Genomic DNA, 62,967 nt, shown 5'->3' with positions numbered 1-62,967 from the left:
CCAACACATTGATACGACCAACACATTGATACGACCAACACATTGATACGACCAACAATTTAATATATATTTTCTTCACAGGAAACTGCTGGAGGGAGAAGAATTCAGGCTGACCTTCTCTGCCCTGAACTAAATCCTCTTCACACTGAACCCCAATAACCCCGAACCCCAATATCTCAATTGCCTATACCCTAACCTAAACCATACTCTTTAGTCTTATAGCCCTACCATTGGTCCTCCTTCCACCCTTACCTAAACCCCTTACTACCCCACCCTTACCTAAACCCCATACTACCCCACCCTTACCTAAACCCCATACTACCCCACCCTTACCTAAACCCCATACTACCCCACCCTTACCTAAACCCCATACTACCCCACCCTTACCTAAACCCCATACTACCCCACCCTTACCTAAACCCCATACTACCCCACCCTTACCACCCCACCCTTACCTAAACCTCATACTACCCCACCCTTACCTAAACCCCTTACTACCCCACCCTTAACTAAACCCCTTACTACCCCACCCACCCTTACCTAAACCCCATACTACCCCACCCTTACCTAAACCCCATACTACCCCAGCCTTACCTAAACCCCATACTACCCCACCCTTACCTAAACCCCATACTACCCCACCCCACCCTTACCTTCCTCCCCATAACTCATCCCCACTGTACCACCCTAATCTAGTACCACCCTAATCTAGCACCACCCTAATCTAGTACCACCCTAATCTAGTACCACCCTAATCTAGCACCACCCTAATCTTGAACAAACCCCCCTAAGCGTCCTGAACGTCACCCTTCCGAAGACAGATGTGCCCTTGTTCTACACAAGAGGTCCACGATGAAGAGGTCCCCCTTCTTCTCCACACTGATGTTGTGACATCATACATCAACAAAATGGCCGCCAGGCAGAAGACTGCTGAGATACGCTGCACTGCATTAGCTCATACAGCTCAGCCTGTGAGCAATATCCTCCTGCTAGAGTTCCCCATCTCTGTTAGCCTGGTCCCAGATCAGTTTGTGCTGCCATGTCATCGGCTTATGGTCTCTGTCACACCAGCAGAAACAGATCTGGGCTACATCGCCATGATATCCAAGCATCAGGCTCAGTATTTCATTTGACTATCCCCTCCCCCATTGTGCAAACATTTGACCAATTGTTTGTAAAGGAGGACTTTATTAAAATGTAATTTAGCTTTGGATGCTTGGATTGTATCTGTGTGTTGTTCTCATGCTGATAGAAAGCTGTTGTGGGCGTATTGATTAGGAATATATTGATGTGGAGCTCTGTCAACAGGATATTGATCCTGAACTGATCAGCACCCCTGGTTCTGTAACCGGTGGAACAGTAACCTTTAAAGTTTATTGACCTTACCTTCTCTGTTACTCTTTCATGATATTTCCATCCTCTTATCAAATTTCCACAAGCTTCAGTCAGGCGAAGATAAGACATGTTGTTTATGAAACAAATACTAAGCCAAGCGGTCTCTTGCCGTAGGAATGACAAGCTGTGTGTCAGGAAATGTCATGTAAGACTGCATTATTAAGAGCTTAGTTACTGGTTTCTCCCTGTGATCTTAGAGATATAACTCTGTTATCTTCTGTTAGCCCTTTTCTGTTCTGTAAGACCTTCCGAACCTAGCCTGGGTACCAGTCTGTTTGTGCTAACATTCCGCCCCTTGTCATACCAAACATGTTTGTCATATGACACGGAGTACAAGGGGTGGAATGGTAGCACAAAACACGTCTGGATTTCAGACTGGTCTGAACCTACAAGCTACAAGTAAATAGTTAAACAACTGAAGAACAACTTAGCCTGGTAACAGAAGTTTCCAGCCTGGTATCTCAAGCTCTTTGCTGTGCATATGTACGCCGACTGATCCTAGATCTGAAACTATCCCAAGTCTGCACCTTATACTGTATGCGTGGTATACCTGTAAGGGCCAGCAACTTGCTGAATAAAATTACATAACTGAACTGCAAATGATTGCGTAAAATTGTTTTATATTTTTATACAATGTGATTTAATTATTCTAGCGTGGGGTCAAACAAAAGCATGTCTTGTAGGCTTTGGTGACCTCTTTATTACTAAAGTAGAAGAGCTTCTTCCTGCCTTCCTCTGATATAGTGACCCATCCAGCGTGATGTTATGTGTAGACTATAGATAACAGTACAGGCGACGTTCAGGCGATGTTCTTCACCAGAATAATAATTCTCCCAGTGATCTGGGGTATATATATGTTGTTTGTGGGCATAGACCGTATGTTAATTACAGTGTATATATATATATATATATACAGAGCACACACCTTACATATAGGTCAGACACTGAGCAGCACTGCAGCATATCCCACAAACCCCTGTTCCTGGCAGGCAGCCGTGTGAAAATGCAATGTGTTGGCGGCTTGGTGCTGCATTGTTGTATCAGCACGATTCTATCCAGCCAGTAGGATGCAGCATATCCTTAACATACTGCACCCACTGGGGGGGGGGGGGGGGACACAGAGAGAGTAAAACATACTGCACCCACTGGGAGGGAGGGAGGGAGGGGGGGGGGGGGGGGGACACAGAGAGAGTAAAACATACTGCACCCACAGGGGGGGGGGGGGGGGGGGAGAGACACAGAGAGAGAAAATATCTCCAACTCCTAATCAGACACAACCCAGCAGGCACAGGTCGTTGTATGACGGGCAGATTGTGGTTGTTTTTGAAAGGTTTTTTTCAAGAGTAATTTCTTTAGACATCAATACGACGTCTTCTAGACTTCTAAAGACAAAATGTAAAAACGTCCATATTCAACAAGGAATGCGACCTGCCTAAGAGACGTCTTTTTTTCTGGCGTCTCTCGTAACTCATATCCAAACAAAAATATGACCTGTTTATTTACGACCTCCCAATATTACAAATGAAACGCTGTGCTCCTACGTCTGACAGCAGCCATGTTCACTGCAACCCATATGTATAGTATTTCACACCACTACACCCAGCTCCTATGACAACGGTGAGATCTTCTGCAAAGAGGAAATAGGCTTTGTAAAATAGCAAACACATCCTAAGGTCACACATCCTAAGGTCACAGTCACAATCACTGTTGAACATGTATTTTGTACCAGCATATAATTAAGCAATAAGGCCTGAGGGGGTGTGGTAAATGGCCAATATACCACGGCTAAGGGCTGTTCTTAGGCACGACGCAACACCGAGTGCCTGGACACAGCCCTTAGCCGTGGTAAATTGGCCATATATCACAAACCCCCGAGGTTCCTTATTTCTATTATTTTGGTTACCAACAAAATTAGAGCAGTAAAAAATAACTGTTTTGTCATACCCGTCGTCAGCCAATCAGCATTCAGGGCTCGAACCACCCAGTTTATAATTTTGATTAGACAGATATTTATCTTGGAATAACAAAACCCCATCAGTAAGGAAAATAAATCTCTAGGTCAAACAACGTCTTTATTAACTGACATGTATAAAAGCAACAGATACCATTAATAAGAAGGGGCTAGAAGCGTATTATATGGTGAGCTACTGAGTGGCTGGGAGAGGCAAGCCCCATACTATTATGGAGGACTTCATTATTCCTGCTGCCACGGATATGGCTGGGACAATGCTGGGGGAAAAAGGCAAAAATAACTATACAGAAAATGCCTTGATCAAACAACACTGTTTCACGACCCATCTGTGACATGGCAGGATATGTTTTGAAACAATTACTGCTTCACATACAAGCCAGTGAATTCTATGCGTTACAGCTGGATGAGTCAACAGACGTGGGCTCCTGGTATATGTCTGTTACATTTTTTTTTGTTGGGGGGGGGGGGGGGGGGTCAATTAAGGAAGACATCCTCTTCTGCAAACCACTGGAAACCAGGACAACAGGAGAGGATATTTTTAAAGTACTGGACAGCTTTGTGACATCAAATGGACTTTGGTGGTCAAGATGTGTTGGTATCTGTACTGATGGTGCAAAAGCCATGACAGGGAGACATAGTGGAGTGGTAATACGTGTGTAAGCAGTTGCTTCCGACACCACTTGGGTACACTGCAGCATCCACTGAGAGGCTCTTGGGTACACTGCAGCATCCACCGAGAGGCTCTTGGGTACACTGCAGCATCCACCGAGAGGCTCTTGGGTAGACTACAGCATCCACCGAGAGGCTCTTGGGTACACTGCAGCATCCACCGAGAGGTTCTTGCTGCCAAGGGAAAGCCTGACAGCTTGAAAGGCGTTTTGGACACTACAGTGAAAATGGTTAACTTTGTTAAAGCAAGGCCCCTGAACTTTTGTCTATTTTCTGCATTATGTAATGATATGGACAGCGACCATGTAACGCTTTTACAACATACAAAAGTGCGCTGGTTATCAATGTGCAAAGTATTGGGGCGGCAGGTAGCCTAGTGGTTAGAGTGTTAGACTAGTAACCGAAAGGTTGCAAGATCAAGTCCCCGAGTTGACAAGGTCAAAATCTGTTGTTCTGCCCCTGAACAAGGCAGTTAACCCACCTAGGTCGTCATTGTAAATAACAATTTGTTCTTAACCTAGTTAAATAAAGGTCAAATTGAGAGACAAGCTTAAATGTTCTATACTGACCATAATTTTCACTTGTCTGACCGCTTGCATGATGACCAGTTTCTCACACGACTGGCCTATCTATCTGGGTGATGTTTTTATCGCCTGAATGATCTGAATCTAGGATTACAGGGATAATAAATAATAATAAATACATAAAAAAAAACTGTGGGCAAGCCACTGCTACTGACACCGACAAATATATTCAATGTGCGGGATAAAATTGAGGCAATGATTAAGAAGTTGGAGCTCTTCTCTGTCTGTATTAACAAGGACAACACACAGGTCTTTCCATCAAAGTATGAGTTTGTGTGCAAATGAACTCCAGCTTACAGACAATGTCAAATGTGATATAGCGAAGCACCTGAGGGAGTTGGATGCGCAATTACGCAGGTACTTTCCCGAAACGGATGACACAAACAACTGGATTCGTTATCCCTTTCATGCCCTGCCTCCAGTCCACTTACCGATATCTGAACAAGAGAGCCTCATCAAGATTGCAACAAGTGGTTCTGTGAAAATGTAATTTAATCAGAAGCCACTGACAGATTTCCTGATAGGGTTGCACTCAGAGTATCCTGCCTTGGCAAATCGCGCTGTTAAGACACTGATGCCCTTTGCAACCACGTGCCTATGTGAGAGTGGATTCTCGGCCCTCACTAGCATGAAAACTAAATACAGGCACAGACTGTGTGTGGAAAATGATTAAAGACTGAGACTCTCTCCAACACAACCCAACATTGCAGAGTTACGTGCATCCTTTCAAGCACACCCTTCTCATTGACCTGTGGTGAGTTATTCACCATTTTAGATGAACAAACAAGGTTTTACATGTAAGATGACTAAATAAAGGGTTGGACACTTTATTATTGAATACTATTATTGTATTATTCGTGCCCTGGTCCTATAAGAGCTCTTTGTCACTTCAAACTCATTCTTATGTTTAATAAATGTAGAGTGTGTGTGTGTGTGGCATGTTTACAATGTCAAAACAAAACAACATTTGAGAGTGGGCTGACCCTGGTGACCCAGGGGGTACGCAGCTGGAGGTTGAATGTTTGAAGGGGTACGGGACTATAACAAGTTTGAGAATCACTGATCTGGAGGACCCTTCAGTTTTCTTCCCAGAGCGACCTCGGCCGGAGAGAAGCCTGTGCTCTCATGGTAGAACAGAACTCTACCAGCCACAGATCTCAGTTCTGGTGATTAACCTTGACGTAAGCGGCTAACATCGTCTTTAGGGTCTGGTTAACCCTCACCGTCAAGTTAGTTTGGGGATGGTAGCTGGTAGTAAGTTTCTGAACAAGCCCCAATGGTTGCAGAGCTCCTTCAGCAGCTGACTTGTGAACTGCGGCCCAAATGTATATAAGAGGAACTATGGGGTACCCCACCGAAGGAAGATCTCCTGCTTGAGTATGTTGACTATCTTGGGAGTCTTAGCATCCTGCAGTGGGAAGCGTTCAACCCACTTTGAACCGTAGTCAACAATGACGAGCAGGTAGTGGTCACCCTTTTCGCTTCTTGGGAAGGGTCCCATCAGATCCAGCATCTCATCCGGGTCCCTCACGGCAGTGAACTGGGGGAGTCTGGCTGGTTTCCAGCACATGGGCTTGTACTGCTGGCAGTTTTGTGTATGACCTCGTTTCTGACTTTGGGACTGTAGATAACTGGCTCCGTCAAAAGTTTGGACACCTACTCATTCAAGGGGTTTTTCTTTATTTTTACTATTTTCTACATTGTAGAATAATAGTGAAGACATCAAAACTATGATTACTACATGATTCAATATTATGGAATAATGTAGTACCCACAAAAAGGTGTTAAACAAATCAAATATATGTTATATTTCTTCAAAGTAGCCACCCTTTGCCTTGATGACAGCTTTGCACACTATTGGCATTCTCTCAACCAGCTTCACCTGGAATGCTTTTCCAACAGTCTTGAAGGAGTTCTTTAGTAGTGGTTTCTTTGCAGCAATTCGAACATGAAGACCTGATTCACACAGTCTCCTCTGAACAGTTGATGTTGAGATGTCTGTTACTTGAACTCTGTGAAGCATTTCTTTGGGCTGCAATCGGAGGTGTAGTGAACCCTAATGAACTAATCCTCTGCAGCAGAGGTAACTCTTGATCTTCCTTTCCTGTGGCGGTCCTCATGAGAGGTTTCATCATAGCGCTTGATGGTTTTTGCGACTGACCTTGAAGAAACTTTCAAAGTTCTTGACATTTTCTGGATTGACTGATCTTCATTTCTTAAAGTAATGATGGACTGTCATTTCTCTTTGCATATTTGAGCTGTTCTTACCCTAATGTGGACTTAGAACCTATTTGGTAATATACCATCTTCTGTATACCAAAACAACTGATTGGCTCAAACGCATTAAGGAAAGAAATTACACAAATTAACTTAAGGCACACCTGTTCATTGAAATGCATTCCAGGTGACTACCTCATGAAGCTGGTTGAGAGAATGCCAAGAGTGTACAAAGCTGTCATCAAGGTAAAGTGTGGCTACTTTGAAGAAACTAATATCTAAAATATATTTTGATTTGTTTAACACTTTTTTGGTTGCTACCTGATTTCATATGTGTTATTTCATAGTTTTGATGTCTTCAGTATTATTCTACAACCTAGAAAATAGTAAGAAATAAAGAAAAACCTTGGAATGAGTAGATGTTGCCTGGTACTGTATATACTTGATTTCGAATAGGCCCCAAGGTGTCACAAAGGCTGTCCTTCTGCTCGCTAGCAGGATCCATCTTCCAGTAGCCGTTAGATGGTCATGGAACTGAAGACCTTTGCTCCATGCAGCGACTCAAGGATTTCCTGGAGGTTAGGCATGGGATGGGAATCCGGATGTTTTTAATTCAGACCTCGGTAGTCAACACAGAATCAACCAGCTGTATTGATGATAGGCGATAAGCCTTCTTCCTGATTGGCTGTTCATCTGTGTTAAGGATGGTGTGGGTCACCACCTGTCTACACAGACCTTTGGCCATTGGTGCAGGACATTATGCTTCCTTGGTGGATGTGTCCACAGCAGCCTTGATGTCCCTCAGATGGCCACTGAGGAGCGCTGTGCCTGTCCATCAGATGGTCACTGGGGGGCACTGCAAGATACAGCCATACCGCTGACAATGCTTCACAGCTGGGCTCTTCCGATCTGACATTTCCCTGGAGAAAATGTTGTGTTGCATGTTGCGTCATGTTGCACGCCTGTCTGGAAGTTGAGCCAGACCCAGCAAGGTAAGGAAGGCCAGACCCAGCACGGCAGGGAAGGCCAGGTGTAACTTGTGTATCACTAAGTGGAGAGCAGCTTGGCATGTCCACAGGATGTATGGCTTTGTCCATCTGCTAAGACAAATACTTGCTCAGAACATGGAGTTGGAGATTGTGATTCCTGCAACACAGTGAATGGACACCTTGGGTTTTCCTTGGTTACTCATGTGTTCAGGGCACTGTATTCAGATGGACTGTGGATCAAGTTCCATTGCCTCCATCTGGTGGCCGCTTCTCCTGGTCCTTGCTGGACCTCTGGCTTTAACTGCTCTCTGCCTGAGACGACATTCACCCAGTTCAAGTGGGTGGTCTGGCCTGCCTGAGACGGCATTCACCCAGTTCTAGTGGGTGGTCTGGCCTGCCTGAGACGGCATTCACCCAGTTCTAGTGGGTGGTCTGGCCTGCCTGAGACGGCATTCACCCAGTTCTAGTGGGTGGTCTGGCCTGCCTGAGACGGCATTTACCCAGTTCTAGTGGGTGGTCTGGCCTGCCTGACAAGTCAGCTTATATGAGGGTCCCAAGCCGCACCAGCTCATCAACTGTGTGGGCTGCCCTTCTGAGACTGCTGGACTATTTCGGGTTACAATTTCCAAGTATGAGATTGACCATTTCCTTTTTCAGCGGGACCATGCTTCCAGAACGTACACAGAACTCTGCACTGGCAAGCAAAGTCTTGGATGCTCTCTTTTTGGCCTTGAAGTCTCTTCGCCCTGTCCCCTCAGTCTTCAGAGAGAAATGACCAGAGGAATGCAGTCTTGAATTTGCCCCAGGTATTAACCTGCGACCTTTCAACTCGCCACCAGTCTATGGCTGTGACCTATGGCAGCTCACACACACACCAAATAAAATTTGATTTGACACTATAGACACCTATTTCAGTTGGGAGGAGGTCTTGTCTTCTGTCAATCATACCCACTAATATTAATATTTCATAACAGAACCCCCCACCTTACAATAACACATAACCCCCCACCCAATAACACAGAACCCCCCCCACAAAGTAACACAGAACCTGCGGCATTACAGCTGAGGAAATCTGTGAGCTGATATCTACATATACTATATCTACTCCAACCAGGGAACCGTGTTTAAGAAGAGGAGAGGATTAGTCGTGACTGAGTAATTAGACATGAGAGGTCGGAACTGAAATGTATATTTCTTACATGTCAGTGTGATATTACACCACTAATTAAAACACCACACACAAAATACATCTGAAAGTATAATCTGAAAGATCATTTTAATGATTCATGGAATGTGTCTGTAACCAAAAGATTTGAAACACAGAAACAAGTCAAGTAATGACCTTATGCCATTCAGATCAAAGCAGGTAAAGTCAGGTCAACAGATAGCAAATTAAGTGTTCAGAAAACCTATTTTGCAGGCAGCCATGGTAGAACAGGAGACCGAGGTTAAACTGCTAAACATTGCCATCTGGTGGACAATAGCAGTACTAGCAGAATTGAAATGACAGTGTCAACAGAAACATGAAAAACAGACATACCTGGTCTAAATCACTGTGTATTATGACTTTCAGCTAGTTTAGTGGTGTTCCCATCGCCCATCCAGTTCTACCTTCGGCGTCTTCTCTTGGTTATACATTAATACACTTCTTTAAGTCGCAAAATAAAGTCTTTACAATAAAAAGTGGTGCCACTTTGATGTGAAAACGGACACTATAAACACAATTTAACAACGCTCCTCTCATACTCTTCAACACGTTGAACTAATGAAAAACAGAAGACCATTCCTGATAACACTACATCAAGGAAACCTGTTGATTCAACCATATTTGTTTCCATCCAATCTTTTCACGAGTGTAAAGTACACGTCTTTTCTAAAAAACAAAAACAAACAGTCACAACAGGTCTGATGCAAACAAACATTTTTCGGTAAACTTTCCAAATGTCGACGAAACATGAAACCAGCCAGACTTTATGAAGCAAATATTGATATAATAACCATAATTTCTAAGTTAACTTGGAGTCACAGTTGTGTGGTCCTCCCACTACGACTCAATGGGAACCCGTACAGTTTATTAAAGTAATAACATAAGTTATGAACTCCAGGGTGGTGAGAGTCCACGGTGATGAGCTTGATGCTTCTTTCCAATAAATATTGAGGGTCTTAATCTGCTGACATGAAGATCTATGCTTGACTGCTGTTTGACAAATACAATGATTCTCTTTTGTCCATAATAATAACACATCTCATGTAGGCTATAGGTGCGCACCAGCCAGCGGCCCCGTATCTGCACACTGCCAGCTGTTGGCTAGGCTATAGGTCTATAGGTGCGCTCCAGCCAGCGGCCCTGTATCTGCACACTGCCAGCTGTTAGCTAGGCTATAGGTCTATAGGTGCGCGCCAGCCAGCGGCCCTGTATCTGCACACTGCCAGCTGTTGGCTAGGCTATAGGTCTATAGGTGCGTTCCAGCCAGCGGCCCTGTATCTGCACACTGCCAGCTGTTAGCTAGGCTATAGGTCTATAGGTGCGTTCCAGCCAGCGGCCCTGTATCTGCACACTGCCAGCTGTTAGCTAGGCTATAGGTCTATAGGTGCGCTCCAGCCAGCGGCCCTGTATCTGCACACTGCCAGCTGTTAGCTAGGCTATAGGTCTATAGGTGCGCTCCAGCCAGCGGCCCTGTATCTGCACACTGCCAGCTGTTAGCTAGGCTATAGGTCTATAGGTGCGCTCCAGCCAGCGGCCCTGTATCTGCACACTGCCAGCTGTTAGCTAGGCTATAGGTCTATAGGTGTGCTCCAGCCAGAGGCCCTGTATCTGCACACTGCCAGCTGTTAGCTAGGCTATAGGTCTATAGGTGCGCTCCAGCCAGCGGCCCTGTATCTGCACACTGCCAGCTGTTGGCTAGGCTATAGGTCTATAGGTGCGTTCCAGCCAGCGGCCCTGTATCTGCACACTGCCAGCTGTTAGCTAGGCTATAGGTCTATAGGTGCGCTCCAGCCAGCGGCCCTGTATCTGTACACTGCCAGCTGTTAGCTAGGCTATAGGTCTATAGGTGTGCTCCAGCCAGAGGCCCTGTATCTGCACACTGCCAGCTGTTAGCTAGGCTATAGATCTATAGGTGTGCTCCAGCCAGCGGCCCTGTATCTGCACACTGCCAGCTGTTGGCTAGGCTATAGGTCTATAGGTGCGCTCCAGCCAGCGGCCCTGTATCTGCACACTGCCAGCTGTTAGCTAGGCTATAGATCTATAGGTGTGCTCCAGCCAGAGGCCCTGTATCTGCACACTGCCAGCTGTTGGCTAGACCGTATCAATACCAGAGGGGGTACATGCTTTATAACCAAAACCTTTATGAAAAAAAAACTCCCGTCAAATCGCAAAAAAGAGTTTTGTGTTCACTATGTAATCACGCACAGCCCGTTATCTGAAACTAGTCAATTTGATGGAAACACAGCCCGTTATCTACAACTAGTCAATTTGATGGAAACACAGCCCGTTATCTACAACTAGTCAATTTGATGGAAGCACAGCCCGTTATCTGAAACTAGTCAATTTGATGGAAACACAGCCAGTTATCTACAACTAGTCAATTTGATGGAAACACAGCCCGTTATCTACAACTAGTCAATTTGATGGAAGCACAGCCCGTTATCTACAACTAGTCAATTTGATGGAAACACATCTCCGGTAGGAAAATGCGTGTTTTGTTTTTGTCACCAACTGGATGGAAATCTAGCTTGTGGAAAAAAAATAATAAGAAAAACAAACTTCTCCATCTTCCATAATGAATCTACATAACTCCCTGTGTGGCCCTGATGAGGACTTATGTCGTTTGACAATAGCATCCATACAGGCAACAGGCAATCAATATATCAAGCCTTTCTCCAATATAAAGTGAATGAGAACATAGCAGGGAACATGTCAGTCCAGGGAACATGTCAGTCCAGGGAACATGTCAGTCCAGGGAACATGTCAGTCCAGGGAACATGTCAGTACAGGGAACATGTCAGTACAGGGAACATGTCAGTACAGGGAACATGTCAGTCCAGGGAACATGTCAGTACAGGGAACATGTCAGTACAGGGAACATGTCAGTACAGGGAACATGTCAGTACAGGGAACATGTCAGTACAGGGAACATGTCAGTCCAGGGAACATGTCAGTACAGGGAACATGTCAGTACAGGGAACATGTCAGTACAGGGAACATGTCAGTACAGGGAACATGTCAGTACAGGGAACATGTCAGTAGAAGCTGTGATTCTGTCCCAGCGGTCCATTCCAAAAAACAGGATTAGCAAATTAGCCAGCTAACTTTGAAAAACAACAGCGACATATTAATTACATTTTCTAGTTGATTAAAAAAAAATAGATTTGTTTATTGGTTGAGTCAATTATAGTTTAACAAATTTTAAGTCTACTTATATAACTTTTTAATAAAAATAAAAAAAATCATATTTGAAAAGTAAGTCTGGGAGGGGAAACCTCATTGATCCAGCTTCCAGGAACAGGTTATTGGTGTGTGGGTTGTCTGCTGTTCACTTGTTGACCTTGTCCCTGTCGATGCCCTTGTGTTGTGGCACGTGTCTGAAGATGCAGGTATTGTGTCGGACACAGCCTGTGGTTCTCCAGAAGTAACACTCCTGACTCTTCTCTCTGTAACACACGGACAAGAGCTTTCAGAATACACAGACTGAAATGTTACCTAGAGACAGCTGCCGATGTAAAAAAAGGCTTTATAAATAAACATGGGGTTTTCAGAAACTCAGGCGGGGGGGGTGTGGGGGTCCGTTAGAATAGTAAAATACACAAGGTGCAATTTTGAAATGTCGTTGTGCATCAGCAGTTCCTCTTGTTATGTCAGTTATTGACAATCAGTCAATTAGCCATGTCAGCTAACATGGTTTCAGATTGGTAAATTAGCCTAGCCGGCTATCTAAGCATGGTCGAACTACCGACCGGAGGGCCCTCATTGATTTTGATAGTCACATCACTAAAAACTGCAAACATTTCCTCTAAAGTCAAAATGTATAGAACTGCATGACATTTGGTAAAATGCTGAATCTTCTCTCCACCCCATGGTAAAATGCTGAATCTTCTCTCCACCCCATGGTAAAATGCTGAATCTTCTCTCCACCCCATGGTAAAATGCTGAATCTTCTCTCCACCCCATGGTAAAATGCTGAATCTTCTCTCCACCCCATGGTAAAATGCTGAATCTTCTCTCCACCCCATGGTAAAATGCTGAATCTTCTCTCCACCCCATGGTAAAATGTGTAGAAATGAACTCTACAAATAAAATAATAATCTCTCCACTGTCAAGAGGTGGGCTGCTAAAATGTTTTGCTCCAAATGTGGTGGGGTCTGCACAACTGTGGCCCCTCATGATGAGTTCAGACTTTGTATGAGTCTCTCTATGTGAATCAGATTTTGGAGCTTTGACCGAGTCGGATGCCAATCACCCTCCCCCTCCCAGATTGTCCTGGGGAATGTTGTCAGAAGTTTTCTCAGAAAAGCTCTCACTTGACATTTACGCACCATGTCTGACCATTATTGCAGAGAGATTACTCTCCGGGGAAGAAGCTGAGGCGTCAGAACTGGGACTGCCGCTAGGCCTCCACAATATAAATACACTTTCCTTCCTGGTTGAGGATCAAACAGAGAACCCCCCACCAGAGAGGAAGGGGGGGGGGGGTCTTATGACTAACGACCGGTCGTAAACTCTCTCTGGACCTGCGGAACAAAGGAATCTGATGTGTGTGTGTGTAGAGAAGAGAACGTGCCGCCAAAACTCCAACATCCAAAAGTGGATAATGAAACAATATTTCTAACATAAAGAATGTGGGAAATGGTTGGTGGGGATGGAAACAATAATTATGTCATATCATTTAGCATGCTGTGATGTCATAACATCGAAATGTTATAAAACTTATATGATTAAATATGGAACTACGCTAAAAGAATGTGAATTTAGCCTTCTAAAATGAGAATTGTTATTATATACAGTTTTATCCTATCAGTAACCACACCCACGTGAACACAGACATTATGCCAAAAGGATGGAACGCCCCCTTTTTAAAGAGTGCATAAAAGGACTGCTAACGATATTTACACCAGGACCGTGTGGAGCAGTGGCTACATATTGAAATGGTTTAAAACTACCAGAACAGAAAATGGTAAGACTCAAAACTCTTGAGTGAAGAAGATGGACTACATCGGAACATTCTGTCTGCAACTGTCTAAGTACTTTAGTCTAGTAAACTCGGCTGAGAACCACTGAGTGCGTAACACTGACGTATCCAGTCTAAGGAACTCAAGAGACAAAGAAGCCTACAACAACTGAGGACATTGTGATCTCTAGTGGGCAACCAGAGACTTATGTCGACCTACTCTCCAGAGACGGACAAGTGGTTTCAACAGAGAGATGACAACGGCAAAGAAGTGTAAATATATGTGGCATTTCTTTTCGAATGAGCGGTCGTTCATGTGCAAACTATTAATTTTTCATGAGCATAGCTTCCACATGTATGTACCAGCCCACTTTGTCTCTCCCTCTCTCTTTATCTTACCATTGTGTAACAAGCCATCATATCGGGTTAGTCCACTAGGGACTTTTCATTGCATTATGTTAGTAATCAATTCAACGTGTGTGTTTATGTATTTAAGCCAATTTGTGTATCGCTGAATCATCATTTAGACTAGGGTTCGTGCAGATATCTAATCATTTTGCCACGTTCAGAATGAGACTGATATGAGGTAATATTGATTAATAGATGACTGGTATGATAATGATATATTCTGATATATTCTTGGAGTTCATTCGGGAAACGGTAACTCATTAAACAAACTTTATCCGTGGTGCCCCAAGTTACTATGAGTTAATTGTTACATGATTCATTTAATCCCGTAATAACTAAACATAGTTAGTTGATGTGATAAAATAGCCGTCATCACATGAATGATAGACACGTCACGACAACAAGAGGCTGGGTGTGTGTTTTCTACTCACGGTGCGTTGGTGAGGGTGAAAGCTAATTGGGACAAGCCCAGTTTCTTCTGCATCACTCTATCGGGGTGACGGACAGCCAGCATCACTCCGTTCAACATCTCACCCTGACAGACAAGACACAGAGACAGACTTTAAACAGCTGGAGACTCAGTGCAGGCTGATAGAACCAAGTTCTATCTCTGCAAATCTAGTGTTGACAGGCTGATATATGACAGAGAACAATATATATATTAGAGGTCGACCGATTAATCGGAATGGCCGATTTCAAGTTTTCATAACAAATCGGAAATCGGCATTTTTGGGCGCCGATTAATTTTTTTATACCTTTATTTAACTAGGCAAGTCAGTTAAGAACACATTCTTATTTTCAATGACGGCCTAGGAACGGTGGGTTAACTGCCTTGTTCAGGGGCCGAACGACAGATTTTCACCTTGTCGGCTCGGAGGATCCAATCTTGCAACCTTACAGTTAACTAATCCAACGCAATAATGACCTGCCTCTCATTGCACTCCGAGGAGCCTGCCTGTTACGCGAATGCAGTAGAAGCCAAGGTAAGTTGCTAGCTAGCATTAAACTTATCTTATAAAAAACAATCAATCAATCATAAATCACTAGTTATAACTACACAGGGTTGATGATATTACTCGTTTATCTAGCGTGTCCTGCGTTGCATATAATCGATGCAACGCTGGGGGATGATTTAACAAAAGCGCATTTGCGAAAAAAGCACAATCGTTGGACGACTGTACCTAACCATAAACCTCAATGCCTTTCTTAAAATCAATACACAGAAGTATATCTTTTTAAACCTGCATATTTAGCTAAAAGAAATCCAGGTTAGCAGGCAATATTAACCAGGTGAATGTGTCATTTCTCTTGCGTTCATTACATGCAGAGTCAGTGTATATGCAACAGTTTGGGCTGCCTAACTTGCCAGAATTGTACGTAATTATGACAACATTGAAGGTTGTACAATGTAAAAGGAATATTTAGACTGATGGATGCCACCCGTTAGATAAAATACGGAACGGTTCCGTATTTCACTGAAAGAATAAACGTCTTGTTTTCGAGATGATAGTTTCCGGATTCAACCATATTAATGACCTAAGGCTCGTATTTCTGTGTGTTATTATGTTATAATTAAGTCTATAATTTGATAGAGCAGTCTGACTGAGCGGTGGTAGGCAGCAGCAGGCTCGTAAGCATTCATTCAAACAGCACTTTTGTGCATTTTGCCAGCAGCTCTTTGCAAGCCCAGCGCTGTTTATGACTTCAAGCCTATCAGCCTAATGGCTGGTGTAACCAATGTGAAATGGCTAGCTAGTTAGCTGGGTGTGCGCTAATAGAGTTTCAAACGTCACTCGCTCTGAGACTTGGAGTAGTTATTCCCCTTGCTCTGCAAGGGCCGCGGCTTTTGTGGAGCGATGGGTAACGCTGCTTCGAGTGTGGCTGTTGTCGATGTGTTCCTGGTTCGAGACCAGGTAGGGGCGAGGAGGTGGACGGAAGCTATACTGTTACACTGGCAATACTATAGTGCCTATAAGAACATCCAATAGTCAAAGGTTTATGAAGTACAAATGGTAGAGAGAGAAATAGTCCTATAATTCCTATAACTACAACCTAAAACTTCTTACCTTGGAATATTGAAGTCACATGTTAAAAAGGAACAACCAACTTTCATATGTTCTCATGTTCTGAGCAAGGAACTGAAACGTTAGCTTTCTTACATGGCACATATTGCACTTTTACTTCTCCAAGACTGTGTTTTTGCATTATTTAAACCAAATTGAACATGTTTCATTATTTATTTGAGGCTAAATAGATTTTTATTGATGTATCATATTAAGTTAAAATAAGTGTTCATTCAGTATTGGTGTAATTGTCATTATTACAAATAAATATATATATATTTTTTAAAGAAACATCGGACGATTAATCAGTATCGGCTTTTTTGATCCTCCAATAATCGGTATCGGCGTTGAAAAATCATATTCGGTCGACCTCTAGTATATATATGACAGACCGATAGTAACAGACACTGGCAGACGTACAGCGGCAACAGACCGTAAAAGGAGTCCAGCCATAGGCAGACAGTAACAGACAGCAACAGACAGTAACCGACAGCAACAGGCAGTAGCAGGCAGCAATAGGCAGCAACAGGCGTACAGCAATAGACAGTAGCAGGCAGCAACAGACAGTAGCAACAGGCAGAAACAGACAGCAACAGACAGTAGCAGGCAGCAATAGGCAGCAACAGGCGTACAGCAATAGACAGTAGCAGGCAGCAACAGACAGTAGCAACAGGCATAAACAGACAGCAACAGACAGTAGCAGGCAGCAACAGGCGTACAGCAATAGACAGTAGCAGGCAGCTACCGATAGTAACAACAGGCAGAAAAAGGCATCTTTGAGCAGTCTCAGATGTCCTGATATTTTCTAACAGGTTTGATTTTATCAGCACAAAATCTGGAAAGATCTTGAAGGTGGAGCTGAGCAGCGACACATTTTGAGAACGATGAACAGCAATAGCCAGAGAAAAATCCAGTATCATCGTTTAGTGGGTGACCCAGTCTCCACCACATCGTTTACTGGGTGACCCAGTATCTAACACATCGTTTAGTGGGTGACCAAGTCTCCACCACATTGTTTAGTGGGTGACCCAGTCTCTACCACATCGTTTAGTGGGTGACCCAGTCTCATCGTTTGGTGGGTGACCCAGTCTCATCGTTTGGTGGGTGACCCAGTCTCCACCACATCGTTTAGTGGGTGACCCAGTCTCATCGTTTGGTGGGTGACCCAGTCTCCACCACATCGTTTAGTGGGTGACCCAGTCTCCACCACATCGTTTAGTGGGTGACCCAGTCTCCACCACATCGTTTAGTGGGTGACCCAGTCTCTACCACATTGTTTAGTGGGTGACCCAGTCTCTACTACATCGTTTATTGGGTGACCCAGTCTCCACCACATCGTTTAGTGGGTGACCCAGTCTCCACCACATCGTTTACTGGGTGACCCAGTCTCCACCACATCGTTTAGTGGGTGACCCAGTCTCTACCAAATCGTTTAGTGGGTGACCCAGTCTCCACCACATCGTTTAGTGGGTGACCCAGTCTCATCGTTTAGTGGGTGAACCAGTCTCATCGTTTAGTGGGTGAACCAGTCTCATCGTTTGGTGGGTGACCCAGTCTCCACCACATCATTTAGTGGGTGACCCAGTCTCCACCACATCGTTTACTGGGTGACCAGGTCTCTACCACATCGTTTAGTGGGTGACCCAGTCTCTACTACATTGTTTAGTGGGTGACCCAGTCTCCACCACATTGTTTAGTGGGTGACCCAGTCTCCACCACATCGTTTAGTGGGTGACCCAGTCTCTACCAAATCGTTTAGTGGGTGACCCAGTCTCCACCACATCGTTTAGTGGGTGACCCAGTCTCATCGTTTAGTGGGTGAACCAGTCTCATTGTTTAGTGGGTGACCCAGTCTCATCGTTTAATGGGTGACCCAGTCTCTACCACATCGTTTAGTGGGTAACCCAGTCTCATCGTTTAGTGGGTGACCCAGTCTCCACCACATCGTTTAGTGGGTGACCCTGTCTCCACCACATCGTTTAGTGGGTGACCCAGTCTCTACCACATCGTTTAGTGGGTGACCCTGTCTCTACCACATCGTTTAGTGGGTGACCCAGTCTCATTGTTTAGTGGGTGACCTAGTCTCATCGTTTAGTGGGTGACCCAGTCTCCACCACATCGTTTAGTGGGTGACCCAGTCTCCACCACATCGTTTAGTGGGTGACCCAGTCTCATCGTTTAGTGGGTGACCCAGTCTCCACCACATCGTTTAGTGGGTGACCCAGTCTCCACCACATCGTTTAGTGGGTGACCCAGTCTCTACCACATCGTTTAGTGGGTGACCCAGTCTCTACCACATCGTTTAGTGGGTGACCCAGTCTCTACTACATCGTTTATTGGGTGACCCAGTCTCTACCACATCGTTTAGTGGGTGACCCAGTCTCCACCACATCGTTTAGTGGGTGACCCAGTCTCTACCAAATCGTTTAGTGGGTGACCCAGTCTCCACCACATCGTTTAGTGGGTGACCCAGTCTCATCGTTTAGTGGGTGACCCAGTCTCCACCACATCGTTTAGTGGGTGACCCTGTCTCCACCACATCGTTTAGTGGGTGACCCAGTCTCTACCACATCGTTTAGTGGGTGACCCTGTCTCTACCACATCGTTTAGTGGGTGACCCAGTCTCATCGTTTAGTGGGTGACCTAGTCTCATCGTTTAGTGGGTGACCCAGTCTCCACCACATCGTTTAGTGGGTGACCCAGTCTCCACCACATCGTTTAGTGGGTGACCCAGTCTCATCGTTTAGTGGGTGACCCAGTCTCCACCACATCGTTTAGTGGGTGACCCAGTCTCTACCACATCGTTTAGTGGGTGACCCAGTCTCTACCACATCGTTTAGTGGGTGACCCAGTCTCTACTACATCGTTTATTGGGTGACCCAGGCTCTACCACATCGTTTAGTGGGTGACCCAGTCTCCACCACATTGTTTAGTGGGTGACCCAGTCTCTACCACATTGTTTAGTGGGTGACCCAGTCTCCACCACATCGTCTAGTGGGTGACCCTGTCTCCACCACATCGTTTAGTGGGTGACCCAGTCTCTACCACATCGTTTAGTGGCTGACCTTGTCTCCACCACATCGTTTAGTGGGTGACCCAGTCTCTACCAAATCGTTTAGTGGGTGACCCAGTCTCCACCACATCGTTTAGTGGGTGACCCAGTCTCATCGTTTAGTGGGTGAACCAGTCTCATCGTTTAGTGGGTGAACCAGTCTCATCGTTTGGTGGGTGACCCAGTCTCCACCACATCGTTTACTGGGTGACCAGGTCTCTACCACATCGTTTAGTGGGTGACCCAGTCTCTACTACATCGTTTAGTGGGTGACCCAGTCTCCACCACATCGTTTAGTGGGTGACCCAGTCTCCACCACATCGTTTAGTGGGTGACCCAGTCTCTACCACATTGTTTAGTGGGTGACCCAGTCTCCACCACATCGTTTAGTGGGTGACCCAGTTTCATCGTTTAGTGGGTGAACCAGTCTCATCGTTTAGTGGGTGACCCAGTCTCTACCACATCGTTTAGTGGGTAACCCAGTCTCATCGTTTAGTGGGTGACCCAGTCTCCACCACATCTTTAGTGGGTGACCCTGTCTCCACAACATCGTTTAGTGGGTGACCCAGTCTCCACCACATCTTTTAGTGGGTGACCCAGTCTCCGCCACATCGTTTACTGGGTGACCCAGTCTCCACCACATCGTTTAGTGGGTGACACAGTCTCTACCAAATCGTTTAGTGGGTGACCCAGTCTCCACCACATCGTTTAGTGGGTGACCCAGTCTCATCGTTTAGTGGGTGAACCAGTCTCATCGTTTAGTGGGTGAACCAGTCTCATCGTTTAGTGGGTGACCCAGTCTCCACCACATCGTTTAGTGGGTGACCCAGTCTCCACCACATCGTTTACTGGGTGACCAGGTCTCTACCACATCGTTTAGTGGGTGACCCAGTCTCTACTACATCGTTTAGTGGGTGACCCAGTCTCCACCACATCGTTTAGTGGGTGACCCAGTCTCCACCACATCGTTTAGTGGTTGACCCAGTCTCTACCACATCGTTTAGTGGGTGACCCAGTCTCCACCACATCGTTTAGTGGGTGACCCAGTCTCATCGTTTAGTGGGTGAACCAGTCTCATCGTTTAGTGGGTGACCCAGTCTCATCGTTTAGTGGGTGACCCAGTCTCTAACACATCGTTTAGTGGGTAACCCAGTCTCATCGTTTAGTGGGTGACCCAGTCTCCACCACATCGTTTAGTGGGTGACCCTGTCTCCACCACATCGTTTAGTGGGTGACCCAGTCTCTACCACATCGTTTAGTGGGTGACCCTGTCTCTACCACATCGTTTAGTGGGTGACCCAGTCTCATTGTTTAGTGGGTGACCTAGTCTCATCGTTTAGTGGGTGACCCAGTCTCCACCACATCGTTTAGTGGGTGACCCAGTCTCCACCACATCGTTTAGTGGGTGACCCAGTCTCATCGTTTAGTGGGTGACCCAGTCTCCACCACATCGTTTAGTGGGTGACCCAGTCTCCACCACATCGTTTAGTGGGTGACCCAGTCTCTAACACATCGTTTAGTGGGTGACCCAGTCACTACCACATCGTTTAGTGGGTGACCCAGTCTCTACTACATCGTTTATTGGGTGACCCAGTCTCTACCACATCATTTAGTGGGTGACCCAGTCTCCACCACATCGTTTACTGGGTGACCCAGTCTCCACCACATCGTTTACTGGGTGACCCAGTCTCTACCAAATCGTTTAGTGGGTGACCCAGTCTCCACCACATCGTTTAGTGGGTGACCCAGTCTCATCGTTTAGTGGGTGAACCAGTCTCATCGTTTAGTGGGTGACCCAGTCTCCACCACATTGTTTACTGGGTGACCAGGTCTCTACAACATCGTTTAGTGGGTGACCCAGTCTCTACTACATCGTTTAGTGGGTGACCCAGTCTCCACCACATCGTTTAGTGGGTGACCCAGTCTCATCGTTTAGTGGGTGAACCAGTCTCATCGTTTAGTGAGTGACCCAGTCTCATCGTTTAGTGGGTGACCCAGTCTCTACCACATCGTTTAGTGGGTAACCCAGTCTCATCGTTTAGTGGGTGACCCAGTCTCCACCACATCGTTTAGTGGGTGACCCTGTCTCCACCACATCGTTTAGTGGGTGACCCAGTCTCATCGTTTAGTGGGTGACCTAGTCTCATCGTTTAGTGGGTGACCCAGTCTCCACCACATCGTTTAGTGGGTGACCCAGTCTCATCGTTTAGTGGGTGACCCAGTCTCCACCACATCGTTTAGTGGGTGACCCAGTCTCCACCACATCGTTTAGTGGGTGACCCAGTCTCATCGTTTAGTGGGTGACCCAGTCTCCACCACATCGTTTAGTGGGTGACCCAGTCTCCACCACATCGTTTAGTGGGTGACCCAGTCTCTACCACATCGTTTAGTGGGTGACCCAGTCTCCACCACATCGTTTAGTGGGTGACCCAGTCTCCACCACATCGTTTAGTGGGTGAACCAGTCTCTACCACATCGTTTAGTGGGTGACCCAGTCTCCACCACATCGTTTAGTGGGAAACCCAGTCTCTACCACATCATTTAGTGGGTGACCCAGTCTCCACCACATCGTTTACTGGGTGACCCAGTCTCCACCACATCGTTTACTGGGTGACCCAGTCTCTACCAAATCGTTTAGTGGGTGACCCAGTCTCCACCACATCGTTTAGTGGGTGACCCAGTCTCATCGTTTAGTGGGTGAACCAGTCTCATCGTTTAGTGGGTGACCCAGTCTCCACCACATTGTTTACTGGGTGACCAGGTCTCTACCACATCGTTTAGTGGGTGACCCAGTCTCTACTACATCGTTTAGTGGGTGACCCAGTCTCCACCACATCGTTTAGTGGGTGACCCAGTCTCATCGTTTAGTGGGTGAACCAGTCTCATCGTTTAGTGAGTGACCCAGTCTCATCGTTTAGTGGGTGACCCAGTCTCTACCACATCGTTTAGTGGGTAACCCAGTCTCATCGTTTAGTGGGTGACCCAGTCTCCACCACATCGTTTAGTGGGTGACCCTGTCTCCACCACATCGTTTAGTGGGTGACCCAGTCTCATCGTTTAGTGGGTGACCTAGTCTCATCGTTTAGTGGGTGACCCAGTCTCCACCACATCGTTTAGTGGGTGACCCAGTCTCCACCACATCGTTTAGTGGGTGACCCAGTCTCATCGTTTAGTGGGTGACCCAGTCTCCACCACATCGTTTAGTGGGTGACCCAGTCTCCACCACATCGTTTAGTGGGTGACCCAGTCTCTACCACATCGTTTAGTGGGTGACCCAGTCTCCACCACATCGTTTAGTGGGTGACCCAGTCTCCACCACATCGTTTAGTGGGAAACCCAGTCTCTACCACATCGTTTAGTGGGTGACCCAGTCTCTACCACATCGTTTATTAGGGTGTGACCCAGTCTCCACCACATCGTTTAGTGGGTGACCCAGTCTCTACCACATCGTTTAGTGGGTGACCCAGTCTCCACCACATCGTTTAGTGGGTGACCCAGTCTCTACCACATCGTTTAGTGGGTGACCCAGTCTCTACCACATCGTTTAGTGGGTGACCCAGTCTCTACTACATCGTTTAGTGGGTGACCCAGTCTCTACCACATCGTTTAGTGGGTGACCCAGTCTCTACCACATCGTTTAGTGGGTGACCCAGTCTCTACCACATCGTTTACTGGGTGACCCAGTCTCCACCACATCGTTTAGTGGGTGACCCAGTCTCCACCACATCGTTTAGTGGGTGACCCAGTATCATTGTTTAGTGGGTGACCCAGTCTCTACCACATCATTTAGTGGGTGACCCAGTCTCTACCACATCGTTTAGTGGGTGACCCAGTCTCTACCACATCGTTTAGTGGGTGACCCTGTTATTACGATTTTAAAAGTGGTGTAGTGTACAGACAGAGAGGAACAGTCAGAGAGGAACAGTCAGAGAGGTACAGGCAGAGAGGTACAGGCAGAGAGGTAGAGACAGAGAGGTACAGGCAGAGAGGTACAGGCAGAGAGGTACAGACAGAGACTTACATTTAGAGTCCTGATGGCTCTTTCACAGTGGTCCATGTTGGTGTAGTTGATAAATGCACAGTTGGAAGAGCGCAAGATTTTGATACTGTGGATCGTCCCAGCACTGACAGAGAGACAATACAACCCATTAACAGTCTTCTAGTCATCGTACTGTCTTATGTTACAGTGTATATATATATATATATATATATATATATATATATATATATATATATATATATATATATATATATATATATATATAGAATCCAGGGCCAAGACGTGTTGCCTCAGCTGAACAGGGTGGTTATGTGCTGCTAGAGAAGGGGAAGGAGGTGGAAGAAAGAGGAACAGGAGAGGAGGTGGAGAGGAGGTGGAGACAGGACAGGACAGGAGGTGGAGACAGGAGAGGACAGGAGGTGGAGACAGGAGAGGACAGGAGGTGGAGACAGGAGGTGGAGACAGGAGAGGAGGAGGAGACAGGAGAGGAGGAGGAGACAGGAGAGGAGGAGGAGACAGGACAGGTGGTGGAGACAGGACAGGTGGTGGAGACAGGACAGGTGGTGGAGACAGGAGAGGAGGAGGAGACAGGACAGGTGGTGGAGACAGGACAGGTGGTGGAGACAGGAGAGAAGGTGGAGACAGGAGAGGAGGTGGAGACAGGAGAGTACAGGAGGAGGAGACAGGAGAGGACAGGAGGAGAGGAGGAGGAGACAGGAGAGGAGGATGAGACAGGAGAGGGGGTGGAGACAGGAGAGGGGGTGGAGACAGGAGAGGAGGAGGATGTTCCTACCTGCTGAAGAGGCTGTGTAGCATTGGTTGTGTTGTGTTGGGCCCCAAACAGCCAACATATACAGGAAACAGACTGCTGTGGAGAGAGAAACATCTTCAGTGGCAGGAAGTCCGATGAAAAGTAATTCCAACAGTACCCAGCTATCAGACTCAAAGCTACAAATCAACAGTACCCAGCTATCAGACTCAAAGCTACAAATCAACAGTACCCAGCTATCAGACTCAAAGCTACAAATCAACAGTACCCAGCTATCAGACTCAAAGCTACAAATCAACAGTACCCAGCTATCAGACTCAAAGCTACAAACCAACAGTACACATTATATTGACAACAGTGTGCTATAACAGACAGCCCTAGACTCTTACTGTATGATAGCCATGCTAGGGCTCGCCAGCGTAACCATTCAAACAGGGCTCGCCAGCGTAACCATTCAAACAGGGCTCGCCAGCGTAACCATTCAAACGGGGCTCGCCAGCGTAACCATTCAAACGGGGCTCGCCAGCGTAACCATTCAAACGGGGCTCGCCAGCGTAACCATTCAAACGGGGCTCGCCAGCGTAACCATTCAAACGGGGCTCGCCAGCGTAACCATTCAAACGGGGCTCGCCAGCGTAACCATTCAAACAGGGCTCGCCAGCGTAACCATTCAAACGGGGCTCGCCAGAGTAACCATTCAAACGGAGCTCGCCAGCGTAACCATTCAAACGGGGCTCGCCAGAGTAACCATTCAAACGGGGCTCGCCAGCGTAACCATTCAAACGGGGCTCGCCAGAGTAACCATTCAAACGGGGCTCGCCAGAGTAACCATTCAAACGGGGCTCGCCAGAGTAACCATTCAAACGGGGCTCGCCAGAGTAACCATTCAAACGGGGCTCGCCAGAGTAACCATTCAAACGGGGCTCGCCAGAGTAACCATTCAAACGGGGCTCGCCAGAGTAACCATTCAAACGGGGCTCGCCAGAGTAACCATTCAAACGGGGCTCGCCAGAGTAACCATTCAAACAGGGCTCGCCAGCGTAACCATTCAAACAGGGCTCGCCAGCGTAACCATTCAAACAGGGCTCGCCAGAGTAACCATTCAAACAGGGCTCGCCAGAGTAACCATTCAAACAGGGCTCGCCAGAGTAACCATTCAAACAGGGCTCGCCAGCGTAACCATTCAAACAGGGCTCGCCAGCGTAACCATTCAAACAGGGCTCGCCAGAGTAACCATTCAAACAGGGCTCGCCAGAGTAACCATTCAAACAGTGCTGTTCAAGGTCACCTCTCCAGAGCGACATACAGAAGTAACCTGGGTCAACGCCCTGCTCAAGGTCACCTCTCCAGAGCGACACACAGAAGCAACCTGGGCCAACGCCCTGCTCAAGGTCACGTCTCCAGAGCGACACACAGAAGCAACCTGGGCCAACGCCCTGCTCAAGGTCACGTCTCCAGAGCGACACACAGAAGCAACCTGGGCCAACGCCCTGCTCAAGGTCACGTCTCCAGAGCGACACACAGAAGCAACCTGGGCCAACGCCCTGCTCAAGGTCACGTCTCCAGAGCGACACACAGAAGTAACCTGGGTCAACGCCCTGCTCAAGGTCACGTCTCCAGAGCGACACACAGAAGTAATCTGGGCCAACGCCCTGCTCAAGGTCACGTCGACAGATCTCCCACCAGCCCTCCCAAGATCCCCCCCCACATTTCCCCAAGAGCTGCCCCTCTTGGGTCTATTGATTCTGTATCCTCACAGCAAAATCTGCAGAGCTTCGATGATTTTATGCCCCAAATATTCAACATTTTGTTGGTGGCAAGAATTCTATATAATAATCTTAGCTGAAAAGCACAAAACTCCCCGAATGACAACTCCACCATTCCAATTTACAATCATTTAATATCAAAACACATTTTTTAAACATCTTTCCCATAAACACAGGTATTTTATCAACCAGCACATTGAGTTCAGCCATAATATTTGTTCTCTCTTTTCAGGGGGATGAAATTCTAATTGTAACCAGCTCTGCAATGCTGGTAATAAAAAGAGATACTTTGAAAAAGGTTTCATTTTCAATTAATCTAAAATGAGACATGGCAATCTGCACAAAGGCAAAAAGGCTATTTTTAAACGATGGACGAGCTTTTCTTAGTAATCTACACGCTTTATTTTGTCTGCTTCAGCGTCCCAGATAAAGCAAAAATATTTTTTGCTCATATGATTAGAAAAACAAATCATCAGCTCCATAAGTAAGTGAGAAAACTCCTCAGTCATATCTCAGTTAATCAGAACATTTTTTCCATAAATAGACAGGCATTTACCTCTCCATGGTTGCAGGATCTTGTCTATTTCCAGAAGATGATGTTTACGATGTTCTATTATTTCTAGTAGTTGTCGTGCTATGCATGTCGCTAGTATTTTTGCAACACAACATTGAAGTGTAAGGTGCCTCCAGTTTTTTAGATAGGCCGGGTCTTTATATTTGCCATCTGGGTCTTGTTTTAATATTAGAGAAAATTCAGACCTTCCTGCTGAGTACCTGACAGACTACCATTTCTATAGGAGTAGTTATAATAATCAAACACTGGAGCTTTTAGTATATCAATATAGTATATCAATATACCTCTAGGTATGACCTTCATGTCTTAAAGTAATGGACTGTCATTTCTCTTTGTTTATTTCAGCTGTTCTTACCATAATACGGACTTGGTATTTTACCAAATGGGACTATCTTCTGTATACCACCTCTACCTTGTCACAACATAACTGATTGGCTCAAACGCATTAACCTCTCTAGGCTAGGGGGCAGCATTCGGAATTTTGGATGAAAAGCATGCCCAAAATACACGGCCTGCTACTCGGGCCCAGAAGATATGATATGCATATAACTGGTAGATTTGGATAGAAAACACTCTAAAGTTTCCAAAACTGTTAAAATAGTGTCTGTGAGTATAACAGAGCTGATTTAGCAGGCGAAAACCTGAGAAAAATACATCCAGGAAGTAGTTTTTTTGGGGGGGGGGGTTTGTAGTTTTCTATTCAATGCCATTACAGTATGCATTGACTTAGGACTCCATTTGCAGTTCCTATGCCTTCCACTAGATGTCAACAGTCTTTAGAAATCATTTCAGGCTTGTATTCTTATAAATGAGGGAGTAAGACCAGTCTGAACGAGTGGACCCTAACATGTCGAAGAGCTTTTTCAGGCGCATGTGCATTTCTTGTTTACCTTTTATATTGACAACGTTATTGTCCGGTTGAAATATTATAGATCATGTAGGCTAAAAAAAACAACCTGAGGATTGAATATAAACATCGTTTGACATGTTTCTATGAACTTTACGGATACAATTTTGATTTTTTGTCTGATTGTTTTGACTGAGTTTGAGCCTTACTGAAGAAAACGCGCTAACAAAACTGAGGTTTTTGGATATAAAGAGACTTCATCGAACAAAAGGAACATTTATTGAGTAAATGAATGTCTTCTGATTGCCACCATATGAAGATCATCAAAGGTAAGGGATTAATTTTATCTCTATTTCTGAGGTTTTGTAACGCTTCTGCTTGGCTGGTTACTGTTTGTAATAATTTGTCAACTGGGCTATGTTCTGGGCTAGGTATGTTCTGGGCTAGGTATGCTTTCGCCGAAAAGCATTTTATAAATATGACACTGTGGTTGGTTTAACAAGAAGTTAATCTTTAAACCCATGTAAAATATGTTTTGTTTTCTGAATTTGAATTTGGCGCTCTGCAACCTCACTGGATGTTGGCCAGATGGGACGCTAGCGTCCTACGTACCCTAGAGAGGTTAAGGGAAAAAAAATCCACAAATTAACAAGGCATACCTGATAATTGAAATGCATTCCAGGTGACTACCTCGTAAAGCTGGTTGAGAGAATGCCAAGAGTGTGTAAAGTTGCCATCAAGGTAAACAGTGGCTACTTTGAAAAATATATTTTGATTAATTTAACACTTTTTTGGTTACTACATGATTCCATGTGTGTTCTTTCATAGTTTTGATGTCTTCACTATTATTCTATAATTTAGGAAATAGTAAAAAATAAAGAAAACCCCTTGAATGACTAGGTGTTCTAAAACTTTTGACTGGTACTGTATCTCACCTTGTGCTCCCTCCCGGTGCAACGTGGTGTACAGGGCCTGGGGTAGTGGATCTGGGTTCAGGGCCTGGGGTAGTGGATCTGGGTTTAGGTCTGGTTTGGAGGAGAGGTTTAGGCCTGGGTCCCACTCCCTCCCACGTCGCACTGTCCTCTGCTGAGGTGGCAGCCGCAGGAAAGTCATTACTACCATATTCATCTACGGGGAGACACACACAGAGAGAGAGACAGAAGTCATAACACCACATATTCAAAACGTCTTTATGAATTGGAGGATATTAACAGTAGCCTGAGTCACAGATCTGTTTGTGCCGTTGTGACAACGCATTGTCAATTGGCATATTGGCAAGACAGCACAAACTGATGTGGGACTCAGGCTACTGTCAAGTCTAGTTGTTTACCTTCAATACCAGACAGGACATTAACCGCCTTCTCAAAGTCTCCATGGACAATCAGCGCATTAGAGCTCTGCTCACGAGTAAATCCCATTTCCTAGGATAAAAAAAACCCATCACACATTCAATCAGCACGTTAGAGAGAGAGATGTTATAACACTGATGCGTTGGGCAGACCGCACCACCCTTTGGAGAGGCCTGTGGTTGTGGGCAGTGCAGTCATTCATTAGTCAACTAAGTAGGTACACAAGCGTGGACACACACACACACACCTATGCAGGTGGAAAGAGAGAGACCGAGATATTCTATCTTACTTAATGACACCCTATGGTAGGTAATGGAAGAGATGCTGCACTACAGAAAGCATTATAAAATATCCTATAGCCTGAACATGTGGCAGGTAGACTAGTGGTGAAAGTGTGGGATCAATAACCGAAAGGTTGCTGGATCGAATCTCCGAGATGGCAAGGTAAAAAAATCTGTCGTTCTGCACAAGGCAGTTAACCCACTGTTCCCCTGAACAAGGCAGTTAACCCACTGTTCCCCTGAACAAGACAGTTAACCCCCTATTTTACTTTTAGGTTGTGTGTATATTGTTGTGAATTATTAGACACTACTACACTGTTGAAGCTAGAAACACATTTCTCTACACTTGCAATAACATCTGCACGTGACAAATAAAATGTGATTTTATTGCAGACAAAAAATTAGCTGCTGGCTTTGGCCCCAAATTCATTGCGTGGATAAAGATTATTTATTTTTCCCCCATGGCTTCGATACGGACTAATAACTTGTCCTCTGACTATTTTCCCTTGCACCGCGGATCCAGACAGGGTTGCCCACTCTCCCCCTTGTTGTTTGCTTTGGCAATCGAGCCTCTCGCCATTGCACTACGCTCTAATGATGCCATTCAAGGCATAATCAGGGCGGGCTGGGAGCAGAGAGTCTCGCTATATGCTGACGACGACCTTTTGTTTATCTCCAACCCTGATACCTCATTGCCACGTGCCCTATCTGTTCTTAAAAAGTTTGGATCAATCTCAGGGTACAAACTGAATCTAGGCAAGAGTGAGCTTTTTCCGGTAAACAAGGCTGCTTTAAAGTGCTCTTTTACAAGTTCTCAGTTTAGGATTGTCCGGGATCAATTCACTTACTTGGGAGTAAAAGTGACAAGGAAATATTCAAATTTGTTTCAGGAAAACTTTGTTGCTCTAGCAGACAGATTGAAACAATATTTTACTTTTGGGAATTCGCTACCCGTTTCTCTTATCGGAATGATTAATGTCATTAAAATGAATGTGTTGCCCAAATTTTTATATTTATTTCAATGTTTACCCATTTTTATTCCAAAATCTTTTTTTATTTCACTGGATCAAACATTCATGCATTTTATTTGGGATGGCAAGGTACCACGGATTGGTAGAAAACATTTACAGAAGCCTAGGTCATTGGGGGGGTTTAGCTCTACCAAATTTTCAGACATACTACTGGGCTGCAAATTCTGTACTGGCTGCAGACTGATCCTACTGGCCCTAGACCACTCTGGGTCCAGATGGAGTCTGAATCGTGTAAACCTGCAGCACTTTCTTCTGTGCTGTGCTCGTCTCTCCCAGTGTCCCTAGGCAAAAGCTTGTAAAGCAGTCTCTTAAAATTTGGAATCAGTTCCGTTTAGCCTTTAGCCTCCGAGGCTTTTCTCTATCAGGCCCAATCAATCAGAACATTTTATTTCCTCCATCTTTGAATGATGGGGCTTTTGGCATTTGGCACTCACTAGGCCTCTCCTCGCTAGCCCAATTATTCTTTGATGATACATTTGCCTCTTTTTCTCAGCTGCAGAAAAAGTTCAATCTCCCCCAATCCCACTTTTTCCGCTATCTCCAGACTAGAAACTTTGTCAGGGCTAAACCACCTGAATTTCCCAATAGGCCTGCGAATACAGCTATAGAGAGCATCTTGGAGCTGAACAAGCTTCCTAGGGGCGCAATTTCAGATGTATATGCAATCATTCATGACTTACAGAACCCTTCTTTGGTGCCTTTAAAGACTCGATGGGAAAAGGATTTGGGGGAGGAACTTGGGGAAGACGCCTGGGAATCTGTGCTGCACAGGGTGCACTCGTCCTCTTTTAGCACTAGACACAGCCTCATTCAAGTCAAGGTGGTTCACCGTATCCACTGGTCGGTCGGGGGCCGAACTTGGAAGAATATTCTCTGATTTTGATCCTACCTGTGTCAGATGTAAGGTGGAACCAGCCACACTGTTGCATATGTTTTGGGGCTGTCATAAACTGTCAGGTTTCTGGGAATTAATATTTAAATGTTTCTCTGATATATATATATGACACTGTTATAGATACGTCTCCCCTTACAGCCCTTTTTGGAGTACTGCCCATGGGTACCCCCCTATCAAGAATCCAGTCGGACACTGTTGCTTATACAACTCTTTTAGCTAGACGGCGAATACTACAGAACTGGAAGATGGCAGCTCCCCCATCTTATAAATATTGGGTGAGGGATGTGTTGTGCTCTCTGAAACTAGAAAAAATGAAATTCAATTCACGTGGGAACCCCAAACTGTTTGATGAGGCTTGGGCTCCATTCCGGTCTTACTTTAAACAGTCCATCCTCTGATGGCATTCCAATTAATACTAAAATAAGTCTGTGACTTAAGGGTTGGAGGAGCTTCTCTCTGTGTTTTTGCTGGGGGGGGATTAAGATCCATGTGCTTATTGATTGTGGTCCGCAGATGCCTTGTTCATCTTGCCCAGGCAGAGACTGAAGTGTGAGCTTGTTTTTCCCAGTTATTTTTACATTTCGTTCACGCCTACATTAATAATAATATTATATATGTATATATATATTTTTTAAAGCATTGTAAACTTTTTTTTTTTTTGTCCAGTGGATGGTCGGTCTGTGGCCATGACTCTCTGTGAGTGGTTGCATTTCTCCACCCTTATCCCTTGACTGTTTACAGGAACAATGGTGAGGTGTTTGCTCTGTCCCTGTACTATAGATTGCCCTTTAACCTCTGTAGCCTTCTGCCTGGTGTGTTTAACTTGTCTAAAGTATGTATCTTTAAAGCTATTTTTTTATTTGTATTTTTATTTGTATTTTTTTTTCTAGTTGAGTATATTATTTATATTGCTTTGTCTTGTCTGTGTGTGTGTGTGTGTGTGTGTGTGTGTTCAAAACTTAATAAACAGAGTTAAAAAATAATAATAATAATAATAATAATTAGCTGCTGTACTGAGACTTACAATACCAGTCAAAAGTTTGGACACTCCTACTCATTCAAGGGTTTCTTTATATTGTAGAATAATAGTGAAGACATCAAAACTATTAAATAACACATATGGAATCATGTAGTAACCAAAAAAGTGTTAAACAAAATCAAAAATTATATATTTAGATTCTTCAACATAGCCACCCTTTGTCTTGAAAGCTTTGCACACTCTTGGCATTCTCTCAACCAGCTTCATGAGGTAGTCACCTGGAATGCATTTCAATTGATAAAAGTTAATTTGTGTAATTTCTTTCCTTCTTAATGCGTTTGAGCCAATCAGTTGTGTTGTGACAAGGTAGGGGGGGTATACAGAAGAAAGCCCTATTTGGTAAAAGACCAAGTCCATATTATGGCAAGAACAGCTCAAATGAGCAAAAATAAACTATAGTCCATTATTACTTTAAGACATGAAGGTCAGTCAATAAGGAACATTTAGAGAACTTAAGGTTTCAAGTTCAGTTGCAAAAACCATCAAGCGCTATGATGAAACTGGCTCTCATGAGGACCGCCACTGGAAAGGAAGACCCAGAGTTACCTCTGCTGCAGAGGATAAGTTCATTAGAGTTAACGGCACCTCAGAATGCAGCCCAAATAAATGCTTCAGAGTTCAAGTAGCAGGCACATCTCAACATCAACTGTTTAGAGGAGACTGCGTGAATCAGGTCTTCACGGTCAAATTGCTGCAAAGAAACCACTACTAAAGGACACCAATAAGAAGAGACTTGTTTGGGCCAAGAAACACAAGCAATGGCCATTAGACTAGTGGAAATCTGTCCTTTGGTCTGAGTCCAAATTTGAAATTTTGGGATCCAACCGCCGTGTCTTTGTGAGACGCAGAGTAGGTGAATGGATGATCTCCACATGTGTGGTTCCCACCGTGAAGCATGGAGGAGGATGGTGCTTTGCTGGTGACACTGTCAGTGATTAATTTAGAATTCAAGGCACACTTAACCAGCATGGCTACCACAGCATTCTGCAGGGATACACCATCTCATCTGGTTTGTGCTTAGTGGGACTATCATTTGTTTTTCAACAGGACAATGACCCAAAACACACTTCCAGACTGTGTAAGGGCTATTTGACCAAGAAGAAGAGTGATGAGTTCTGCATCAGATGACCTGGTCTCCACAATAACAAAACCTCAACCCAATTGAGATGGTTTGGGATGAGTTGAACCGCAAAGTGAAGGAAAAGCAGCCAATAAGTGCTCAGCACTTGAGCACTTCAATATTTTTGTAAAAGCCTTCCAGGTGAAGCTGGTTGAGAGAATGGGGCGGCAGGTTAGCCTAGTGGTTAGAGCGTTGGACTAGTAAGGTTGCAAGTTCAAACCCCCGAGCTGACCAGGTACAAATCTGTCATTCTGCCCCTGAACAGGCAGTTAAACCCACTGTTCCTAGGCCGTCATTGAAAATAAGAATTTGCTCTTAACTGACTTGCCTGGTTAAATAAAGGTAAAATAAAATAAATTGTAAAATGCCAAGAGTGTGCAAATCAAGGCTACTTTGAAGAACATAAAATATATTTTGATTTGTTTAATACTTTTTTGGTTACTACATGATTCCATATGTGTTATTTCATAGTTGTGACATCTTCACTATTACTATACAAGTAATAACAACAAATAACTTGAACGAGTAGGTGTCCAAACTTTGGACTGGTACTATATGTTATAATGTACGCTGGCCCTCTTCAAATAAACGTAATAATAGTAACGTAGGTGAAAAGACATTTAGATTTTCTTTCAACCTACGTAGAATCTAAATTATTAGAATATTACTGCATGTTATGTTAAGAGAGGCGTCCGTACATACCATCAGCTGCATGATCTGAACTTTCATCAACTCCTGAGCAGCATCTGAACACAAACTGTCCTGCATTAATACCTCCTTATAGGTCTGGCATGCCTCAAAGTACCTCTGGACAGAGAGAGGGAGGGGGTGGACAGAGAGAGAGAGAGAGAGAGGGAGGACAGAGAGAGGGAGGACAGAGAGAGAGAGAGAGGGAGGACACAGAGGGAGGACAGAGAGAGGAAGGACAGAGAGAGGGAGGCAGCACATAGTGAGATCGACAAACATTACACAAAGAGATAGGAGATAAAATCCTGAAGTTGAATTGCATAAAGTATTATAATGTTGTGTACCTTGAGTCCAGACAGAGCCTTCCCCTTCCTATATAGTCCTTTAATCCAACCAGGCTCCATGGAGAGGGCCAGATCGGCATCACTCAAGGCCCGATCATACTGCTGCATCTTCTCATAACAAAAGGACCGGTTCCCAAACAGCCTACAACAGGACATCAGGGCTGTGTTCAGAAAACATCAGAGTGGCCTAGCGTCCTGTCTCTCCCCCCCCCCCAACACCGGTTCCCTTCTGCTACACAGAAACCTGTTAATGATATTCACACCACTCAACATAACACATGGAATAACAGTACATCAGATGGCTGATTTGCTGTTTGTAAAGGCTGTGATCTGGCCCCAGGAATATGCATGATGATCTGAAGTCTAGTAGAATGGGGGGGACACCATGAACACACCTGGGGATGTGAGCGCCGGTAGGGCGGGGGGGGGGGGGGGGGGGGGTGTGAGCGCCGGTAGGGGGGGGATGTGAGCGCCGGTAGGGGGGGGGGGGATGTGAGCGCCGGTAGGGGGGGGATGTGAGCGCCGGTAGGGGGGGGATGTGAGCGCCGGTAGGGGGGGGGGATGTGAGCGCTGGTAGGGGGGGGTTGTGAGCGCTGGTAGGGGGGGTGTGAGCGCTGGTAGGGGGGGATGTGAGCGCTGGTAGGGGGGGGATGTGAGCGCTGGTAGGGGGGGGATGTGAGCGCTGGTAGGGGGGGATGTGAGCGCTGGTAGGGGGGGATGTGAGCGCTAGTAGGGGGGGATGTGAGCGCTAGTAGGGGGGGATGTGAGCGCTGGTAGGGGGGGGATGTGAGCGCTGGTAGGGGGGGGATGTGAGCGCAGGTAGGGGGGGGTGTGAGCGCTGGTAGGGCGGGGGGTGTGAGCGCTGGTAGGGCGGGGGGTGTGAGCGCTGGTAGGGGGGGGGGGGTGAGCGCTGGTAGGGGGGATGTGAGCGCTGGTAGGGGGGGATGTGAGCGCTGGTAGGGGGGGATGTGAGCGCTGGTAGGGGGGGATGTGAGCGCTGGTAGGGGGGGATGTGAGCGCTGGTAGGGGGGGATGTGAGCGCTGGTAGGGGGGGGATGTGAGCGCTGGTAGGGGGGGATGTGAGCGCTGGTAGGGGGGGGATGTGAGTGCTGGTAGGGGGGGGGTGTGAGCGCTGGTAGGGGGGGGATGTGAGCGCTGGTAGGGGGGGATGTGAGCGCTGGTAGGGGGGAGGGGGTGGGGTGTGAGCGGCGCTGGTGGGGGGGATGTGAGCGCTGGTAGGGGGGGGGTGTGAGCGCTGGTAGGGGGGGGGGTGAGCGCTGGTAGGGGGGGGGGGGGTGAGCGCTGGTAGGGGGGGATGTGACGAGCTGATTCATATCACGTGGTAGCTGTAAAGTTGCCATTACTGGACCGGAGCATACAAGAGGAAGACTAGATGCTGTTGCTGAACAAATGTAACATTTAAGCTGTCTTTATAAACACCTTATAGCAGGCAGCAGCAGGTTTTACAACCCGGCGAGAAGAAAGGTGGTAGCATCATGTGAAACGGTATTATAAAATGTATTTATAATTATTATTACATTTTGGTACTGTGATATTATCGTGGTACCGGTGCACTACGATATGGGGAATAGGGTGCCATTCCAGAATAGAGTTGTGTACTAGACAGGGAATAGGGTGCCATTCCAGAATAGAGTTGTGTACTAGACAGGGAATAGGGTGCCATTCCAGAATAGAGTTGTGTACTAGACAGGGAATAGGGTGCCATTTCAGAATAAGAGTTGTGTACTAGACAGGGAATAGGGTGCCATTTCAGAATAGAGTTGTGTACTAGACAGGGAATAGGGTGCCATTTCAGAATAAGAGTTGTGCACTAAACAGAGAATAGGGTGCCATTATGGATGCAGGTCACAGTTATTTACTCATATCATACATAAGCCGAGTGCCAACCAGTGTCATTGACTTTCATACTCACTTAAATTCTGTAGGATTGTGTTTAATAGCATCAGTGAAATACTTGACTGCCATTTCCAGCTGGCCACAGGCTGCGAACTGGTTTCCTATGACTGGGAGAGGAGAGAGACTTAAAGCATGGCATTTGTAGTTTAAATAGTGGAAATAAACCAGATTTTTCAGATCAGTAGGAGCTTGGATGTGTCCCAAATGACCCTATTCCCTACATAGTGCATTACTTTTGAGCAAAGCTCTATGGGTCCTGGTGCACTGTATAGAGTAGAGCGTGGCATTTGGGACAAACATTGTGATTGACATTACAGGTATGAATGGAGTTAGGACTTACGGGCGAGCTCTGTGCTTCTTTTAAGAATATCATCAACATTGGCCTCCACCTTTTTCTATTGGGACGCATAGTGTCATAGTTAGTACGTCACAGTGCAGGAGGTCTACGGCGTGACACTACAGACAGACCGTACTAAACAGAAATAGTACATGCTTATGTTCAACATGATCAGAAAGGTACTTTTTTTTTTTTCAAAATCACCTCCTTTTTCCTGACAATAACCTCCTGCTGTTCCTTCTCCTGCTTCTGTTCCTTCTCCTGCTTCTGTTCCTTCTCCTGCTGCTGTTCCTTCTCCTGCTGCTGTTCCTTCTCCTGCTGCTGTTCCTTCTCCTGCTGCTGTTCCTTCTCCTGCTGCTGTTCCTTCTCCTGCTGCTGTTCCTTCTCCTGCTTCTGTTCCTTCTCCTGCTTCTGTTCCTTCTCCTGCTTCTGTTCCTTCTCCTGCTTCTGTTCCTTCTCCTGCTGCTGTTCCACCACTGGCTTCTGAGGCTGCTGGATAATAATTTTCTTCTCTGGTTTGGGGTTCTGCTCTAGTTGTCGTTTAGCAATACAAGCAGCCGTAGAGACGAAGCAGCTACTCATATCCAACTCCTGTATAGGGACAGATCCAAGATGGAGGAGCAGTTACACACTAGAAGCAGCTACTCATATCCAACTCCTCTATGGGGACAGATCCAAGATGGAGGAACACTAACAGTTATCCACTAAACTTCACTCACTGGGTAGACAGAAGCTGTTCAAAAAAAATGTCAGTAACTTAGTGCTAAGGGGAATATGAATGGATTTGTATTTATTTGATAGAACTATTAGATGCAATTGTCTAAGTGAAATTAGTTATACAGAATTATGAAGAATTGTATTTTACAAATATACAGAATGTGCAGGTTACTTCCTTCCAGTGACATTCTCTACATGAATCATTAACTAATGTCAATAATGAATATTACAGGGCTGCCGAACGGCGCAGCGGTCTAAGGCACTTCATCTTAGTGCTGGAGGCCTCACTACAGACCGTGGTTCGATTCCAGGCTGTATTACAACCAACCGTGATTGGGAGTCCCATAGGGCAGCGCACAATTGGCCCAGCGCCGTCCGGGTTTGGCCGGGGTAGGCCATCATTGTAAATAATAATTTGTTCTTAAATAAAAGGTTAAATTACTAGTACACATATGTACAATGACATAGCAGAGCGTTACAAAATGCGTTAATGACATAAGAGAGTTACGACATGCGTTAATGACATAGCGTTAATGACATAGCAGAGCGTTACAACATACGTTAATCACATAAGAGAGTTACGACATGCGCTAATGACATAGCATTAATGACATAGCAGAGCGTTAATGACATAGCAGAGCGTTAATGACATAGCAGAGCATTAATGACATAGCAGAGCGTTAATGACATAGCAGAGCGTTACAACATGCGTTAATGACCTAGCAGAGCGTTACAACATGCGTTAATGACATAGCAGAGCGTTAATGACATAGCAGAGAGTTAATGACATAGCAGAGCGTTACAACACGCGTTAATGACAGCAGAGCGTTAATGACATAGCAGAGCGTTACAACATGCGTTAATGACATAACAGAGCGTTACAACATGCGTTAACGACATAGCAGAGCGTTAATGACATAGCAGAGCGTTACGACATGCGTTAATGACATAGCAGAGCGTTAATGACATAGCAGAGCGTTACAACATGCGTTAATGACATAGCAGAGCGTTACAACATGCGTTAATGACATAGTAGAGCGTTATAACATGTGTTAATGACATAGCAGAGCGTTACAACATGCGTTAATGACATAGTAGAGCGTTATAACATGTGTTAATGACATAGTAGAGCGTTACAACATGCGTTAATGACATAGCAGAGCGTTTATGACATAGCAGAGCGTTACAACATGTGTTAATGACATAGTAGAGCGTTAATGACATAGTAGAGCGTTACAACATGTGTTAATGACATAGCAGAGCGTTACAACATGCGTTAATGACATAGCAGAGCGTTACAACATGTGTTAATGACATAGCAGAGTGTTACAACATGTGTTAATGACATAGTAGAGCGTTAATGACATAGCAGAGCGTTACGACATGCGTTAATGACATAGCAGAGCGTTAATGACATAGCAGAGCGTTACAACATGTGTTAATGACATAGTAGAGCGTTATAACATGTGTTAATGACATAGTAGAGCGTTATAACATGTGTTAATGACATAGTAGAGCGTTACAACATGTGTTAATGACATAGTAGAGCGTTACAACATGTGTTAATGACATAGTAGAGCGTTATAACATGTGTTAATGACATAGTAGAGCGTTATAACATGTGTTAATGACATAGTAGAGCTTTATAACATGTGTTAATGACATAGTAGAGCGTTATAACATGCATTAATGGAGTTTCACCAGTAATACAGTACACTCCTCTCACAGTGATCACATCCGTGGAGGACAATTGAAACACTGTAAACAGTTGATTAGGGCTTGGAACCTCTTAGCCTAGCAATTTGACTGGTAAATTCAAGAGTACACTCCATAAAGCTGTCAGTCTAACCATTATGCCACCATTGACTTGAATGGGGAGGCCTGTAAGCAGGGTGCACTGTAGAATGAAAATGACACATACGGGAGCTAAAGGAACCAAAACAAACCTCTGGCTCCCTGGCTAAGTCCTCGTCTCCCACATCCTCCTGGTCCTCATTACTGCTACCACAGTTCTCCTCCAAAGGAGAATCCTGCGCCTCCTGCTGCCTGCTACAGGCTGCAGTACCACCAGGTCCCGGACCAAGGCGCTCCTCTGTAAACTCCTTCTCCCCCTGCTGCTCTCGCTCAATGTTTAAATCTCCTCCCTGTTTCTCCGAGCGGCTGGGCCTCCCTGGCCCTTGATTCTCCTAGGAGGCATAAAAAAGGCAATTATGTTCCGTGTACAAACTCATATCCAAGATACAAGGGAAGCGTCCCAAAAATAACCACATTTACAACATAGGGCACAGCTTTTGGCCAGGGCCCTATAGTGCACTATAAAAGGAATAGGTTGCCATTTGGAATACATAAACGTACCTATAGTCAGGGCATTCAGAAAGTATTCAGACCCCTTGACTTGTTCCACATTTTGTTACATTAGTCTTATTCTATATGTATTAAATCATTTTTTTCCTCAATCTGCACACAACACCACACAAAACTGTTTTTTAAAATAAATTAAAGAAGTATCACATTTACATAAGTATGACCTAGGCCCGTCTCCCCGATTGCTCAGTTTGGCTGGGCGACCAGCTCTAGAAATAGTCTGGATGGTTCCAAACTTCTTCCATTTAAGAATGGAGACTAGTGTTTTTTTGGGGACCTTCAATGCTGCAGAAATGTTTTGGTACCCTCCCCAGATCTGTGCCTCGACACAATCCTGTCTCAGACCTCTACGAACAATTCCTTCGACCTCATGGCTTGGTTTTTGCTCTGACATGCACTGTCAACTGTGGGCCCTTATATAGACAGGTGTGTGTCTTTCCAAATCATGTCCAATTAATTGAATTTACCACAGGTAGACTCCAATCAAATTGTAGAAACATCAAGGATGATCAATGGAAACAGGATGCACCTGAGCTCAATTTCGAGTCTCTTAATAAAGGGTCTGAATACTTATGCAAATAAGATATGTACGGTTGACGTGGGAAGTTTACATACACCTTAGCCAAATACATTTAAACTGAGTATTTCACAATTCTTGACATTTAATCCTGGTAAATATTCCCTGTCTCAGGTCAGTTAGGATCACCACTTTATTTAAAGAATGTGAAATGTCAGATTAATAGTAGACAGAATTATTTATTTCAGCTTTTATTTCTTTCATCACATTCCCAGTGGGTCAGAAGTTTACATACACTCAATTAGTATTTGGTAGCGTTGCCTTTAAAATGTTTAACTTGGGTCAAACATTTCGGGGTAGCCTTCCACAAGCTTCCCACAATAAGTTGGCCCATTTTGGCCCATTCCTCCTGACAGAGCTGGTGTAAGTCCGGTTTGTAGGCTTCCTTGCTGGGCTTTGTGATGGCCACTCCAATACCTTGACTTTGTGGTCCTTAAGCCATTTTGCCACAACTTTGGAAGTATGCTTGGGGTCATTGTCCATTTGGAAGACCCATTTGCGACCAAGCTTTAACCTGATCTCTTGAGATGTTGCTTCAATATATCCACATAAATTTTCTTCCTCATGAAGCCACCATCCCAACCCTGTGCTTCGTGGTTGGGATGGTGTTCTTCGGCTTGCAAGCCCCCCCCTCCCTCCTCCATACATAACGGTGGTCATTATGGCCAAACAGTTCTATTTTTGTTTCATCAGACCAGAGGACATTTCTCCAAAAAGTACCATCTTTGTCCCCATGTGCAGTTGCAAACCATAGTTTTTTTTTAATGGGGGTTTTGGAGCAGTGGCTTCTTCCTTGCTGAGCGGCCGTTCAGGTTATGTCAATATAGGACTCGTTTTACTGTGGATATAGATACTTTTGTACCTGTTTCCTCCAGCATCTTCACAAGGTCCGTTGCTGTTGTTCTGAGATTGATATGCACTTTTCGCACCAAAGTACGTTCATCTCTAGGAGACAGAACGCATCTCCTTCCTGAGCGGTATGACAGCTGCGTGGTCACATGGTGTTTATACTTGCGTACTATTGTTTGGACAGATGAACGTGGTACCCTTCAGGCGTTTGCTCCCAAGGATGAAACAGACTTGTGGAGGTCTACAAATTTTTTTCTGAAGTCTTGGCTGATTTCTTTTGATTTTCCCATGATGTCAAGCAAAGAGGCCCTGAGTTTGAAGGTAGGCCTTGAAATACATCCACAGGTACATCTCCAAATGACTCAAATGTTGTCAATTAGCCTATCAGAAGCTTCTAAAGCCATGACATCATTTTCTGGAATTTTCCAAGCTGTTTAAAGGCACAGTCAGCTTGTATGTAAACTTCTGACCCACTGGAATTGTGATACAGTGAATTACAAGTTAAATAATCTGTCTGTAAAAAATGGTTGGAAAAATTACTTGTCTCATGCACCAAGTAGATGTCCTAAACAACTTGCCAAAACTAGTTTGTTAACAATACATTTGTGGAGAAGTTGAAAAAAAGAGTTTTAATGACTTCCGACTGTATATATTTTTTTATTTATACATTTGCAAAAACGTCTGGAGAGCTGTTTTCACTTGTCATTATGGGGCACTGTGATGTCATTATGGGGCACTGTGATGTCATTATGGGGCACTGTGATGTCATTATGGGGCACTGTGATGTCATTATGGGGCACTGTGATGTCATTATGGGGCACTGTGATGTCATTATGGGGCACTGTGATGTCATTATGGGGCACTGTGATGTCATTATGGGGCACTGTGATGTCATTATGGGGCACTGTGATGTCATTATGGGGCACTGTGATGTCATTATGGGGCACTGTGATGTCATTATGGGGCACTGTGATGTCATTATGGGGCACTGTGATGTCATTATGGGGCACTGTGATGTCATTATGGGGCACTGTGATGTCATTATGGGGCACTGTGATGTCATTATGGGGCACTGTGATGTCATTATGGGGCACTGTGATGTCATTATGGGGCACTGTGATGTCATTATGGGGCACTGTGATGTCATTATGGGGCACTGTGATGTCATTATGGGGCACTGTGATGTCATTATGGGGCACTGTGATGTCATTATGGGGCACTGTATGTAGATTGAGGAGGAAAATGTGTATTTTAATAAATTTTAGAAAAAGGTTGTAATGTAACAATATGTGCATAAAGTCAAGGAGTCCACTAGTGGGGTGCAGTATAGTGAAAGACTCTCCCCTAGTGGGGTGCAGTATAGTGAAAGACTCTCCACTAGTGGGGTGCAGTATAGTGAAAGACTCTCCCCTAGTGGGGTGCAGTATAGTGAAAGACTCTCCACTAGTGGGGTGCAGTATAGTGAAAGACTCTCCCCTAGTGGGGTGCAGTATAGTGAAAGACTCTCCACTAGTGGGGTGCAGTATAGTGAAAGACTCTCCCCTAGTGGGGTGCAGTATAGTGAAAGACTCTCCACTAGTGGGGTGCAGTATAGTGAAAGACTCTCCACTAGTGGGGTGCAGTATAGTGAAAGACTCTCCACTAGTGGGGTGCAGTATAGTGAAAGACTCTCCCCTAGTGGGGTGCAGTATAGTGAAAGACTCTCCACTAGTGGGGTGCAGTATAGTGAAAGACTCTCCACTAGTGGGGTGCAGTATAGTGAAAGACTCTCCACTAGTGGGGTGCAGTATAGTGAAAGACTCTCCACTAGTGGGGTGCAGTATAGTGAAAGACTCTCCCCTAGTGGGGTGCAGTATAGTGAAAGACTCTCCCCTAGTGGGGTGCAGTATAGTGAAAGACTCTCCACTAGTGGGGTGCAGTATAGTGAAAGACTCTCCCCTAGTGGGGTGCAGTATAGTGAAAGACTCTCCCCTAGTGGGGTGCAGTATAGTGAAAGACTCTCCACTAGTGGGGTGCAGTATAGTGAAAGACTCTCCACTAGTGGGGTGCAGTAAAGTGAAAGACTCTCCACTAGTTGGGTGCAGTATAGTGAAAGACTCTCCCCTAGTGGGGTGCAGTATAGTGAAAGACTCTCCCCTAGTGGGGTGCAGTATAGTGAAAGACTCTCCACTAGTGGTGTGCAGTATAGTGAAAGACTCTACCCTAGTGGGGTGCAGTATAGTGAAAGACTCTCCACTAGTGGGGTGCAGTATAGTGAAAGACTCTCCACTAGTGGGGTGCAGTATAGTGAAAGACTCTCCCCTAGTGGGGTGCAGTATAGTGAAAGACTCTCCACTAGTGGGGTGCAGTATAGTGAAAGACTCTCCCCTAGTGGGGTGCAGTATAGTGAAAGACTCTCCCCTAGTGGGGTGCAGTATAGTGAAAGACTCTCCCCTAGTGGGGTGCAGTATAGTGAAAGACTCTCCCCTAGTGGGGTGCAGTATAGTGAAAGACTCTCCACTAGTGGGGTGCAGTATAGTGAAAGACTCTCCACTAGTGGGGTGCAGTATAGTGAAATACTCTCCACTAGTGGGGTGCAGTATAGTGAAAGACTCTCCACTAGTGGGGTGCAGTATAGTGAAAGACTCTCCACTAGTGGGGTGCAGTATAGTGAAAGACTCTCCACTAGTGGGGTGCAGTATAGTGAAAGACTCTCCACTAGTGGGGTGCAGTATAGTGAAAGACTCTCCCCTAGTGGGGTGCAGTATAGTGAAAGACTCTCCCCTAGTGGGGTGCAGTATAGTGAAAGACTCTCCACTAGTGGGGTGCAGTATAGTGAAAGACTCTCCACTAGTGGGGTGCAGTATAGTGAAAGACTCTCCACTAGTGGGGTGCAGTATAGTGAAAGACTCTCCACTAGTGGGGTGCAGTATAGTGAAAGACTCTCCACTAGTGGGGTGCAGTATAGTGAAAGACTCTCCACTAGTGGGGTGCAGTATAGTGAAAGACTCTCCACTAGTGGGGTGCAGTATAGTGAAAGACTCTCCACTAGTGGGGTGCAGTATAGTGAAAGACTCTCCACTAGTGGGGTGCAGTATAGTGAAAGACTCTTCACTAGTGGGGTGCAGTATAGTGAAAGACTCTCCACTAGTGGTGTGCAGTATAGTGACTCTCCACTAGTGGGGTGCAGTATAGTGAAAGACTCTCCACTAGTGGGGTGCAGTATAGTGAAAGAGAAACATACTTACAGGCTCCTTTTCTTTTCCTGCACGTCTCCTCTCCTTCTGTCGCTGTGGGAGGTGAGAACAGAGAGAAATACCTGCATGAGAACAACAGGTGGTTCTCTGGAGGGTGAAGACCACTTGCATCCCACGACTGGCGGGACAGACAGACACTACAGGCGGGACAGACAGACGGGACAGACAGACACTACAGGCGGAAAACAGACAGACACTACAGGCGGGACAGACAGACACTACAGGCGGGACAGACAGACACTACAGGCGGGACAGACAGACACTACAGGCGGGACAGACAGACACTACAGGCGGGACAGACAGACGGGACAGACAGACACTACAGGCGGGACAGACAAACACTACAGGCGGTATTTAATTTAACTTTTAATTTTACTAGGCAAGTCAAAGTACAAATTCTTATTTACAATGACGACCTACCCCGGCCAAACCCGGACGATGCTGGGCCAATTGTGCGCCGCCCTACAGGACTCTCAATCCCGGCCGGTTGTGATACAGCCTGGATTCGAACCAGGCTGTCTGTAGTGACGCCTCCAGCACTGAGATGCAGTGCCTTAGATCGCTGCGCAACTCGGAGTATAATCAACTAGATTTTGGTAAATATAGGAGATATTCTGTAATTCGTCGGAGGTTATCTGGCAAGTTTAGCAACTTTGGTAATTTGACTTTTGTTTGACAGCCGTTACAGAGAAATTGTACAACGCTATACTCTGTGCATTGTTGGGGTTTGTTCCTTGTCAATCATTGGCTCATTGGTGAAACTAGCATTCAGACAATATCTTTAACTTCATTGGGATAAGAGGCAGTATTTTCACGTCAGGATGAAAAGCTTGTCCAAAGTAAACTGCCTGCTACTCAGGCCCAGAAACTAAGATATGCATATTATTAGTAGATTTGGATAGAAAACACTCTGAATTTTCTAAAACCGTTTGAATGATGTCTGTGAGTATAACAGAACTTATTTGGCAGGCGAAACCCCAATGACAAACCATTCAGAATGTTTTCTGGCTTGCAGTTCCTATCGCTTCCACTGGATGTCAACAGTCTTTAGAAATTGGTTCAGGTTTTTCCTTTGAAAAACGAAGAAGTAGCACTGATCAGAACGAGGCTTGAAGGAAGTGACCTCTTTGTTAAAGGCGCGTGACCTGAAAAACACGCTCCACTTTGTTTTCCTCCAGTATTGAACGCGGTTTATTCCGGTTTAAATTTTATTGATTATTTACATTTAAAAAAAATACCTTAAGTTGTCCAAACATTTCAAACAACTTTCCTGATACGAAGATTACAGGTAACTTGAGATATTTTGTAGCCATGTTACAACCGGTGTTTTTCTGAATCAAACGCGCCAAATAAATTGACATTTTGGATATATATCAACGGAATTTATCAAACAAAAGGACCATTTATGATGTTTATGGGACATATTGGAGTGCCAACAGAGGAAGATTTTCAAAGGTAAGGCATGAATTATATTGTTATTTCTGAGTTTTGTGTCGCGCCTGGCGGGGCGAAGTATGATTGTCCATGTTTGTTTGCTGAGGCTACTCCGATAATATCATCGTCTGCTTTCGCCGTAAAGCCTTTTTGAAATCTGACCTGTTGGCTGGATTCACAACAAGTGTAGCTTTAATTTGGTGTATTGCATGTGTGATTTTTATAGTAATTTATTTGAATTTGGCGCTCTGCATTTCCACTGGACGTTTGCCAGGACTCTACCATCCCACATATCCTAGAGAAGTTAAGGAAATCTAATCAAAAACCTTTATTAAATGCAATTGCAGACAGTGGTTGACAACAGGAACATAGCACACATGTTTCCGAGTGAGTTCTGCAATATAGTAAAGGGTCCAAGTTGTTTTATAATGCCTGCAGTCATATCTTAGTGTTGTCACTGCCTAAGTCATTACCTTCTACTCATAAGACCAAACCCATGCCTACACAGCTTTTCAAACAATAGTTTCAGTGTTATCTGAAGACTCAGCAGTTAATGTCCACTCCCCAAGTGGATTTACAGTAGAATGTCTAACTAGTCTCTTATCTCTTTCACTCCCCTGCAGAGTTCTGTCTCAGTCACACATCTCTCAGACCGTTTCTTTATAAGAGGCAGAGACTAGAAAACAACGGTGGAACATTATTAAACCTTATAATGCATATATACATATATAGTTAATCTGTAGTCTAGAACCCTATACATGTAAGGGGGAGGGGTCTTATAACCCCTCCCCTTCTATTAATACAACATAAGCATAATCAATTATTCTAATACATCAATCATTTGGTTCAGCCCCTATCATGACCCCAAGGTGAACCTGACAGCATCCTGAACACGCTGTGTCCAAATGTGCAGCCTATTATTACTAAATATCAGTTTCATTTGCTGTGAAATCTTTACATAGTGGCACAGCCAAGCCAACAAGGTGACACAGCAACCCCTCTTATTTGGGGAGGACCCTGACATAGTGACTAGATCTGGGGGAGAACCCTGGCATAGTGACCAGATCTGGAGGGAACCCCGGCATAGTGACCAGATCAGGGGAGAACCCTGGCATAGTGACCAGATCAGGGGAGAACCCTGGCATATTGACCAGATCTGGGGAGAACCCTGGCATAGTGACCAGATCTGGGGAGAACCCTGGCATAGTGACCAGATCTGGAGGGAATCCTGGCATATTGACCAGATCTGGGGAGAACCCTGGCAGAGTGACCAGATCTGGGGGAGAACCCTGGCATAAAATTTGATTTGATTTAGACAGACAGAGACACTAGACAGACAGACACCAACAACCGTAAGGTTCTCCAGAGGGTAGTGAGGTCTGCACAACGCATCACCAGGGGCAAACTACCTGCCCTCCAGGACACCTACAGCACCCGATATCACAGGAAGTGTGATATGAAGGCCATATCACAGGCAGGCAGGCCAAAGATCATCAAGGACAACAACCACCCGAGCCACTGCCCGTTCACCCTGCTATCATCCAGAAGGCGAGGTCAGTACAGGTGCATCAAAGCAGGGACCGAGAGACTGAAAAACGGCTTCTATCTCAAGGCCATCAGACTGTTAAACAGTCATCACTAACATTGAGTGGCTGCTGCCAACATACTGACTGAACTCCAGCCACATTAATAATGGGAATTGATGTAAAAAATGTATCACTAGCCACTTTAAACAATGCCACTTAATATAATGTTTACATACCCTATATTACTCATCTAATATGTATGTACTGTACTCTATACTATCTACTGCATCTTGCCATCTTAATGTAATACATGTATCACTAGCCACTTTAAACAATTCCACTTTATATAATGTTTACATACCCTACATTACTCATCTCATATGTCTCTACTGCATCTTGCCTACGCCATTCGGCCATCGCTCATTTATATGTACATATTCTTATTCATTCCTTTACACGTGTGTGTATAAGGTAGTTGTTGTGAAATTGTTAGGTTAGATTACTTGTTAGATATTACTGCACGGTCGGAACTAGAAGCACAAGCATTTCGCTGCACTCGCATTAACATCTGCTTACCATGTGTATGTGACCAATAAATGTTGATTTGATTTAGACAGACAGAGACACTAGACACTACAGACAGACACTAGACACTACAGACAGACACTAGACACTACAGACAGACAGACAGACAGTAGACACTACAAACAGACAGACACTAGACACTACACAGACACTAGACACTACAGACAGATACTAGACACTACAGACAGACAGACAGACAGACAGACAGACAGACAGACAGACAGTAGACACTACAAACAGACAGACACTACAAACAGACAGACACTACAAACAGACAGACACTAGACACTACAGACAGACAGACACTAGACACTACACAGACAGACAGACACTACAAACAGACAGACACTACAAACAGACAGACACTAGACACTACAGACAGACAGACACTAGACACTACACAGACACTACAGACAGACAGACACTACAAACAGACAGACACTACAAACAGACAGACACTACAGACAGACAGACACTAGACACTACAGACAGATACTAGACACTACAGACAGACAGACACTACAGACAGACACTAGACACTACAGACAGACAGACACTAGACACTACACAGACACTACAAACAGACAGACACTAGACACTACAGACAGACAGACACTAGACAATACACAGACACTACAGACAGACACTACAAACAGACAGACACTAGACACTACAAACAGACAGACACTAGACACTACAAACAGACAGACACTAGACACTACAAACAGACAGACACTAGACACTACAGACAGACAGACACTAGACACTACAGACAGATACTAGACACTACAGACAGACAGACACTAGACACTACACAGACACTACAGACAGACAGACACTACAAACAGACAGACACTACAAACAGACAGACACTACAAACAGACAGACACTAGACACTACAAACAGACAGACACTAGACACTACAGACAGACAGACACTAGACACTACAGACAGACAGACACTACAGACAGACAGACACTACAGACACTACAGACAGACAGACACTACAGACAGACAGACACTACAGACAGACAGACACTACAGACAGACAGACACTACAGACAGACACTACAGACAGACAGACACTACAGACAGACACTACAGACACTACAGACAGACACTACAGACAGACACTACAGACAGACAGACACTACAGACACTACAGACAGACACTACAGACACTACAGACAGACAGACACTACAGACAGACAGACACTACAGACAGACACTACAGACAGACACTACAGACGGACACTACAGACGGACACTACAGACAGACACTACAGACAGACAGACACTACAGACAGACAGACACTACAGACAGACAGACACTACAGACAGACACTACAGACAGACACTACAGACAGACACTACAGACAGACACTACAGACAGACACTACAGACAGACACTACAGACAGACACTACAGACAGACACTACAGACAGACACTACAGACAGACACTACAGACAGACACTACAGACAGACACTAACCTTCTTTTTAAGTCTTTTCTTTTCTGCTTTTTCTTTTAGTTTGCTCTCTTCTTCTATTAGTTCCCTGCCGTTTTTTTCAGCCTCCTAAAAAGGAAAGTTATTCTCAGTAAAAACATCCTCTATGTTGAATGTAATACAAAATGATGTGATTGACTGAAAAAGTTGTTTGGCATCTTACCCCAGGAGTGAGTTGTCTTATACATGGGTGGGGGGTTAAGGGTAGCTTCGAGCTACTGTGCCCTAAAAAATTGTGTGTAAAACCGCAATAGGCTTTTTTATCTTTGCGTTTTTTGTCATCATAATAGTCGTTGTCATCGTCGTATTCATCGTCAATATAGTCACCCACGAAGGGGTTGACAATATCAAGACCTGGAAATCAAATATGAGGTGAAATGCATGGCAATGGACAACAATAATTCATATCTGTTGATGAACTAAAGCAGTCTTTCCCAATCCTGGCCCTGGGGACCCAAAGGAGCAATCCTGGCCCTGGGGACCCAAAGGAGCTATCCTGGTCCTGGGGACCCAAAGGAGCTATCCTGGTCCTGGGGACCCAAAGGAGCTATCCTGGTCCTGGGGACCCAAAGGAGCTATCCTGGTCCTGGGGACCCAAAGGAGCTATCCTGGTCCTGGGGACCCAAAGGAGCTATCCTGGTCCTGGGGACCCAAAAGAGTGCACATGTTTGTCCTTAGTAGCACTATACAGGGGGATTCAAATAATCAACATCATCAAGCTTTGATTATTTGAGTCAGCTGTGTAGAGCTAGCGAGAGAAAAAATAGAATGTGTACTAATTGCGGTCCCCGGGACCAGGAAATGCTGAACTAAATCAATATATAGTATTGTGTAATGACAATTCACATTAGGTCTACATCCTTACAAGGCAGACAAGTCCAGACATGTAGGTCCCCTCACCTGGCCTTTCATTAGGTCAACGTTCCAAATAACACTATTCCCAATGTAGTGCACTACATAGGGGACCAGGGTCCACGTGGCTCTTGTCTAAAGTAGTGTACTACATAGGGGACCAGGGTCCACATGGCTCTTGTCTAAAGTAGTGTACTACATAGGGGACCAGGGTCCACATGGCTCTTGTCTAAAGTAGTGTACTACATAGGGGACCAGGGTCCACGTGGCTCTTGTCTAAAGTAGTGTACTACATAGGGGACCAGGGTCCATGTGGCTCGTCTAAAGTAGTGTACTACATAGGGGACCAGGGTCCATATGGCTCTTGTCTAAAGTAGTGTACTACATAGGGGACCAGGGTCCATGTGGCTCTTGTCTAAAGTAGTGTACTACATAGGGGACCAGGGTCCATATGGCTCTTGTCTAAAGTAGTGTACTACATAGGGGACCAGGGTCCATATGGCTCTTGTCTAAAGTAGTGTACTACATAGGGGACCAGGGTCCATATGGCTCTTGTCTAAAGTAGTGTACTGCATAGGGGACCAGGGTCCACATGGCTCTTGTCTAAAGTAGTGCACTACATAGAGAACAGGGTGTCGTTTTGGACACAGCCTCTGAGTTGACCTGAACATGACCTTGCTATCAGCAACAGCATATGACTTGAATCATTCAAAGATTTCTTAACAAAAATGTACTATCTAAACAGTATTTCTTATCAATCTAGACATTTATAGGGAACAGAGTACCACTCAGAACTGTATGTTCTTACCCAACAGGCCATAGTTAAAGGCGTCCATAAAGGTGTAATTAGTGGTTCGTCCATTTATCAGATCCACCATAGCTTCCTGTCGGTGAGAGAGATTCAAGTTGATTTTGGTCACAGTAGCTGGGAACCATGAGACTATATAGCTAACTATATACAGTAGCTGGGAACCATGAGGCTATATAGCTAACTATATACAGTAGCTGGGAACCATGAGGCTATATAGCTAACTATATACTGTAGCTGGGACCCATGAGGCTATATAGCTAACTATATACAGTAGCTGGGAACCACACACACACAACTCACGTGGGTATGCAAAATGTGTGGATTCTCCTGCATGATGACATGATCTGATGATGTGAAGAGAAAATATGATCAGAGACTTCAGGAAATGTTACCACATGTCTATGTGCGCATCTTCGACAACTAACGTTAAATGGCATAGCTAGCTAATTATGTTCAGAATGACAACAATTTTCTATTAACGTGCGTGGTTGATGTTTACATGTGTTACCACCTCGTCCTAGAGCCACCTGCTCCTTCCTACACGCTAGTGTACAAGCTGAAGAAAACTGGAGCTGAAGTTTGTTAACTTAATAAGGTTACCTTAAATTCAGTAGTGCCTAACGTTAGCTAGCTAACGTTGGTGTTATATAGCTAGCTACCTATCCTTGGTTACGCGACGAAACTGACAATTTCAAGCTAGCTCATCATCAATCTTACCTGGTTTCCAATCTCTCTTTCTAAAGTGAGACATTTTATGATTTGATTAATTTGTGGTGGTTGATTAGACAGAAACAGACTCCTTTTGAAACTCGACGTCTTCCTTGTTCCTCTTTTTCCGCGTTGTCATGACTCATCGACCATTTAACATGACGCCAACACGCTGCTGCGTAGCGAACCGCCCCCTTCCATAGTTACCCCAGCCACAAAGTCATACCCCCCTCCATACGTGTCCGTTCCGCTCCGAGAACCGAAACTAGCCTAGTAGTCACTAGTTACCACAGCCACAAAGTCACCCCCCCCACACACCTCCTCCATACGTGTTCATTTCCCCTCTGCTCCGAGGAGAACCGAAACTAGCCTAGTAGTCGACTAGTTACCACAAGCACAAAGTCATAGCCCCGCCCTCGCCTATTTATAGATTTTATCTTCTTAAAAATGTGATGCTTAACCTGACCTTGACCACACTGCTAACCTTATGCTTAACCTTACATTAAGAAAAAAAAAGCTCATTTTAGTTTCATACATTTGTCTTAAAAATGTGATGCTTAACCTGACCTTGACCACACTGCTAACCTTATGCTTAACCTTACAATAGAAAAAAAGAAAGCTAATCTTAGTTTTCATACATTTTTACAATATAGACAATTTCAATGTTGTGGCAACCAGCCAGAGAGGAAGACATGTAATTGACCTTTTATTTAACTAGGCAAGTCAATTATGAACAAATTCTTATTTAGTATGATCTCTTATTTAGTATAATCTCCACCCGGCACAGCCAGAAGAGGCTATGTGTGGCCACCCCACATAGCCTGGTTCCTCTCTAGGTTTCTTCCTAGGTTCTGACCTTTCTAGGGAGTTGTTCCTAGCCACCGTGCTTCTACACCTGCATTGCTTGCTGTTTGGGGTTTTAGGCTGGGTTTCTGTACAGCACTTTGAGATATCAGCTGATGTACATACATTTGATTTGATTTATGACAGCCTAGGAACAGTAGGTTAACTGCCTTGTTCAGGGATTTGATCAAGCAACCTTTACAGTTATTGGCCCACCGCTCTAACCACTAGGCTACCCTGCTGCCCCAATTAAAGAGTTGCAAATAAATTGTTTCTATAGCTTTGTTTCCATCCAACTGGCAACCGATTTTCATGCGAATATTCAAAAATCCTCATTTAAAAAAAATGCTAATTTTCCCACCAGACATGTGTATCCATCAAATGAACTTGTGGCAGATAAAAGGCTGTGCGTGATGACATAGTGCATTTGAAAATACTTTTTTGCGAATAAATTCCCATGTAGTGAATAAAAAATAGAAGTGATTGACAGAGTCGAAAGCCTTGGCCAGGTCAATGTATACGGCTGCACAGTAATGTCTTTTAAAGATGCCGGTTCTGATATCGTTTAGGACCTTGAGCGTGGCTGATGTGCACCCATGACCAGCTCGGAAACCAGATTGCATAGCGGAGAAGGTAAATAGGTTTTCATCGCATTTTAAACTCTACCGATGATTTTCTCACAAAAAAATGTTGCGTTATATAGTGAGTGTACCCACTCTGGTATGTCATGGAAATACTAATCAATAATGAGGAGAGACAAGGCCAATCACCAATCAGGATATTACTTTATTCAGATCTTATAACGGCGATTAATTATTGCAATAATGAAGCTGGTCGACAAACCACCCTTAGATGAATCGTTGAGAGCCCAACGAGCATATTTGAGCCACAGCATTTTACAGCAAAGTACATCCTCCAGAATGTTCATGACAAACAACAGATGTGTGGAATGGGTCAAAGGGTTAGATTTTGGATGAAATAAATGAATAATTCACAGCAGACAGTATCTGCGGTAAAGACTGTTCTCATTGTATGGAAACCAGAGTTTGGCCCCCAAGACGAGGCTCTTATCTCATCCCTGGTACCTCACAGTACAGAAACACCAACTCATTCTATGGCATAAATCAATTTTTGTTAAGTATAGTTGTTAATATTAAACAGAACAGGTAAACATGTTCATTTCTCTCTCACAGGTATTGGCAAGTGCACAGTGGTGTAAAGTACTTCAGTAAAAATACTTTAAATTACCACTTAAGTAGTTCTTTGGGGTATCTGTTCTTTTACTCCACTATATCCCTAAAGAAAATTCAGCACTTGTCACGCCCTGGTCTAAGTATTTTGTGTTTTTCTTCATGTATTGGGTCAGGCCAGGGTGTGGCATGGGGTTTTTGTATTGTGGTGTGTTTTGTCTTGGGGTGTTGGTGTGTATGTATTGGGATTGTAGCTAGTGGGGTTATCTAGCAAAGTCTATGGCTGTCTGGAGTGGTTCTCAATCAGAGGCAGGTGTTTATCGTTGTCTCTGATTGGGAACCATATTTAGGCAGCCATATTCTTTGAGTTGGTCGTGGGTGATTGTCCTTAGTGTCTTGATGTCCTTATTCTTTGTTAGTTTACACTAGTATAGGCTGTTTTGGTTTTCGTTACGTTTGTATTTAGATTCGTGTTTCGTTTGTTGAATAAACATGGATCGCAATCTACACGCTGCATTTTGGTCCGACTCTCCTTCTCACCAAGAAAACTGTTACAGCACTTTTCATTCCATACATTTTCCCTGACACCCAAAAGTAGTCGTTACATTTTGAATGCTTAGCAGGACAGAAAATGGTTCAGTTCTACACTTTTATCAAGTGAACATCCCTGGTCGTCCCTACTGCCTCTGATCTGGAGGACTCACTAAACAGAGAACATCCCTGGTCGTCCCTACTGCCTCTGATCTGGAGGACTCACTAAACAGAGAACATCCCTGGTCATCCCTACTGCCTCTGATCTGGAGGACTCACTAAACAGAGAACATCCCTGGTCGTCCCTACTGCCTCTGATCTGGAGGACTCACTAAACAGAGAACATCCCTGGTCATCCCTACTGCCTCTGATCTGGGGGACTCACTAAACAGAGAACATCCCTGGTCATCCCTACTGCCTCTGATCTGGAGGACTCACTAAACAGAGAACATCCCTGGTCATCCCTACTGCCTCTGATCTGGTGGACTCACTAAACAGAGAACATCCCTGGTCATCCCTACTGCCTCTGATCTGGAGGACTCACTAAACAGAGAACATCCCTGGTCATCCCTACTGTCTCTGATCTGGAGGACTCACTAAACAGAGAACATCCCTGGTCATCCCTACAGCCTCTGATCTGGTGGACTGACTAAACAGAGAACATCCCTGGTCATCCCTACTGCCTCTGATCTGGTGGACTGACTAAACAGAGAACATCCCTGGTCATCCCTACTGCCTCTGATCTGGTGGACTCACTAAACAGAGAACATCCCTGGTCATCCCTACTGTCTCTGATCTGGAGGACTCACTAAACAGAGTACATCTCTGGTCATCCCTACAGCCTCTGATCTGGAGGACTCACTAAACAGAGTACATCTCTGGTCATCCCTACAGCCTCTGATCTGGAGGACTCACTAAACAGAGTACATCTCTGATCATCCCTACTGCCTCTAATCTGGAGGACTCACTAAACAGAGTACATCCCTGGTCATCCCTACTGCCTCTGATCTGGTGGACTCACTAAACAGAGAACATCCCTGGTCATCCCTACTGCCTCTGATCTGGTGGACTGCTAAACAGAGAACATCCCTGGTCATCTCTACTGCCTCTGATCTGGGGGACTCACTAAACAGAGAACATCCCTGGTCATCCCTACTGCCTCTGATCTGGAGGACTCACTAAACAGAGTACATCTCTGGTCATCCCTACAGCCTCTGATCTGGAGGACTCACTAAACAGAGTACATCTCTGGTCATCCCTACAGCCTCTGATCTGGAGGACTCACTAAACAGAGTACATCTCTGATCATCCCTACTGCCTCTGATCTGGAGGACTCACTAAACAGAGTACATCCCTGGTCATCCCTACTGCCTCTGATCTGGTGGACTCACTAAACAGAGAACATCCCTGGTCATCCCTTCTGCCTCTGATCTGGAGGACTCACTAAACAGAGAACATCCCTGGTCATCCCTACTGCCTCTGATCTGGTGGACTCACTAAACAGAGAACATCCCTGGTCATCCCTACAGCCTCTGATCTGGAGGACTCACTAAACAGAGAACATCCCTGGTCATCCCTACTGTCTCTGATCTGGAGGACTCACTAAACAGAGAACATCCCTGGTCATCCCTACTGCCTCTGATCTGGAGGACTCACTAAACAGAGAACATCCCTGGTCATCCCTACTGCCTCTGATCTGGAGGACTCACTAAACAGAGAACATCCCTGGTCATCCCTACTGCCTCTGATCTGGAGGACTCACTAAACAGAGAACATCCCTGGTCATCCCTACTGCCTCTGATCTGGTGGACTCACTAAACAGAGAACATCCCTGGTCATCCCTACTGCCTCTGATCTGGAGGACTCACTAAACTGAGAACATCCCTGGTCATCCCTACTGCCTCTGATCTGGAGGACTCACTAAACAGAGAACATCCCTGGTCATCCCTACTGCCTCTGATCTGGAGGACTCACTAAACAGAGAACATCCCTGGTCATCCCTACTGCCTCTGATCTGGAGGACTCACTAAACAGAGAACATCCCTGGTCATCCCTACTGCCTCTGATCTGGAGGACTCACTAAACAGAGAACATCCCTGGTCATCCCTACTGCCTCTGATCTGGAGGACTCACTAAACAGAGAACATCCCTGGTCATCCCTACTGCCTCTGATCTGGAGGACTCACTAAACAGAGAACATCCCTGGTCATCCCCACTGCCTCTGATCTGGAGGACTCACTAAACAGAGAACATCCCTGGTCATCCCTACTGCCTCTGATCTGGAGGACTCACTAAACAGAGAACATCCCTGGTCATCCCTACTGCCTCTGATCTGGAGGACTCACTAAACAGAGAACATCCCTGGTCATCCCTACTGCCTCTGATCTGGTGGACTCACTAAACAGAGAACATCCCTGGTCATCCCTACTGCCTCTGATCTGGAGGACTCACTAAACAGAGAACATCCCTGGTCATCCCTACTGCCTCTGATCTGGAGGACTCACTAAACAGAGAACATCCCTGGTCATCCCTACTGCCTCTGATCTGGAGGACTCACTAAACAGAGAACATCCCTGGTCATCCCTACAGCCTCTGATCTGGAGGACTCACTAAACAGAGAACATCCCTGGTCATCCCTACAGCCTCTGATCTGGTGGACTCACTAAACAGAGAACATCCCTGGTCATCCCTACTGCCTCTGATCTGGAGGACTCACTAAACAGAGAACATCCCTGGTCATCCCTACTGCCTCTGATCTGGAGGACTCACTAAACAGAGAACATCCCTGGTCATCCCTACTGCCTCTGATCTGGAGGACTCACTAAACAGAGAACATCCCTGGTCATCCCTACAGCCTCTGATCTGGAGGACTCACTAAACAGAGAACATCCCTGGTCATCCCTACTGCCTCTGATCTGGAGGACTCACTAAACAGAGAACATCCCTGGTCATCCCTACTGCCTCTGATCTGGAGGACTCACTAAACAGAGAACATCCCTGGTCATCCCTACTGCCTCTGATCTGGAGGACTCACTAAACAGAGAACATCCCTGGTCATCCCTACTGCCTCTGATCTGGAGGACTCACTAAACAGAGAACATCCCTGGTCATCCCTACAGCCTCTGATCTGGAGGACTCACTAAACAGAGAACATCCCTGGTCATCCCTACAGCCTCTGATCTGGAGGACTCACTAAACAGAGAACATCCCTGGTCATCCCTACTGCCTCTGATCTGGAGGACTCACTAAACAGAGAACATCCCTGGTCATCCCTACAGCCTCTGATCTGGAGGACTCACTAAACAGAGAACATCCCTGGTCATCCCTACTGCCTCTGATCTGGAGGACTCACTAAACAGAGAACATCCCTGGTCATCCCTACTGCCTCTGATCTGGAGGACTCACTAAACAGAGAACATCCCTGGTCATCCCTACTGCCTCTGATCTGGAGGACTCACTAAACAGAGAACATCCCTGGTCATCCCTACTGCCTCTGATCTGGAGGACTCACTAAACAGAGAACATCCCTGGTCATCCCTACTGCCTCTGATCTGGAGGACTCACTAAACAGAGAACATCCCTGGTCATCCCTACTGCCTCTGATCTGGAGGACTCACTAAACAGAGAACATCCCTGGTCATCCCTACTGCCTCTGATCTGGAGGACTCACTAAACAGAGAACATCCCTGGTCATCCCTACTGCCTCTGATCTGGAGGACTCACTAAACAGAGAACATCCCTGGTCATCCCTACTGCCTCTGATCTGGAGGACTCACTAAACAGAGAACATCCCTGGTCATCCCTACTGCCTCTGATCTGGAGGACTCACTAAACAGAGAACATCCCTGGTCATCCCTACAGCCTCTGATCTGGAGGACTCACTAAACAGAGAACATCCCTGGTCATCCCTACTGCCTCTGATCTGGAGGACTCACTAAACAGAGAACATCCCTGGTCATCCCTACTGCCTCTGATCTGGAGGACTCACTAAACAGAGAACATCCCTGGTCATCCCTACTGCCTCTGATCTGGAGGACTCACTAAACAGAGAACATCCCTGGTCATCCCTACTGCCTCTGATCTGGAGGACTCACTAAACAGAGAACATCCCTGGTCATCCCTACTGCCTCTGATCTGGAGGACTCACTAAACAGAGAACATCCCTGGTCATCCCTACTGCCTCTGATCTGGAGGACTCACTAAACAGAGAACATCCCTGGTCATCCCTACTGCCTCTGATCTGGAGGACTCACTAAACAGAGAACATCCCTGGTCATCCCTACTGCCTCTGATCTGGAGGACTCACTAAACAGAGAACATCCCTGGTCATCCCTACTGCCTCTGATCTGGAGGACTCACTAAACAGAGAACATCCCTGGTCATCCCTACTGCCTCTGATCTGGAGGACTCACTAAACAGAGAACATCCCTGGTCATCCCTACTGCCTCTGATCTGGAGGACTCACTAAACAGAGAACATCCCTGGTCATCCCTACTGTCTCTGATCTGGAGGACTCACTAAACAGAGAACATCCCTGGTCATCCCTACAGCCTCTGATCTGGAGGACTCACTAAACAGAGAACATCCCTGGTCATCCCTACTGCCTCTGATCTGGAGGACTTACTAAACAGAGAACATCCCTGGTCATCCCTACTGCCTCTGGTCTGGAGGACTCACTAAACAGAGAACATCCCTGGTCATCCCTACTGCCTCTGATCTGGAGGACTCACTAAACAGAGAACATCCCTGGTCATCCCTACTGCCTCTGATCTGGAGGACTCACTAAACAGAGAACATCCCTGGTCATCCCTACTGCCTCTGATCTGGAGGACTCACTAAACAGAGAACATCCCTGGTCATCCCTACTGCCTCTGATCTGGAGGACTCACTAAACAGAGAACATCCCTGGTCATCCCTACTGCCTCTGATCTGGAGGACTCACTAAACAGAGAACATCCCTGGTCATCCCTACTGCCTCTGATCTGGAGGACTCACTAAACAGAGAACATCCCTGGTCATCCCTACTGCCTCTGATCTGGAGGACTCACTAAACAGAGAACATCCCTGGTCATCTCTACAGCCTCTGATCTGGAGGACTCACTAAACAGAGAACATCCCTGGTCATCTCTACAGCCTCTGATCTGGAGGACTCACTAAACAGAGAACATCCCTGGTCATCTCTACAGCCTCTGATCTGGAGGACTGACTAAACAGAGAACATCCCTGGTCATCTCTACAGCCTCTGGTCTGGAGGACTCACTAAACAGAGAACATCCCTGGTCATCCCTACTGCCTCTGGTCTGGAGGACTCACTAAACAGAGAACATCCCTGGTCATCTCTACAGCCTCTGATCTGGAGGACTCACTAAACAGAGAACATCCCTGGTCATCCCTACTGCCTCTGATCTGGAGGACTCACTAAACAGAGAACATCCCTGGTCATCCCTACTGCCTCTGATCTGGAGGACTCACTAAACAGAGAACATCCCTGGTCATCCCTACAGCCTCTGATCTGGAGGACTCACTAAACAGAGAACATCCCTGGTCATCTCTACAGCCTCTGATCTGGAGGACTCACTAAACAGAGAACATCCCTGGTCGTCCCTACTGCCTCTGATCTGGAGGACTCACTAAACAGAGAACATCCCTGGTCATCCCTACTGCCTCTGATCTGGTGGACTCACTAAACAGAGAACATCCCTGGTCGTCCCTACTGCCTCTGATCTGGTGGACTCACTAAACAGAGAACATCCCTGGTCATCCCTACTGCCTCTGATCTGGAGGACTCACTAAACAGAGAACATCCCTGGTCATCCCTTCTGCCTCTGATCTGGAGGACTCACTAAACAGAGAACATCCCTGGTCGTCCCTACTGCCTCTGATCTGGAGGACTCACTAAACAGAGAACATCCCTGGTCATCCCTACTGCCTCTGATCTGGAGGACTCACTAAACAGAGAACATCCCTGGTCATCCCTACTGCCTCTGATCTGGAGGACTCACTAAACAGAGAACATCCCTGGTCATCCCTACTGCCTCTGATCTGGAGGACTCACTAAACAGAGAACATCCCTGGTCATCCCTACTGCCTCTGATCTGGAGGACTCACTAAACAGAGAACATCCCTGGTCATCCCTTCTGCCTCTGATCTGGAGGACTCACTAAACAGAGAACATCCCTGGTCATCCCTACTGCCTCTGATCTGGAGGACTCACTAAACAGAGAACATCCCTGGTCATCCCTACTGCCTCTGATCTGGAGGACTCACTAAACAGAGAACATCCCTGGTCATCTCTACTGCCTCTGATCTGGAGGACTCACTAAACACAAATGCTTTGTTTTTAAATGATGTCTGAGTGTTGGAATGTGACCCTGGTTATCCGTAAATAAAAAATAAAAAAAGACAATTATGTCGTCTGGTTTGCTTAATATAAGGAATTTTAAATTAGTCATACTTTTACTTTTACTTTTGATACTTAAGTTTATTTAAAACCAAATACTTTTAGACTTTTACTCAAGTAGGTATCTTTACTTTTATTAAAGTATGAGAATTGAGTTTCCACAACTGCAAGTATGCTCTAGACAACATCTCGATCTGCACACTGTTGGCTAGAGCGCACGTATAGCCGACACGATGAGATTATTACGGTGCTTTCAATACAATTGGAAACTCAGAAAAAAAAACTAGGTCTAATATGATGTCATCTTCAGGTCGGAAAGTAGGAGCTAGAAAGAGGCCCGAGTTCCTGAGTTGGAATTCCGAGTTGGATAACTGTGCCAAAAAAATAAAATCCAGTCGTTTTTTTCCGAGTTCCCAGTAGGCTTGAACGCACTGTAGTCGGAGATTTTCCAGTTCCAAGTGCCTAGTTGTTTTAAACTTTGCATTATTATGGACAAAGAAGTGAGAAAGGCTGGTCATGGCTCACATGAACACCATCAAATCCCGAAAATCCTAGACCCACTCCAATTCGTATACCGCCCCAACAGATCCACAGATGACACAATCTCAATTGCACTCCACACTTCCCTTCCCCATCTGGACAAAAGGAACACCTACCGTACCAGTCAAAAGTTTGGACACACCTACTCATACTCAAGGGTTTTTTCTTTAATTTGACTATATTCTAGATTGTAGAATAATACTGAAGATATCAAAACTATGAAATAACACATATGGAATCATGTAGCAACCAAAAAAGTGTTAAACAAATCAAAATATATTTTAGATTTGAGATTCTTCAAAGTAGCCACCCTTTGCCTTGATGACAGCTTTGCACACGCTTGGAATTCTCTCAACCAGCTTCATGAGGTAGTCACCTGGAATGCATTTCAATGAACCTTGTTAAAGGTGTGCCTTGTTAAAAGTTAATTTGTGGAATTTCTTTCCTTCTTAATGCGTTTGAGACAATCATTCATGTTGTGACAAGGTAGGGACGGTGTACAGAGGATAGCCCTATTTGGTAAAATACCATATTATGGCAAGAACAGCTCAAATAAGCAACGAGAAACAACGAGAAACAATGAGAAACAACAAGAAACAACAGTCCGTCATTACTTTAAGACATGAAGGTCAGTCAGTCTGGAAAATTTCAAGAACTTGGAAAGTTTCTTCAAGTGCAGTCGCAAAAACCATCAAGAGCTATGATGAAACTGGCTCTCATGAGGACCGCCACAGGAAAGGAAGACCCAGAGTTACCTCTGCCGCAGAGGATAAGTTCATTAGAGTTAACGGCACCTCAGATTGCAGCCCAAATAAATGCCTCACAGAGTTCAAGTAACAGACATCTCAACATCAACTGTTCAGAGGAGACTGTGTGAATCAGGCCTTCATGGTCGAATTGCTGCAAAGAAACTACTACTAAAAGGACACCAATAAGAAGAAGAGACTCGCTTGGGCCAAGAAACACGAGAGCGAGAATACAGTAGATGGCATGTGTCCGAAAGTGATTGATGACCTATTTTATGTATCACGTGGTTATGCCCATTTATGTACATCCTGTCCGGATGTTCTCACACTATCAAGTGAGTGCTTATGTAATCTGATAGAGCAGCTGGTTAGGGTAAAGCATGTGTTTGCAATAAAGCTTTCCTGATGATTGATGTGACCTTGTTGAACTGTGGAATGTGTTTGAACATTTGAAAGAGTTGGGAAATGTTGTAGTGAACTTATGGATCTGCTGTTTGGGGAGCCTGTATATGAAACAGTCATTTCTGGGGTTAGGGTATGCCTCAGTAAAAGTAAGAGCTGTGAACACTACGAGCGCCAAGAAACCTCAGGAGAGATAATCTACATAAAACATGGCTCCTAGACACATTGTCGGTGTATTGTGTCCTTCGTGTCATGATCACAATGACAAAACCATCGATGCCATTCTTTGTGAGGCCTCTGATTGTTTTAATGGTGTGCTGGATATGACGGATGGACATATGGGGTACATTTTCCAACCGGAAGATTCAGCGGTGAAGGTTTTCACAAACAGCTGCCTCAGCACACTTTTTTCCACCAAAAACAGGGAGTTTTTCTGCTGCCTTGCAGATGAGAGAATGGCTTGAGATAAGACTTGCTCTATGTCAAATCAAACAGGCCCTGAGTGGAACATCCCTGCCAGGGTACGCATTGGAAGAGGGAGTCTGCGGTCGATATGATTTGAAAGCCATAAGAATCTCTTCAGTGGCATATAGTCCAGACTCCAAAGTGACAATTTTAGGTTGTGCCGAATTAAATAGTTCAAATGCAACCAAATCACTTAATTGGTATGTATTTTC

The 62,967-nt window shown here is 45.3% G+C and overlaps 1 protein-coding gene across 4 annotated transcripts; it reads right to left on the bottom strand.

Annotated features, from left to right (window-relative positions):
- Positions 1 to 9,071: 9,071 nt before the first annotated feature.
- On the bottom strand, positions 9,072 to 51,798 carry LOC139396721 (uncharacterized). Of its 4 annotated transcripts, none has more exons than XM_071143683.1 (19): positions 51,648 to 51,794; positions 51,231 to 51,274; positions 50,928 to 51,003; positions 49,431 to 49,621; positions 49,253 to 49,336; positions 44,207 to 44,248; positions 39,136 to 39,375; positions 36,947 to 37,063; positions 36,677 to 36,859; positions 36,476 to 36,530; positions 36,152 to 36,242; positions 34,219 to 34,360; positions 33,890 to 33,994; positions 28,803 to 28,893; positions 28,408 to 28,600; positions 24,310 to 24,384; positions 23,538 to 23,640; positions 14,833 to 14,936; positions 9,072 to 12,479 (listed from the first exon to the last, which is right to left on the bottom strand). In XM_071143683.1, the coding sequence occupies exons 1-19, from the start codon at positions 51,679 to 51,681 to the stop codon at positions 12,362 to 12,364; spliced, it is 2,088 nt and encodes a 695-aa protein (XP_070999784.1). In that variant the 5' UTR covers positions 51,682 to 51,794; the 3' UTR covers positions 9,072 to 12,361. The 4 variants fall into 4 exon arrangements, with proteins under 4 accessions (XP_070999784.1, XP_070999781.1, XP_070999785.1 ...); XM_071143684.1 differs by having other exon boundaries at positions 12,170 to 12,479; positions 24,310 to 24,381; XM_071143680.1 differs by having other exon boundaries at positions 36,677 to 37,063; positions 51,648 to 51,798.
- Positions 51,799 to 62,967: the final 11,169 nt, after the last annotated feature.

This window comes from Oncorhynchus clarkii, unplaced genomic scaffold (genome assembly GCF_045791955.1).
Source record: "Oncorhynchus clarkii lewisi isolate Uvic-CL-2024 unplaced genomic scaffold, UVic_Ocla_1.0 unplaced_contig_2451_pilon_pilon, whole genome shotgun sequence".
Lineage (NCBI taxonomy): Eukaryota > Metazoa > Chordata > Actinopteri > Salmoniformes > Salmonidae > Oncorhynchus > Oncorhynchus clarkii.
This window is presented reverse-complemented; position numbering and strand designations above follow the sequence as displayed.

Bases quoted from the DNA above. Each gene is read 5' to 3' on its own strand.
- LOC139396721 (XM_071143680.1), bottom strand. From the start codon at position 51,681: ATGTCTCACTTTAGAAAGAGAGATTGGAAACCAG. The intron at 37,064-39,135 runs GTTTGTTTTGGT...GTCCCTATACAG, and splicing joins ACTTAGCCAGGGAGCCAGAG to GAGTTGGATATGAGTAGCTG. The intron at 28,894-33,889 runs GTATGTACGGAC...TTTTTATCCTAG, and splicing joins TTCAGATCATGCAGCTGATG to GAAATGGGATTTACTCGTGA.